Below are 72,089 nucleotides of genomic sequence, written 5' to 3'. Positions count from 1 at the left end.
TAGTTTTGTAATAGGATCAGGAGATATTATAGTTCCACTGCTAGAAGTAACAGTAAAGTTAAGTGGGGAGGCTCTATGGGTGGGGGTGAATAGTAGCATTTTTGTTTTTTTAGGGTTCAAGATAAGACATCGGTGTAGAAGCCAATTTTCAACTATGCTAATGGTGTTTTGGGTTAGGGACTAAAGTTCTGATGAGGAAGTGGCTGAGCATATAAGTGTGGAGTCATCTGCATATTGGATACAGGTAGCTTGAGGAATTACAGAATGGAGGTCATTTGTGAAGATGGAGAAGAGGAGAGAACCCAATATTGAGCCTTGAGGGACACCTATGGCAACTGTGAGGTGAGAAGATAAGGTATTTGCCCATAGTACAGCCTGTTGCCTGTTATTTAAGTAGGATTGGAACCACTGTATAGCAAGAGCATCCAATGACAGGTTTTTAAGTGTGTTTATGAGGAGTTGGTGGTTAACCATGTCAAATGCTTTTGGCAAATCAATAAATAGGGCTGAGGATAGAGTGTCATTATTACGATTTCTATTAATGCAATCAGTAAAGAATAAGAGAGCAGAGGTGGTGCTATGAAATGGTCTGAAGCCATGTTGGCAGGTGGATAATAAATTATTTTCAAGTAGGTGGCTTAAAAGTTGCTTATGAATGCATTTCTCCATTACTTTTGCCAAAGGGGATAATATGGCTATGGGCCTGTAGTTGGAAAACTCTTTGGAATTACCACCTTTATGCAGGGGGATAATGTGAGAAACTTTCCAGATTGATGGGATGGTTTCTTCAGAAATAGTTCTATTAATGAGGATGGATATAGGGTAGGCTATGGTTTTTGCTGCTTTTTGCAGGTATTCTGCAGGTAGTAGGCCTGCAGAAAAAGTGGTGGGTTTAAGTTTCTGAATAAGGTTACAGACAAGGGATGGGGAACTGGTTGAAAATGAAATAGATGGGGGCTATTGGAGATGGCAGGAGTAGAGGATGTGGAGTTAGGAGATAGCTGGTTGGCCAGGGATTGAATGGTTTCTGTGAAAAAAGTGTTAAAAGAGTTGGCTATTTGAATGGGATTGTTGTGATCAGAGCCTAAGGGAGTAGGAGTGCCTGAGTGGCCTGGGTAGGAGATTATTAATGCCTGACCAGAATTTTTGAGGATTATTTTGGTGGGTTTGTTGAAACTGGCAGTAGTAGTTTCTTTTGTCAGACAATATGGCTTTTTTTGCTTCATTTCTTAGCTGTCTGAACATTAATTGTTCTGAAGGGATTTTTGTTGACCGCCAGCTGGCCCATAGTTTATTTCTTAGGAGGATTTTTTGTTTGGCAGTCTTGTTGAGCCATGGGGCTGGTTTAGTCCTGGTTCTAATGTTGCATGTTGAGGCATGACAATCAAGAATGGCTAAGAATTTTGAATTAAAGTATTTGACTGCATCATCTAATGGGAGGTGTTTGAGGGTTGACCAGTCACAGGCATTAAGTCCTGTTTGGAAGCTATCATGTATAACTGTAACTATAACTTTGGAAGCTATCAGGGTTAAAGTTTTTGTTTGTATATAACAATGTTATACAGTGTCAATAATCAGGAGTATAGCAAAACTATTTCAAGATGTATAAAAAGAAATATATCATTAGGATGAATATAATTTTTGGGTTAAGTGGTTACAAAACCCAGTTTTATCATGATGTAGTCGCATGAAGGCAAGACAATTGCAATAGAATGTTTCTCTGAGGTGATTTGCTTAATAGATTTTAGAAGACAGTAGAAAGAGTAGTCAATGCAGATTAGAGAGAGCTAGTGAGAAGAGTGAGTTAAGGGCAGAAAGTAGATTAAGTTATGAGAAGTAGGGGATGTTTTAAAGTGCTATTTGGTGGCTGTCTTAAATTGTTTAGGATGTGTAAGGGTCCTGATTTCTAGTGGGAGCCTATTCCAAGCAATAGTAGGGCAATAGCTGTACATGTTGCATCCAAATTTAGACTTGGGTTTGTAGATTTGTGGTCTTGGTTAGAGCTTCTGAGATGTCTGGAAGGAGAATAATGGGAGATGAGAGGAGATAGTGCTGAGCAGTAGGAAGGCTGGTATAGGATAGCATGGATGATCTGGAGCTGAGAGAGAAGAAGCTGGTGGGGTAATTCAAGCCAGTTTAGGTGTTTTAGAGAGAGACAGTGATGGGATTTGTAGGTTTGTTGGTCAACAAATCTAGCAACCTTGTTGTAGGTAGATTCGAGTTTGGTCAGGAGTGCTGAGTTAAGATTTGTGAGAATGTGATAACTGTACATTAGACTGGGTAGAAGGTAGGTAAGACAAAGAGTAATCTTGGCTTCAGAGGTAAATAATTTCTTGCTATGGTAAGGGAGCCCTAGTTTTGAATGAGTCGTATTGATACAGTTATTAACATGCAAGTCAAATTTAAGCTGATCATCAATGTTTACGCCTAAGAGCTTAGTGCTGGATTCTAATTGAATGTGAGTGTTATTAAGGGATTGTATGGAGAAGGAGGGTTTAATATTGTTGAACATTTTAGGTAGGAAGAGTAACAGCTTTGTATTTTTAGGGTTAAGGATGAGCTGGTTGTTGGATGCCATGTTTCAACTAAGTTAAAAGATGCCTGAGTAGCTGAGAAAAGCTTAGAGGGAGAGTTGACTGTGGTGATGACTGTAGAATCATCTGTGTATTGCAGTAAAGATGACTGAGGACAGGAGGTATAGAGCTAATTAGTAAAGATATTAAAAATTAAAGGCCATAGGATAGACCCTTGAGGTGCACCCATTTTTACAGGGAGAGGAGGGGAGAGTGCAGAGTGCCATCTCACTGATTGTGATCTATCAGTGAGGTAGCTGGTGTATCATGCAACATTATCAGATGAGAAGTTGAGGTTATGGAGTTTGTGCAGCAAGAGAGTGTGAGACAGTGTCAAAAGCTTTTGAGAGGTCCAAGAATAGGTAAGAAATAAGTTTATGGTCGTCTGTGGCTATCGAGACAGTGTTGTGGAAGGATAATAGAGCTGTAGTGGTGCTATGTTTGGGTCTGAAGCCATGTTGAATGGGTGTAAGCAGATTTTCCTGTATTAGATACTGCATAACTTGTTTATGAATACATTATGTAGTACTTTTGAGAGAGGGGAGAGGATAGCGATTGGTCTAAAGTTGGAGATATCAGAGGAGTTACCTCCTTTGTGTATAGGTAAAGTGTAGCATTGTTTCCAGATGGAAGGGACTTTAGATTCATAAATAGAGCAATTGATTAGGATAGATACAGGGAGAGCAAGAGAGTCAGCTGCTAGTAGAAGAAAAGTGGAAGGAATATTGTCAGCTGATGCTGAGCATGGTTTTAATTTAGAGAGTCGAGTTTTGATGTAGCTAGTAGGTACAAGTTTGAGGGAGAAGGTATTTGAGGAGATAGTATTAGGATTAGGTTCAGAAAAGTTGGAGATGTTAGTAGTAGAGGAGTTTGAGTTAGGGTTCAGTAGCTTAGATATTGAATTGATAAAATAGATATTGAAGATAGTGGCAGTTTCTTCAGGTGTCTTGTCTGGGCATGGACTGGGGGAGCTAAGATTACCGGGACGTAATATTTGGTTAATAAAGTTCCAGAATTTTTTAGGATTATATTTTAGGGCTGTGGGAGGTTTGTTCTAGAAGTCATTTTTATCTTTGTTTACGTGTTTTTTTGTCAGATTTCTGAGTTTTTATATATTTTTGTAAGTCTGCAGGGAGCTTAGTTTGTGACCATTTTTTCCATAGTTTATCTCTAGTTATTATAAGGGTACGAGTGACTTTTGAAAGCCATGGAGATATGGTGGACTTAACTCGGACTTTGTAAGTGAGACCATGTGAGTCTAAGATGCTAAGGAAGGTGGAGTTGAAAGTTAGGACTGCTTCTTCTAGTGGGAGTTGGGTAAGGAATTTCCAGTTTACTTTAGAGAGGAGGTTTCTGGATAGAAATTAGAGAGTTTGTGACAAGTGATAAATCTAGGAGGTTTTGAGAAGTAGGGAGTGAACCTAAGCACTTTTAAAGGGGACTGATTGCTCAAGGTGTTTGTTATGGTTTCAGGGTTAGGATATTTGGAAGGATTAGATACAAATACCCAGTCAACAAGAGTACTAGATGTGTGACAGTTGTTTGTATGAGTAGGTTGGGAGATTAGCTGTGTAAAGCCATATAAATTAATATGAGTATTAGCGTTTGGATTACTAAGAGTTAACCAGTTAATATTGATATCCCAAAGAAGGATTAGTTTCATTGGGGATATGTTGAGAAAAGTATGAAAGAATATTTTCAAGCAGAGGAATGTTATCTCCTGGAGGAATATAGATGGCTGCTACTGTGATAGTGGTGTGGTCATTGATTTTATGATTAGCTGTAAGTAGTTCAGCAGGAGAAAAGGATGGGATGGGTTTCATAATACTTGTAATAGTGAGGTGGTTGGAGTAGAGGATGGCTATGCCACCCCCTTTTTTGTTTTGGCAATCTATGCAGAGTATATTATAACCAGGGGGGAGAATGTCTTTATCAGAGGTTTGGGGTTTTAGCCAAGTCTCTGTTAGTGTGATGACATCAGGGGTGTGGAAGGCTATCCAGGCATGGATTTCACTAACTGTGTTTAGAATACTATGGGCATGCATAGAGTAAAAGGAAATAAGTTTGTCTGAAGAGGATGAGTGTATTAAGTAAGGAGAGTTAGAGTTATGCATGGTGGGGTGATGGATGGGCCCAAGATTTGGATGTATGTCTCCTGATAGAAGCAGGGCTACATGAAGTTGGTACAATTTGAATTTAAATGGGTTGTAAGTTAAGTACTTAGACTTGGTTTTAGATGCTCGAGAGTGAGAGGGAGGAAGTTTGATTTTAGGCAGATGGATGTTCATGGAAAAGATAGAGGAGGAGATTGTAATAGAGTACTGCAGAGATGAGAAGCAGTTAGTATGGGGATTAGTGTGATCTCTATGGACAGCTGGTAATGGAGTAGTACAAGATGTAAGAATGAGAAGGACAAGTAATGGAGACAAGAGGAAAATGGAGAGGGTTTGAAAAGCCATGACCTAAGGGGGGGAAGTTGGATGGGGTTGGAGTGAGGAGTGGATAAGGGACTAGGAAAAATAATTTGTTTTAACCTGTTAGAGAGTTGAAGTAGAATTTAAGTGAAACAACCTGTAGGGGGAGTAGGAGATATGTAGGAAGAAAGAGGATTTGCAGCAGACTAAACTATGAAGTGACACATAAAGGAGGGTAAGGTGTTTAGAATGTTATAGCAGACAGGAAGGGGTAGAGTTAGGGGTGGAATGGATTAGTTGGTTAGGTATAAAGGAAATGATATGGGGGTGGGTGGGAGGGGAGTGAAGTGAGCCTGAGCATAGCAGAATGGGCCAGGAAATGGCAGTCACCACAAGAAACAATCAGCAGGCCAGGAAGGAAACAGTAAGGAGCACACAGTGAGAGTCAGCAGGTAAGTAGAAGAGGTGGGGAGGTGTAGACAAAGAAGGAAGATATGTTATAGTGAGTTATACACAGGTATTTGCAGTAAGATAAAAACAGTTAAAAGGAAACAACAAACAGAAAAACAAAAAGAGTATAGCTAACTAAGAGAGAGTTGACAGTAGGGTAATGACTAGCTTATCCATGGCAAAGAGAGACAGAGGCAAGGTTTCTAAACAGGTGAGTATGGGAGGGGGTCTCAGTGGTATGCAGGTATCCTGTACAATAGACATAGTAGGACTAATTTGTGGTATGAGCTTAGAACATACTTTTCATGTAAACTGGCTATACAATAGAGCACAGGCATAATTCCAGGAAATGGAGCAGTATCAGTAAAGGTAGACGCAGTCTTGAGGGAAGACACTTTGCTTTTAAAACCTAGGGAAAACAGGAGGGGGAGAGAGTGTGTTGAATATAAAAACTATAGAAAAAAAAAACAGCAACAGAGGTACTATACACACAACTACTGATAAAAGCTAGAGAGGAGTTAGTGGAGATAAAATATGAAAAATACAGAAATAAATAAAAGAAAGTACATATGATATTAACTTTACAGATTAGAGCAGTAACAAAGTGAGACAAAAGTTCAGTAACTTACTTCTGCTATAACACTTTCACATAACAATGGTAAAACTATTAACCATGATGTCTAAGTGTAAAACAACTGACAATAAAAATGTCTGCTGTAGTTCATGCAGTAAACATGTGCCATTTTGTAGTTGAAATAATCAACCTAACTGAGATATGAGAATATAGCTAAACGGTTTACCTTTACTTGTGCGTAATGCACATGGATGAAATTAAAAGTCCGAAAGATCTTTTTCAAGTTTCCGGAAAGCCGAAAACAGAATGCATCGAATGTGCAATGAGCGAATGCAAAGTAACGTTCGCTTACTGCAGATTCGGCATTTTTGGTGCAAGGTGCACTATAGTGGGGATTGGGAAGTGGACCCTTTCCCCACTGTAGTGCGACCCCGGAGTTAGAATAATAAAGTGGGGGGGGGGCGCGGGGGGGCTTACCCCCCCCTGCATTATGCTTTGTATTTTAATTGAAGTTCGAAAATCAGCTAATCTGGTTTTCGATTTGCTGATTTTCGAACTTCGGTGCAAATCGTAATGACGAAAATCGTCATTCCGATTCACACAAAGGGCCATTCGGTAGGTTGATTTTCAACCTTTCAAAGGTAAACCAGCTAAACAGAAGTTCTATACTTTAACTTCTGAATTCTACAACCCAAGTTAAGGAGTTAAAACAACTGTCAGTCTCACGGCAACAGAACTTAGAACTAAACAAAGTGAGCTATACTTCACATCCTTAAGACTGCTACTAAACGTTTTTGACATAGAGGTCATGCCATAAAGTGGTCACTGTACAACTTAAATGCCCAGTAATGCAATACCTAGATTCTACAAGCCAACTGTCACCAGTTAACACTGCTAAAGAAATTCAAACTACAATCTACAGATATATGCTAAAAGTGTACAATAGAGCAATTGGTACTTAAGTAGAAATATATCCAAACGCAGATAAAAAAATAACATATATCAATTTATGTGCAGCCTTTCACTTGTGTGGCATGAGACAATAACTCAGCCAAACCATGACTTTGCAAATATTTTAAAAGGTCCTTACCAAAGTCACCCAAATAAGTTGCAACAGCATACAAAGCTCCTCCAGGTGAAGTAAATGCAGTTTAAATGCTGAGTACAAGTGAAAAGCTGTGTACATCAGTAATATTCAGGACCTGCACACCACTGACATGAAGCCACAGACTAGTAGGAAGAGGAAAACAAAATGGCACAGAAACACTAAAAGTTTAAATAAAAATGCCCCAGAGAATTAAGGGTGAGAGAGAAAGAGTAGGATGCAGAGAAATATAGTATATGCAGAGTGTGATAGACATGAAGGTAGAGGGGGGATGCAGGGAAATGTAATATATGCAGAGTGAGATAGACAGGAGAGTAAAGGGGCATTCAGGGCCAGGAAATGGCAGTCACCTCAAGAAACAATCAGCAGGCCAGGAGGAAAACAGTACGGAGCACACAGTGAGAATCAGCAGATAAGTAGAATAGGTGGGGAGGTGTAGACAGAGAAGGAAGAGATGTTATAGAGAGGTTTACACAGGTATTTGCAGTAAGATAAAAGCAGTTAAAAGGAAACCAGAAACAGAAAAACAAAAAGAGTATAGCTAACTAAGAGTGAGTTGACACTAGGGTAGTGACTAACTTATAGATGGCAAAGAGAGACAGAGGCAAGGTTTCTAAACAGGTGAGTATGGGGAAGGGTCTCAGTGGTATGCAGGTGTCCTATACAGTAGACAAAGTATGAATGATTTGTGGTATGAGCTTAGGACATATTTTTAGTGTAAACTGGCTATACAATTGAGCACAGGCATAATTCCAGGAGTTGGAGCAGTATCAGTAAAGGTAGATGTAGTCTTGAGGGAAGACACTGCTTTTAAAACCAACAGCATACAAAGCTCTTCCAGGTGAAGTAAATGCAGTTTAAATGCTGAGTACAAGTGAAAAGCTGTTTACATCAGTAATATTAGGGCCTGCACACCACTGACATGAAGCCACAGACTAGTAGGAAGAGGAAAACAAAATGACGCAGAAATTAATAAATTGATACAGTTAACAACACATTTTGGTTCATTACACATGGACTTTGGGTGGGCGTGTCAGCCAAGTTTCAGTTAAAAGTATTGTTAATGGACATATAAAGGGAAAATGTGTTATTCGCATTGTGATGACTGTGTTCTTACCTTTTGCTTAACTTCGTCCAGGATTATTCTCCCTAGGAAGTGTGGAGTCATCTGCACATGATAAGCCAAATATTTTTTATTTGAGTATTGATGACCATTTGTCAGAAATATGCATATATCAAAATGTGTAAGGTGGGTATCATGAGTTATGTGTAGATTGCTGTACCATCTGTAATAGTGACACCAGTGTTAGTTAGTTAATTAGTTAGTTAGTTAGTTAGTTAGTTAGTTAGTTAGTTAGTTAGTTAGTTAGTTAGTTAGTTAGTTAGTTAGTTGGTTAGCATATATTAAATTATAGTTTAGGTATTAATTTATTTTCTGTGTTTGCTTTTTATTATCACAGGTGATCCTGACAGTGGAAGTATAGGACTCTTACCACCTGATATCAGAGTATCAGCAGACTCTGATGATGATGGTGGACAAACAGAGACACAGTTAGGGGATGCAGAGTTTGAATCTGACACTGAGACTGACATTCATCCATCCCCTGTATTTCCATCAGACACAGTGTTGGTAAATATAGCCCCTTGCAGCAGTACCGACATGCCAATATGGACAATATCTGTGCAATGGTTATGCATTTTATGGCCCTGTGACTAGCTGCTGTCCCTAAATTTACCTCATCTACATAATCATTATCGATGTCTGCCACCTGTCTGACATGGACACAGAATATTTGGAGATGTGTCAACTCCATCACACCTTCTAGAGTTGTAACCTCAGAAAACCCAGGATACATGTAGCAAAGGTAGCAGACCTTTTCACAAAGTATGAATGCATGCTTATGCTGACTGCACACATTGTCCCTGATAAACTGCTCTACAAATATGCACCTAGGGAGCCATGCACGTATACTGCTGTACCTTGCTGACGTCATATTTCTACTGTGCTGCCAAACCATCATGCGCCACTGTATTGCCGCCATGTGTCCAGAGTTTATCCCCTCTGACTCCTGGAACAGAAACATACACAGGTCCTTGACACACCTGTCTTTCTGTAACACTATCACCAGTCCAACATCATGCAACAAAGATACATAAAGTGTGATATGTAGTCATGACATATGTTAGCATACAGTACCTGCTGTGGCCCGCAACAAGTGGCATGGCAAAACAATACTGCACTACACAAGTACATGTCAAGTAATGTAGACACCCTGGGGATCAGACATATAGTAGTATCTCCCTGCATTGATGACATGAATGGCAGGCCTGTGGTACAGATATCATCACATGCACAGGGTGTGGTGTGGGGTTGCCAGAGGCATAGGCTGTGCCCCACAGTTAACAGCATGTGTGAGAGTCAGGAAGGGGTGTGAGTTAGACAGGCCATGGACAGGTGCCATGTGTGCTGGTGATCTGCATGTGACAGTGATGTTTGAGTGTGTGTGTGTGTGTGTGTGTGTGTATATACACAGTCAAGCCCAGTGCTAGCCCTACACATGTGTATGTTGTACAGCTCTGGAACATACATGGTAGAGTGGACAGTTCACCATCTCCAGCTGCAAACATGGGAAATGGCTCTGCCAGGAGTATGACTGGCACAGCCATGCCCAAGGTCAGATGCGGTGCTAGCACCTGATGGTGACTGTTGTCTGCTGGGTCTGTATCCCCCATGGGACTGCCCAGGACCACGTGCCTATGCCTGCCACATGTTGGTGTGGGCAGCATACTTCCTTCTGTAGTGCTGAAGGTCCTGCCCCTATGGGACTGTGACTGTGTACGGCCACATGGACACTCAGCAGGTGTTGTTGCTGACCTACTTCCACATGTCTGATATCGAACTCCAACCAGATATTCCACCACAGACAATGTGTGGTCCAAGACAGACACTCTCTCAGCCCACCATTTGTCCACTGCATTAGTGAACTGATCCAGGGTGTCCTCAATGCAGTGGAGGCAGTTACGGATGTCAGACTATGCTGCATCCATAACACTAAGCATCCATTTGGTGTTGCATTCAGAATGTGCCTGTTCTTCAATGACAGCCTGAAGCATGCACAGAGTGACCCGTGATTTTAAACCTTCAACAAGTGGTGGATGGACAGCAGTCCTTGGATGACCACCCCTGTCAGTTTGACTGTGTGGGAGTCAATCTGCCTGTGTGGGTCCTCACCAGCTCTCTGGCTATGGCCAGTGTCTACACTCCCTGACATCATAGTTGCCACACTGTCCTGTTCAATGTCGCCACCCTCTGACTGTCCAATATCTGTGGCCTCTAGGGACTGGGTATATGTGGCCATACTGACTATGTGTGGTGACAATGAGGGCTGAAGAGGGATATCATCCTCTTGGACAGATTCAGCAACCAACAACCTCACCTGTGCCTCACTATGGCCACCATCTTCATCAGAGTCTGGTAAGACACTGACATCAGGTTGTGAGGGGGGCCAGGCTCCAACCCCCCCCGGTCACCTGTGAAAACCAAGACAAAAGTAGTACATTGCTACCTGCACTTTTATGTATGGTAATCCACACAGAGTCATACAAATAAGGATCCACAACTGCATTTCCAGTCTCATATTATGTCATCGCCACTCCCATGCACAACAGATAACCACAACAACATACACAGACAAGTCAAGCCCTTTATAACATGCACTTCAGCCACATCCAGTTAAAGTTGTCAGTACAATTTGCCTGTAAGGTATGTAATATGCCACTATACATGATAGAACTACACATAAAACCCAGTATACCTATCCTGAGAATGATATGCCAGTACTAGTGTTACTGCCTCAGGAATGTACCATCTCCTTTTTTGTGTATGAACAGGAATCTTTAAGTAACTGCCTTATGTATACCAGGCTGTGTAGCTGCTCATAACTATAAGTACAAATGTGTCAATGGTCATTCATATACGCAGTTGTGATTACCTAGTCTATGAACCATCATTAACTGTTCCAGAATAGAACATACAAATATACTACTCTGGCTAAACACATCATTTGTACATAGGGCAATATGTCAGCCCTTAACTTTCTTAGGGTATATATGATCCGTAAAAAATAGTATCAAACTTACCAGGTACAGGACCATGGGCTTGAGACCCACCTGACAAACATAAGAATAGGTGAGGGAGAGGTATTGTCAGCACCACCAAATGTTGCAGCACTACAAGGTAATACTTTCATATAGCCAAATGTGCAGTGGCTACTGTGATACTGGCTGTATTGCTGACATTCTGAGTATGTGTGCACAACTGAGCATAAACCCCAACACCCCCACAGTGCAGATAGACTTGACACCCATGTACAGGTATGTACAGCCTGACACAATGACTGAGACAGTAGTACACTGGTGAACACATTATGCTTACCTGAATGCTCCTCTGCTGTGGTGCCCACCTCCACGATGTATGGTGAGATAGATGCCTGGGAGCTGTTGTGTGTTGCTAGGTTTACCCAAACTCCCCTGCAGCCAAGAGTGGTTGTTCTGTTGCAGGCCCTCCATCGGTGCTGGCACGATCCCTGACAACATCAGCTGCCCTTTGTCATGCAGCATTCAGTATGTCTGTGGCCCAATGTTGGACCTGCTTACAGGTCCTGTCCTGTTGGCCATTCTGATTGACATCCCAAACAAGGTCTGCCCTCAATGCTGCCTGCTGTTCCCGATTATGCCTCTCTTGAAAAAAAGATCTGATGGTGCTGTCTCAGTCCATCCATTATTATGTCATCCTCCACATCTGAGAAGGGGGCATGTCTTTTGTGGAATATTGTTCCTGAAAGACAACAAAAGGGGAACACATTACAGGACCAGATACATGAACGTCCACTACATACAGATCCAGCACACCTATAATGGCCTGCACTATCCCTGCTCCCTCACATGTCATACCCCACAGTCTGGCAACACACTACATATGTGGATATCACCAATATAGTAGGAATACTGGAGTATGTCCCTGTGTGCTGTGACAGATTCTGCAGTATGTTCCTACACCCAGCACTACAGTCTACTGTGGTGTGTCCCCTATGGGCAAACACCCACTAACATTTCATACAGCCACTGCCAGACAAATAGCAGTGTGCTATTGCAACCACTATATGGGGATAGTCCAGCAATACCAGTGTGCCGCAATGACAGAAAGCAATGCAAACCTGCTGTAGTACATGTTCCCTGTAGGCATCATTCCTCTCGTCTATGCAGATATTTGCAGAATGTCAAGATGTTTGCCTCATAGTTTGGTCATTTTCTCACAACATTGTGCATTTCTGACAAATGATTGGCCAATCATTTATGGTTGATGTCAGAAAATAAAGACAGGCAAATGATTTTAAGATGTCATATCCTTCAGACCACAGTTAGGCTACTTTAATATCTGTTACTCTAGTCAGTTTCTTACTTTGCACAAGCAATAGTTACAGTGTCCTTAAATTTGGGTCTTTGTCCCTCCATTAATTATGGCTTTGTTCAGATATCTTGCTGTAACAGGTTGACAGCTATGTTAGGCATAGCTCCAACCAAAGAGGGAGCAGTGTAAATAGGATCATGGACTTAGCCAGAGTACATCAAGAACAATCAGGGACACTTTTAAAATGTTAGAACTATTTATGTGAGACAATGATAGAATGAGAGGATGTGAATTAGTGTATATCGTCTGATGTTAGAGTTGTATACAACCTTACTTACTGTCAATATGTTTTATGTGTAATTCACTAGCTTCCCTGCAACAGCCAGCCATTGAAGGAGGGAATCAGGGGAACAGAGCTAAGATGTGAGTGGAAATCAGGGAAATTTGAGAGGCATGCCTGTAGATGTAGGACAGTTGAGTATGAATGACATGTCATTACCATAGATCTAAGACAGGGTTACTGCTGTGATTCCTATTCCCCATACCTCCATCCTCCCATCTGCATCCTGTTATATGGAGAAATAAATTGCATACCTGGTTGAGTACAGTACTCCTTTGTTGAACTTTGCTTCTGGTAATCTTTTGAAAATACGCTCTCTGTGTGAGGTAAGTCTTATACAGACTTGTTCCCCATAACCAGCTGCTTGCCTTTTCAAGGTACTGCTCATTAGCAGGTAATTACCTCTGCACCAATCTGTGGTTCTGATATAGTAATTGCAGCAAAAACAGCTGAATTGCACTATCATTAGTCGATGACTTGCCACCACAGTGCACTTTATAAGGCCATCATGCAGACCCTGGCCCCTTTCTTAGCTGTTAAGATGGACATTACTAATGTGTGGAGACTACAGCACTGCAGAAGGTGGGTATCATAACTGTCAGCTGTAGAGATTTATGCAGTATGTCCACAGTTTCACTTCATATGTGTGGTCAGTGCCCCATGACCTTTTGGTCATCTAGCAATTCGCTGGCAAACATTGTGGGTTGAGGTCAATAATGGAAGACACACATTTGAGTGCAGCCTAGAACACATGGGTGAGTGCAAACACTTTGGAGGACAACAAGTTGTCGTGTAAATGTGGCAGCTCTGGCAGCCCTGTCGTTATGGCAGAGCAAGGGTAAGGGTACCCTTTACTGTCCAATAGAGGGATGTGATTAAGGTTCATCTGTTATGCAACAATGCCAATAACAGAGTAGTAGACGACATATAGTTATGCTATAGAGATATGTGCAGTGTGTCCCCATCTGCAGGCCTTCAACTTGCAAAACTGGATAGTAGTTCATTAATTAGCAGTAACCTGTGCAGATAAAGATTGCATGACTCAGTCATTAATTGCTGTCTTCACAATAATGTAATTGCACTGCTACACAAGACTGAATTTGAACCCAGGACTGTGTGTGACAAAATATACTGCATGCAAGCCATTCAACAGACTGAGTTACTGAGTCACTGCTACAGCAGGTGTATTTGCAAGGTATATTTGCAGACATGCAGGCTGTGACACACATTGTCTGCATCCATTGGTATTATCATGGATTTCTAAGGTTTTATATCTGCACCAGGGTACAAGTTGAACATGTTCTTTGCCATGTCTTTCTAAGTGTTGCAGATACAAGGGCACATTTACCTGCTATCACAGGTTTTACCTACATCCATTTTCATGCCTTTGGCTGTCTAGTGGTGTATTATTGCACCAGAGTCCAAGGAACACTCCCATTTTTCCCATTAATTTTTAATTCCAGTTTGTATGGTTCAGCGTGGCATGCAGCTCTCTAAGACACACCTAATGACTGTAAGTGGCAATCACTTTTTTGATGGAAACGCCTGTTTTCATTATCATCTGCATGGCATGGTGGGTAATGCAGTGTGCTGCAGGTGTGATGGGCTTGGGTTCAAAACATGGCAGAAATGTTTATTTTGTACATTTGACTTACAATGTTATAAACACATATACTCATTAGTGCTCTATTTAGTTGAGCTAAGTGAAGCTGCATGATGCAGCAAAATACGCAGCTCCACACTAAAAATATATAAAGAAAAGAAAAAAAAATGGGAAAAAGGAAAGTGATGAAATAGGGGCAAGCAGGGGGAAAAATGTAGTGAAAAGCAGGTAGGGTTGTGCAGGAAACGTGCTGGAAAGAACCATAGCTATCCATTTCTTGTACAGCAACAGATATGCAATTTGACAGATTTTGTAGATAAAGTTGAACTCTCAATCCTCAGAGAGGGGTGAGGACAACATAACTGTGTTGTCAAGCCAATTGGATCAAACTACTTGTGTCCAGTGGACATGTGTGCAAAAGAGAGATGCTATGTATGGGGCGATATTTTTTTATTTTTTTTTTATGAGACAGGTGCCTTTTTTTTATTAAAGTGAGAGTGGAATGTTGTAGAATGGTCTTAGGTACATGTGGGGAGGTAAGTTGGGTAGAAGAGCATGCATTTGCAGACAGACAAGATGGACAAGACAGCTTACATGGGCAGTGTATGACACATGAGGTGGGAGAACATCTTAGATGGGGAAGGTTTTGCGGAATCCAAATCACAGGTGCTGCTGGATAGCAGCAGTGTGACTCACATCCCCACCCATGGGATTGTCAGCACTGCTCCTTCACTGCTCCAAGGGTGGCTGTGCTGGAGGCTGGATGACAGGGTGATGCTGCCCACCAGGTTGGCCAGCGTGCCCTCAATCCAGTACAGGTGGTGTTCATAGCTCTGTTGAACAATCCTGCACACCATGACTGGCAGGTCAGCCTGGGTGACAATGCCCCCACTGCCAATGCTCTAAGGGGAGGCCGGGACCCGTCCCCTGAGACTGTTCCACCTGATGCCACTGGTGGTGCAGAGGGGACATCAACAGTTTGGGTCCTAGACATGCTAGGACCTGGTGCCATGGCCGGTTGAGTCAATGTAGGTGGATCAGCAGGAATCAGCCTAACCTGACGTGGTGTATTAGTGGACCTATGGCAATAAGTATAGGTTAGCTATGAACAAATCATTGTTTGTAATAGCATGGCAGAATATTGGAAATAACCTAATTACATATCAATGCATATTATGAGAATCACAACAATAAATAACAGATCAGTCAGTGTGTTAACAGCATGCCAGTAGCAGTTACAGCATAATGCCATCAAAATAGGTAATTTAACAAGATATGTTAATATGCAACTATTATAATACAAAATAATAATAAAACACGTCCCAAAATACAGTTAATGTAACAACATATGTTAATAGTAAACCATAACCTATGAATAACAATAAGAATTAAATGAAGATTAGAGGTGGGGAGAGTGAGAAAAAAAAAAGTCCATTAGTAACATTTCTGGTTATTTTTTGACAACAATACTACTACCTTCTCTACGGGTCTGTATTTTTTATGTGTATAGTGACTACAAGTCTCCTATAGCTGATATAACATGTACATACCTCTCAAGCTATTTGCATGAACACTATTGGCCAAGCAGCAACAACTGTGGGTGTACAACCACACAGAACACTTGCATATCAGGTGGACCTATATAACTACCAAGGTATTCTGTGGGCTGATTTGGTGATACTTTGCAATATAGGTAATCATTTCCATGGTAATTCTGTGACAGATGGAGTACACACTATTAATACATAACGTGAAAATGTGACTCTTGAGAGACATGTATGTGTGTAGTACATACACTAAGCAGCTGTCATGCCTTGGTTGACAGGCATGGGTATAGAACCCAATAGCAGTGACTGCAGGGAACATCTGAGTAGGGTGTATTAATTGACTGCAACGACTTTTAACAGACACTCCAGGCATACAGCCATTCTGGGATTGCACATTTTATTTCTGACTGAACATTGCTGATTAACACATTCTTGCTAATAATTTTAATGGTCTGTGAAATCTAAACAGAGAATTACCTACTCATAATATGGTCTACCTCACTCATTTACCTCTAGTTCCTGTGGAGACCGAATTTGTGAGCATTATGCGAATCGACTGTAATATTTACTGGTGCATACCACTTGATCGAACCCTGGACTGTGTGTGTCAAAATGAACTGTATACAGAGTGTTTAACAAACTGACCTACTGAGTCACAATAAATTAGTGACTGACTGATATTTGCCTAGAGCTCACCTAAAACCATAATATGACCTGGTAGTACTACTAAAGTGTTGTACTAGACTGCAGTCTCAGTGGAATGCGTATGCATGAAATACAAGCATAATGCAAATAGTAGGTAAACTACATTTCAGTATTATATCTGTGAAGTCAACAAACAATATCAGCTCATAGAGTGGACTACCTCACCTATATACCTTTAATACCTGAGCTTTGTGGATGGAAGAGCATTATGTTATCAATATTGGCCTAGAGAAAGCCTTGAACAGTACTTATATCAGTTAACCAATACAATTTGCAGCGATTAGATTTGCATTCTACAGCTATTGCAGTGATATACTTGACTGCAGCTCCTTACCTTACAGCCTCAATGCATACAGCTCTACTGCAATGTTACGACAACACAGCCCTCATTTTCCTAGGTGTTGTTGGTATTGTTTCATGCTTTTATTGCACTACAGTTGGTGTTATTCATTCATTGCAATACAACTCTAATCCCACATTTATTTATTTATTTATTTATTTATTTATTTATTTAACATTTGTTTACTGGAAAAGTCCACCTGGGTATGAGACCATTTTACAGTGGAGGCCTGGGGAGAAAAGCTCCACACTACACATAAAGAGAATTAAAACAATTGAACAATGGTTACAAATATTAAGACAATAATAAAATAATACAATATGTGAAATACAATAAAAGAAAAATAAGCAACATGTAAAGGCAAGCAATAAAGTGAACCATACATTATATACAATGCAATAAGCAAAATATATAAAAAGCAAGCAATAAAGTTGACTATACATTACATGCAACTTAGAAGAGAGAGTTAGCATAATACATCTGTACTCACCACACTCACTACACAACCTAGCTAAGCACCTAGCATGCGACTCAACATTGCAAGTCCTCTCAGCTGCACTGTTGAGAGAAGAGCACACCATTATGCATTCCAGTTTTGCAGACATTCAGACTATATATTGGTAAAACTGAGGAAAAAGTACTTAAATACTTGTGAGGCATTCCATGCCCTCGCTTCTTGGACCCAGATGTCCAAGAGTTCCCTCTTCTATCTTTTCAGGTCATCATGGTGGCGAGGACACTGCTCACCTGTGTGGGGAATACCAGTGACACTGGTAAGGTCTCTGGCCAGCCAATCCCAGGACTCCATCTTTCAGTCTGAGCCCTGGAAACTGCCCTGCAGCAGCCTATCCACATGGTTTTGTACAAGGAGCCCAATGCTGCACCTGAAAACGTGCACTTTCACCACCGCCAGCCATTTTATACTATCATTGATATAGCTCCAATGGATTCTGTTTTATTCCCACCTACTGGGCTTAATGTAGCCTGTTTTCCCACCCTTACATGTGGGCAATATTCAAAAAAGCACCACATCGCTTAGCACTGTGCAAATCAGCGCAGCTGAGTTGAGAAGTGCGAAAACTCCCAGAACTCTAGTCTTAGCAGAGCTTAGCAGTACACAAACCAGCCAAGCAGAGCCAAGCAGTGCACAAACATTGGCAGACATTACCATGTTTATGTGGTGCTTAACAAGTCTAAGCATAGTTAAGCAGAGATTAACAGAGCACAGCGGGGTCATCTTTTATAAATAAAATGCATAATATGTATATCAAAATTAAATACATATTTTCCATTCCATGTATTCAAACCCTGGACCTACTGCACATGAAGTCATAATGCTACCCATCTTGCTACAAGAATATAAAGAAATCTGAGATACCTTCACCTATACCACTGAGCTGCCTGTAAGCAGTGCTAAGCACTGTGCCACACCACACAAACACGCTTAGACATGCTAAAACACACCTCTAAATGAATAATTAATTAAACCTGGTTTCTATTTTTAGATGTCTGGCATGTTTCTGCTATCTTATATGTGAGCGCAGCTTGGCATTTCTGTGTTCCATGCCGTACTGCACAAACATGCTTTTAAAAAAAAAAAATCATAAAAATAACACAAAGGAAAACAAAATTAAAATAAAAATAAAACAAAGGACATTGCAGGAAGTCTCATACTCCTCTGCAGCCAGGGTTAGAACTACACCTCTCCCTACATTGATTTGATAACCATGTTCCTTGACTTCTTCCTCGGCAATGCGCCATCATTTATATGCATGGTGCACTGATGAGGGGGAACCATGACCATGAACTTGGATACATTCCATGTAGGCTCTACACAGTGCCTACACTGATTTTATTAAATCCTGGTAATGGTCTTAGTGCACAATGTAGGCTTTATTGTATCTCCACCCAAGACTCCCATATGTTTCTTACTTTAAAGAAAATGAAAGCTGTTTTTCTAATATTATGCTTATATTTCTACTACTCACTGTAACTGAATCAAACACAGAAGACAACAATATTATCAAAAGCAAGGAACAAGGCTGATTAATAGTATCTTGCAAAATGGTTGTAACATAAATTTGCAAAATAGGCATCAGTCATTACATCAGTATAAAAATGGTCATTGTTATATAGATATATGTCATTGGTTATTCAACATGCTTTGGAGTCTTCAGAGTGTATTCTACAATACACGTGGGGTGGGGCAACATTCAACACTTAAACCTTTTTCATTTTTATTTATTATAGATAAGGTTTCCTCAGGTATTTATAGCATTACTCATTTTAATACTTACTTTGTGATATACATGACTGTTATTTATTCTGCTTTGCCTGTAGTTCTTCCTGTCACATCAGGTTTAACTCAAAAACTCAATTTAAAACTGGAGGATAAAAGCATAACAAAATATCTATTCTAAAACACATACATTGCATAAGAACGAACAAAGGAATATATAACTTCAAATGCACATGTGAACACGCGTTTGCCATTTCCATTCTGCTAATTCCAGGAAGTCATTCAAGGGTCCCCCTCTTTCTCCTAGATTAATTTGTTCAATAACAACAAACTAAAAGCTACGTTCTTCATTGGCATTACTATGGGCTGCTAATGCATTTTTTCATCCTTCCTATTAATATCATAATAATGCTGATAAATCCTATACTGCAATGCATTTCTTGTTTTGCCAATGTAGTATCAAAGACATTTTGAGCATAGTGCCAAATTTTCCCTTATATAAACTGGGGACTCCTCAACACTGGGACACTGAGGAACAAAGGACCATACAGTATGGGGGATGCCTGATGGTCATCAGATAGAGAAGGAAAAAGTACTAAAGAAATGAATCTAGATTAGCTTCAAAATGTTCGTGAACTAGAAACTTCAGAATTTCATACTGCTTTTTTAAATAATTTGTAAATAATGACTTTAGCCTTTGTGTAGTAAATAAAATCACATGAATAAGACAATCCCTTTCAAAATCAACCACAAGGCAATTATATGATAAAACAATACCACCAAAAGCAAATACCAAAAAAACTAACAAAAAGAAGGCTACTGGACCAAGAAAAAGCAAAATTCCAAATTTATTAAAAGACTTAGTGCCTCGGCTTACACAGCCTTCCAAGAGTAAAATGCACATTACAAACCAGCTTTAAATATACTAACCATCAATACAAAAGACAATAATACATTCCCACAAGTATTCAATAATTAAATTACATACTTCCAATTGCACTCCTTGTTAAGCCCAAAGGGCTCCAAAGTATCAAATTTCAAGATAAAAAGAGTTTCCATCCTAAGAAGTTTGTCTTTCAAGCTTGTACATTCTCCCAAACATGCCTTGACCTTTTCTAAAATACAGCCTTTAAGGTTATCAGGGTTTGAATTATGATAATGTAAAAAATGACTACCTAATGCACTATCCAATTTTTTATTTTTAATGTCCCTCACATGTTTTGAAGCTGGACTTTAAAGGTTCTGTACGTCTCACCAATATAAAACAAATTACAAGTTAATTTCAGAGCATAAACAATTCCTTCTGTGCAACAAGTAAAATTATTCTAGAAAGAAATCTAAATCCATTAATATATGGAAAAGAATTAACCAAATATTTTCAAATTGAACATTTGTTACAAGGAACAGTACCCCCATAAACCATGATACTTCTATCACCACTGACCTCTGGGGGAATAAAATGGTTATGCAGAACCATATAACCTAAATTTCTTGCCCTCTTATAGGAAGTTTTAATCTGTTTAGGCAACAGGCAACTTAAATCTTTGTCCTTTAATAACATGGGCCAAAACTGTTTAATACTATTAACAACCTTGTCAGTAAGTAGTAACAAAATAAACTTTTCTTTGATTATCCTTATCCAAGGTCCAGTTATTCTTAAAAGCAGAAATGTCCCTCACATAATTATCTTTCCAAAGTTTAATACTAAGTCCACTGTTGCCCCTATTAATTTCCTGTCTTAATGCCATTATTTTAAATTTTGACTCTATAACTTCATTCTCATTATGACCTATGCTAAGAAACATTTTTTCAGCTTCCAAAATTTCCTTATTGAATACTTCATCAACACTACACAATCTATGAATTCTCAAAAATTAATTGTAAGGTAATGTAGACAATAAATGTCTAGGATGGCAACTATTACCATGCAAGAATGCAACTTATATGATAAAAACCTGCGGCAAATAAATTGCTATGCAATATTTAAATACCAGACTTAACAAACCATTATATTGCTGACACCATGTGGAGAAATACAACTACCCAAAAGTACCACACTGAAACGTTGACACAAAAACATTCTGTTAATCAATTAATACACTTGATTAATGAATAAAAACATAGATTAAGTGCTTTCATCTAAAATCATATAGACTTCATCAGAACCATCAGAGACTACCTTAGTCACATATACAAAAATTACATTAGCATAACCATACCTTCAAGGCACAGCTGCCCAAAAATGTGTGCCAAGTCAGATTTATCAGTGCAAGTATGACTTAACTGCAGAATAGCTCACTTTGAAAATAAATAGAATTGTACATAGAACAAAATTAAAGTGCAACAGAGTATAAATGTATTCAAATATATAAACAGACATTTTGATACATATAATGTTTGTTTTCACTGTATATTTAGGTAACTAAAATAAATGAAACAAGCTAACAGATACAGTAATTCATATAAAATTATAATACCTAATAGATTATTGACCAGATTCTGACAGTCTATTTCTCAATGTAAAAGGCATACTCTGGTGTAAGTCTGAAAAATAAAAACACCACAGCCAGTAAAATCCAGAACTCTAATTTTACAGAAAATAAAAAAAATCTAGCACCTTGGCATGATTATTTTCAATAGTACAAGAAAGCACACCCCATTACACATTTAAATAATCATTCCAATCAACCAATTAAGATCAATTAAAACATAAAATATATTAACTAAATTATTTAAGCATTTCCAATTGCATTCTGAATTCAGCATTGCAGGTGTCAGCATATCAAACTTCAAAATAAAACAGTCTCTTTATAAATCAATTTATTTTTTAATTCTCCAATATTCATAACTTTAACTTTTTGTAAAATAGCCCCTTGTATCCCACCATTACCCCCCCCCCCTGTGTGAGTCAAAAATGCAAGGCTAAATGGGTCTCAACTCTTTTATTTATGAGTCTCTTAGGTTCTCCTGTAAAGGATCATTTCTGAAAATGGAAATATTTAGATTTATTAGGAAATTACATTTATTGTATTATTTTTCAAGTAATGAGATTGAAAAAAAGTAATGAATTATATGATTCTTTGGACACTACTGATGAGAATGGTGAAGAATTGTTTATTTCTTGTGACTCCTCTATGGGGGGAGAATTTAGTTAATAATGCATACTGTTTGATGGATACCTTTGATGGCAAGTGTAAAAGTGATTTCATCCCTCCTTTTGTTCATAAAGGGATAAACAGTTTCTTGACCATGGTAAATTTTGCTGTAGAGAAAGCATATAAAGAATTTATTATAAATTGAAAGAAAGTTAACTATAATCTTACTAAGACCGAGTGGTTGGCCCTTAAGAATTTGAGTCAGTGGGAGGATTTGGTATTCAAACCATCTGATAGGGCAATAAAATTGTTATTATGCATCACTCACAGTATGAAAAAATGTGTTATGAGAATTTGAATGATGCAAATACTAGTTACTATGGTGGAATATGAAAATGCATTGATGAATTTTTGAAGCTTTATGCAGAAGGGATTAAGGTTAAGACATTTGTCAGATAAAGATATAGAGAAGAAATTTTCAATGAGGATTTGTACTTTGGCAACTTTTTATTGTTTGCCAAAAGTTAATAAGAGTTTAACTTCCCCTCCAGGCCGACCTATTGTGTCAGCTGTTAATTATTTTTTAATTTAGAATAGGATTGGTTCTACAAGTTAGCATCAGTAGTAAAACTGGACTTATATATTTGGGACAGTTTTGTTTTTTTGGAGAAAATTATAACAGTATATTGGACTGAGGGATGTGACTGGTTGGTTATGGATGTTAGCCTTTATACATATATTTAGCATTGTTGGGTATAGATGCACTAACTGTTTTTTTGGGGGGGTAGTCCTTTTTCTAATTTTTTCATTTTTGTATGTTGAATAATTATTTTGAGTTTAATCAAAAGGTTTATCATCAGATCAAAGGAACAGTGATGGGGGCTCCTTTTGCTCCTATGTATGCTAATCTTTTCATGGCTCTATCTGAGATTAAGTTTTTGAATCATTTGGATTTTTTTTAAGAATTATGTTATTAAATATTTTAGATTTATAGATTATTTAATTGGTGCTGTGGTGCAGCAGTAGCATTGTTGCCTCACAGAAGGAGGTTCTCCAGTTCAATTCTTGACTGGGGTTCCTTCTGTATGGAATCTGCATGTCCTCCCTGCATTCATGTGGGTTTTCTCCAGGTGCTCTGTATTACTCCCGCGTTACAAAGACATGCATCTGGAGCATTTCTCCCTGGGCCTCTGCTGAAAATTGGCTTTGTTCCAAGTTTGAATTTCCCGGTGAACAAATGTTAAATAAATAAATAAAATAAAATGTTATGTAATGGAGAGGAAGGTTTAGTGGAAGCATTTTAACATGATTTACAGCAGAATAATTTTGGTATACAGTTTGCTGGTATACAGTATGGTAATAAAGTAGTTTTTTTGGATTTAGAACTTGAAGGTTCAGTAGGTGGTGGTATTAAGACCATGGTACATAGAAAATATGAAAATGATATACATTTTCTAGATAGTAGAAGTTGTCATCTACCCCATTTGATTGATGCATTGCCATATGGGAAGTTGCTATGTATTAGTAGATTATGTAATGTTTCTGAAGTACTGAAATTGGAACTGTCCCGAACATGTGGGATGTTGAGACAGAGGGGGTATGATTTGCATACTATAGATAGTGCTATATTTAGGTTAATGTTTGGAGACCAGGATTAGATGGAGCTCCATATTCCTAGATATAGGTGGGTTGTAGATGGGGGAATGCAGTCTCAGTAAATAGCTTTGTTTTGTAACTATGTATAATATATTTACTGAAAAGGTTTTGGATGTTATTAAGTTTTATTGTGTTTTTTTTATTTAAGCGTAAAGATTTAGTTAAACTTTTTCCCAATAATCCTTATTTCTCTTATAAGAGAGGTTGTAGCACAAGGGATATGATTGTACATAGTCATTATAAAACTCCTAGTCTTACGATGGTGAAAAGAACTTAAAAATGTAGGTACCTTCCTGTGTGGTAATTGTTTGGCTTGTAAGCATGTGGTTCATTGTTTTGATAAAATTAACAATGCTAGGTTTACACCTAGTAGTGCTTTTAATTGTAATACTGAGGGCATTGTTTATGCCTTGAGGTGCTCCTGTGGTCTTTTTTATGTAGGTGAAAGTAAAAGATCCTTTAAGGTAAGACTACAGGAGCACCTAAGAGACATCATAAATAAAAGAGTTGAGAGCCCTTTAGCCTTACATTTTTTGACTTATCATGGGGGGGGGTAATGGTTGTTTACAGGGGACTATTTTACAAAAAGTTAAAGTTATGAATGTTGAAGAATTAAAAAATAAATTGCTTTATAGAGACTGTTTTTATTTTGAAGTTTGATATGCTGACACCTGCTGGGATGAATTCAGAATGTAATTGGACAATGCTTGTATAATTTAATTAATGGATTTTATGTTTTAATTGGTCTTAATTGGTTGACTGGAATGATTATTTAAATGTGTAATGGTGTACCCTTGAAAAGCATTGTGGTAAAGTGCTAGATTTTTCTTTATTTTATGTAAAATTAAAGTTCTGGATTTTACTGACTGGTGGTTTTATTTTTTTAGTTTTTGATTTTCTGCAGTTTTTATTTATTCTGGTATAAGTCTGTCACATTTCTGAAAGGTTTGCTCTCTGTGTAAGGGACTTACTTTGGAGTAAATCCTATCTATAAACTGGCTTACTTGAGGGGCTAAATTCCAAAAGACCTGTTCTCAGTGTAAAAGACTTCCTCCCATATAATACCCTATTTTCACATTTGTCTGTTAGAAGCAGTAAAGCAGAGGGATGAAGTGATGTGTTCCTCGGATGAAGACCAGCTTTTGACTTCACTAAGCACCATAATGCATAGTGAAGACTTCTAAGAAAGTGATTTGATTTCTCCTGCTCTCAGATAACCTAAGAGAATGACACTAGTTAAATAAGTTTAGATGAATTTATACAGTTAAAAATAATAGCATGCATATTTGTCTGTTTTTTCCATCCATTCACTTGTTTCAGTTCTTTTTTTAGATTTGCAATTTTCATACTTGTTTGACAAAAACAATAGCATAATATTCTTTACTGAAAGGTAATCTGTAAATGCCTGTGGTTCTACTACAAGCACTTGAGTCCCAGGCACACAAAGGACCCAGTTTCAAAGGCAGGGTCTACAGCATTTTGTAGCTCCTGTAGGCTGACGCTTGCACTCAAATGAAAATATGTTTGGCCTAGCAGCTGCCACATTACACCCAGTCACAGTATTTAAGGAGGCAGAAGTGTAGGTTTGGGCAGGAATAGGGAAAAGGAAATTTAGCTTTACAGAGCTGGAGGGGTAAGGTTATGGAATAAAAGGGGAATGTAATGTGAGGGTGCAGAAATGAAGTTTTTGGGTTAGGGAGCAAAGAGAGAATTTAGGTTTATGTATGGAGTTGGAGTTTTAGGGTAAGGGAGCACAGACTTATGTTAGGAACTAGGTGGGAATTTAGTATTAAAGTTAGGGCTATGGTAGAGCTGCTCAAACTGATAGGGTTGGGTCTTGAGGGGAGTATAAGTAGTTATAGCAAACTTACTTGCAAAGTTAGAACACTTGCTTTTTCCAGCAAGTGACAACTTACACATCTGTTTAAGATACTACCATATGAGTGGTTGCAATAGGCCCAAAGCCTGTATAAGTCCTCCTTTAAAGTGGTAGTATTTAACAGGTAATTTGTACATAAACAACTTAACAAAAAGTAATAGTACAGATGTGTGGGACTATTTATTCAGCAGAACTACGACATCCTTTGTTGTGCAATAATAATGTCTTTCTCTGTCTGCAAGAGACTGAACAAAACATTTGAATAACTAACTAAAGCAGTTAAAATGTAATACTGATATAGAAAAAAAAAACAACTGTACCTGTCTAACAATCTGTGCAAATGTGTACAAGAGGAGAAGGAACAGTTCTTTTTGGGTGAATATTTTTATTGTAAAGAGGGAAAATTAATAACTGAATTTGCTGAGCGTTAGACATCCTGAAGTATTTAAAGCCCTGTCACTCACCTTCAGATTCCAATTTAGCCCTATGAGGCTTGTACTTTACCTTAAGTCTCAGCTTAGTCTCTTGTTGTGGAGGATCCACACTGCAGAAAATGGCTAGTAGTTCAATACTGTCTAGTCTGAGAAGAATGCCAGGGAAGAAAAGAAATTCATTTTAAGCCAACAGGCCTCCTCCTCTGGGACTGAAATCAAGTTAAAGCTCTGTAAAATGTTGAGAAAGCATGGCCTTTCAGCTAAATGGAGCAAAGCCATACCACAGGAGGGCTTAGTAGTGTCCAGACAGAACACTATCATCCTTTACCTTAATGAACTCCAAGCTGACAAGTCTTTCATAGCATATTCTGTGCTGTAGCTAAAGCTTTGGAACTGCATCATTTTTGAGTTTCATTTGAAAGAAACCTCTACCCTCTATAGTATTTTTGACAATCACTTTCAGTTCTCATTGGGGTCACTAGCAGGAGATTTTGTGATGCGAAAAATCTGACATCTCATTCATCTTACTTTGCATGAGTGCACCTTCTGTCATTGTAGCTACATCACAATGTTAGCTCAAGACTCTCCAAAGAAGTCTGAAATCCAATTTCTGGCCCTCAAAACTTCAGACACAGTGAAGATTGCAGAGAAATGAGGGGAAAAAAACATCCTGAAAGTACAGTTTAACAAAGTAAAAGCATGTTGTACATGGTTAGCGGGTTCTTTTATTGCAGGTTCTTTACTTTCTTTCTTTGTGAGCAATGTATACCAGAGTTTAGCATTCAGGGAGCATTTCACATCTGTTCCTGAATGTAGCTATTCATGTTGTTGTTAAACAGCATAGATACTTGGACAGAGTATAATGAAAAATATGGCAGGTAATAAATATTGCTGTGGTCAGAAATATTAAATAATGTCTTGGTGTAGATTCACTAGAGTTTCTGAAGCAACATGCTTTTGCTACTACCATACAATGAGATACATGTGGAACTGACACTGATGATATCACAATGTATTTATTTTTTACTGAGAAATGTTTTATTTAAAACACTGTGCAATGGACTGATCAGTCTTTTTAACTATTAAAATTGACAGATAAATACGCACAAATAGAAAGCAGTATACATGTACAAGTAAGTGGCTTTTTTTTCTGAATTTTTTCCCAGTTACCCAAACATTAAGAAAATACAGCAACATTACCTGATAGCAATGATAAAGATGCAAAGGGATAATTCAAACATTCATGTCTTTAATATCGTGAATCAGTATATTGGTGTTTTAATTATGCAGCACTTAAAAGTTACCAAACAGCTGTTTATATGAATGTTAATGTAATTACCTCCCAAAACAAAAATGTCATATATTGAAAGACCTGTAGAATTTCTCTTGTATTTTCTGTTATATGTATTATAATTAATGAAAACAATTTCTGATGAAAGTCATTGACAACTATATTTTGTGACTTAAATAAAAATGTTTTTGGATACTTACTTATGTTGTGAATCTGACTTTAAAAAAGAAGAGCTATATCTTTAAAATCTCTTGAGAAGAATGCTTGGCAATATTTCACCTAAAGTGAAGATGTTCAGAGAAGCACCATGGGGTGTATGCCAAACTTTAATAAACAATATATTGCCTTAAGTAATGTCTACATGATATGATAGTCACATTAAAGATGGCATTTGTCATCTACACAACTAAACGACTCATGCACATAATTGAAAAGGAACTGTCATCTTAATGTCTTTTGTTCACTGATTCATTACTAAAGTACACAGAGAAACAAAGGTAAAATTGCCTTCACTCTGATGGAGTTTAAAATAAATAAATAGAAAATAACCCAAGAGCAGTCAACTGTGAACACTTATTAAAGATGACTTTTAAAAATGTATTCTAAAGACAGAGATCTCAAAAACTCATAAAAAAAGACATTAATCAAAGCGGATAGAAGACAGACAGGCAGCACCTCTTTGACAGAAGTGGATTTGTATGCCCTTGCAAAGAAAAGCTAATTTATAAAGAAAACAAATATAGTTTTCATCAGCCAAAGAAGATGACACTTAAATAAATTATACTTAGATGTTATACTTTGGATCACTGTTGAACATCACAATACATTGTGATATGTTCTTTTTGCAAGTATCATAACTGTAAGTTACAGCTCATAATGTGAGGATATTAAATGGCAGCCAAAAGACATGCTGGCTTTTTTGGTGACATTAAAATGAAAGGAATAATATTCAGATGAAATGGCTTTTGAAAAGAGATAATGTTAAGTCTTCTGTAGAGAACTAAAAAGTGTTTGGAAGAATCTCCACCATTAAATATTTTGGTAAGCTTAGGTAGGTTTCAAGGGGCAGATTCTGCTTGGCTATTATTAAGTGGTCTAGAATGACTAGCATTGTAAATTCTAATAATTTCTCTTCTGAATGCATTCATAAAACAACTTTGATGTGTTGATTTTTATGAGAAGCAATTTCTGAGGATGAAAAAAGAAAGAAAAACATAAATATATATTATTATGGAAATGAAAATTACTTACACAAAATTTAACATATCCAATACTATTGATTAAAATCACTGGTTTGTAAATCCATCAAGATAACATACATATTATTTTAGAAGTATAGTTCTCAACTGTCCAGATTTTTGCAAAATGTTTAGATTTTTATCTTATACTTTTCTCTGTTCCCTGTAAAATTTCTGGTTTTCTGGCAAATCACTGAGGATGGAACTCATTAAATAATGACATACATTTGATTTTCAGTCTTCATATCCTTTAGAAAATGCATGCTAACACAAATCCAGTTATTCAAATAACTTTCTTCATTTATAAGTGTGATGTTTAAAATCTGTCTCTAATTTTGGATATTTGCCCCCCGTCCAATCATTTTTAGCTTTGTCCTGATTTCTTATTCTAAGAGACAGAGAGATGCGTTTATAAGATTAAAAAAAAAAAAATCACACTTAGTTTGTACAAGGAAGGTCAGAGTAATGCAGCTTTTGAAGTATATTACCATTCTTAGAAATGAAGTAAATTATCCGTAGTGAATGTCAGATGAAAATGGCAGCACTTTTATAAACAGTAAGTCTTCATTTTGATTCATTGTTGATGCAAACACATGTGATATGTATATACCTGTTCTCCTTCCAACGTGTACTTGAGACTGCATCTGTAGGACTGGTTTGCTGACAAAGATAGCAATGCATACTACAAGCACTGCTCTTCTATCATTGTGATACAAACTTAAATGCAAATTTCACTTTGCTTCTGTTAGTAGAAGGTTATGTCTGATTTACTGAAAGCTTATGTCTGATTTACTGAGTGTGGCGTAAAGAACTCCGATATTCACAGATAAATACACTGCAAGGAACAAATACACGTATAACAAAGTTTGCATAATTCATTTGATTATCTGCCGGTTGGGAATTTAAAAATATCCCATGTTACTGCAAACAACTGTAATGAAATTAAAATGGAAATCACTGCAAGTGATGTAATAGGGTTATCCAAAAATTACAGAAAATTACAAGAAATGTGGAATAGAGCACCAAAATAGAAACTCCAAGGTAGATTTCAATGATTACCTGGACTGTTTGGGACAGGAGTGGCAGGACGGGCAACTAGTGTCACTCCAAGTACAAATGGAGAGGTAGGTGTGAGAGACAAACCTAAATCAGTGGATATGAACGTTTCTGTTATACTGGACACTGAAATGCATCTGATGCACATACACCATGTGTGGAAAAATATATGCCCGAGATTTATGCAGTCTAAGACCTGCAACCTATGTGGATCTAGGACTCAATATTCAAAGTGCCTAATCCCATAGTATAAGCCATTCTAACAATATCAGATGTAGTGTAGATTAAAATATGCAAGAGAAAACAGTATGAACTCTAATATTCTTGGAGAATGATCTGTACCCCATCAAGGATGGTCACTTTTAACATGTGCATCAACCAGAGAGAAGGAACAAACTGCATAAAATATATCGATATTAAAATCAAATAACATCTTGAGGCTTTCATGAGAAGATAGAACAATTGTCAACACAAACATTTTACCAGTGGCTATAACAGCCGAGTTCTACAATATGGACAAAATGCGGCAACCAAAAAACAAATAAATTTATTGGTTAGAGATTAAGTACATCTCTAACAAATTGTTAAAATATGGCTTCTATGATCTCAGCAGAAGAGACTGTCCCCAACCTACTTCTCAACTGTCCAGATTTTCAGAGAATGTCAAGATTTTTGCCTTATATTTTTTGGTCTGTTCCTCATAAAATTTTAGGATTTCTGGTAAATCACTGAGCATTGAAGTCACTAAATAATAATATACATTAGAGTTTCAGACTTCCTATCATTTGGAAAAGACATGTTAACAAAATTACTGTTATTCTAGCAAACTTCTAAGTTTAAGCAAGCACATTTGCAATCTGTCCTTTTTTTGGGAGAGGGACTTTGTCTCCCCATTATTTTAAGTTTTGTCCAGATTTCTTATGCTAAGAGGTTGAAAGGTATGGTCCCCGGCATACTCACCTATATTTTGTGCATTGAGGACCCATAGAGTAAATCATTATTCAAAACATCAAAGAAGGGTTGAATAGAAGGCTGAGGACAGTGGCAGATGTGAGAAATGTGTTGATGAGGACCCTTTTCAAAACTATCTTGCCATTACAAAACAGATCTGGCAGCATCTGGGAACAGACAATCAGATAATAACCATGATCAACAAGAAGAGAATAACGGGGAATATGGAGATAAAGATTAGGGGCACCATTTGAGACAATGGAACTTTTCATTACTGAATATGTGTGTGTTTCTGATTAATCATGCAGCATAACTATTTTACATTGCTCTTCAAAATATTTCCTGCTCATTTACAGGTGTGGTATGCTAATAATTACTTAATATATATTTGTTCTTGCTATATAAACAGGAAACTCTGGTATCACCTAAAATCAAAACTTTGTTAATATTAGTAATGAGTTTGAGAACTACGGACTTATCTTGCAGAGATGGATGAAGTAATTCTGTCAGAGAGGAGCAATAAGTGACTGAAAAAAAAAACTGTAGGTGCAAAGAAAAGACAGTCCATTGTTTCTGTTTAGTTTGCTGCTGAAGTAAGTTGATTAAAGTTTCATTTCTTAGCTGGAACCTGGAAATAAAACATTTTTTTTTTTTTTTTTTTTTTTTAACATTTGTTGACCGGGAAATATGCAAAGGATGTGGAACTCCTTTTTTTAATAAATATCTAAAAATACTGTCATGTTAAATGACTTGTTTGAATCAGGTCTGTATTAGAACACCGAACTTTCAGAATTTCGAGTGTTCTTATATCGAACCCTAATAATCGAAAATTTAAAACATCGAACATACAGAACAGCAAATTTTTTCCTAGGGAAAATATTTGCTGTTCCAAAATACATACACACAACACAAGCACACCAAACAAACAGCAATCCACACACATACACTTAAACTCTTACACCTAACCCTACACTAAATTATACATACACCACTAACTATCCGCTTACCTTAACCCAAACCCTAACCCTAAGGTCCATCACTATCGCACAGTCACCTCACCCGCGCCCTAACCCTAACTCACCTACCCTGCCCTAACCCTCACATCCACACAATCGCACACTTACCTGACCCTAACCTAACCCTAACTCACCTACCCCGCCCTAACCCATATGTCCACACAATCGCACATTTACCTGAACCCAAGCCGTAACTTTCCACCACAGCACTGAAAATACCGAAGCAACAGAAACGGACAACCAAATTATTTCCGTATGAAAAAATTTGGTTTTCTGTCGCTTCGATATTAGAAAACTCAAAATTTTGAAAGTTCGGTGTTCTAATAAAGACCCATTTGAATCACATAATGAATAAGTGAAAATCCAGCTAATCCAAATCCATAGTATTCAGGTCTGCACCTAAGTGATGCTAGTCAGTATTATATTGTTTATGCAACAGTAATCACCTAAACTAGAACATCTAATTAGCATTTGAGTTGGTATTAGTTAATGTTGGAATGGAGTGATACTTTTATATAATAATATGACAGTATTTTTAGATATTTATTAAAAAAAGGAGTTCCACATCCTTTGCATATTTCTTTGCAAAATCAGCCTTTGCGTGTTTCTTGGCAAACAGATGGATTATTTATTTTCAAATACTATTAACTCATTTCATTCAATCTTGCAAAATAGAATTTCTTTTGTGTATGCAAATGTGTGTGGGTGTATGCACGCATGTGTGTGTGTGTGTGTGTGTGTGTGTGTGTGTGTGTGTGTGTGTGTGTGTGTGTGTGAATCTATGTGTGTCATTTAACAATTGCAAAAATTAGAAGACAAAACACCTCTAATAAAGTATCACCACTTCATTATGAGGCTAAAACAAGGTCAGTTCCCTCTTTCAGTTTGACAGAGAAATGTCCCTATATACTGGGATGCATTTAAGAGTATCCCCAGGATTCAATAATGGCTTTTTTCCATGCAGGACTAGTGTAGCAGCACCTGCATGGAATATGGCCACCGAGTGATCCAGTAAACAAGGCTGGGGGCATGCACGAGCCTGCTAACACTATTCTTGCATGGACACCACTGAATTATGCTAATTACCTTATTTGCTGGTGAAAAACATGCAAATGAGGTGAATTAGTGATTCAGTAAGCAGGCAGGCATCTGTGCAAGAACAGTGTCCATTGCAGAAATGTATTCAGTTACTAACTGAGTACATTTCTGCAGAAATGAAAATGGAAGCATGACAGCTCAAAGTGAAGCATGTATTATAATCATCAGGCATGCCTTCTACTTTTGGCTTTTTCCCAGTTAGGGGTTGCCACAGCGGATCATCTGTCTGCTCATGACTGGCAGTGGAGTTTTACAGTGTCGCGTTTCCAGCCCAGCGCTCATCCTTCCACAGAAGGCACACACACACTCACACCTAGGACCAATTTAGAGTGTCCAATCCACCTACTGCATGTCTTTGGGATGTGGGAGGAAACTAGAGCATCGGGAGGAAACCCACGCGACCACAGGGAGGACATGCAGACTCCACACAGAAGGCACTCCAGCCGAAAATCAAACCAGAGAACCTCTTGCTGTGAGGCGGCAATGCTAACTGCTGCACCACCTTGGCTGCCCCTCAATGGCCAAAAATATGGCCATTGGCATGGAAAAATGTTGCAAAAATATGAAAATCAAAGTTTTCTTTTTGGCCGATTCTGGCTGTTTAAGCATAGTGCAGCGGTGCAAATGGGATCATGCTGAAAATAAAAAAAAATGTGAAAAGACAATTTTTAAGTGAAATCTGCATTTTGACTTTATAGGGTATGGCATGCAGAATCAAAACAATAACACGTAACACTGGTTGCTGAGGAGGAAGGCTCTGGTGTAGTGCTGTAACAAGAGACTAAGGCAGTGGGGTATGCAAATGAGCAAATATCGCTGACTCACTAAATGGAAGACCATTCTCTGGCTCCACCTAACCATGTAGGAGCTATAAGACAGTGGTGTAAGCAGGAGAAGCAACTGACATGAAAAAGCATTGTATCATGTTTGGTCTAAGCACATTGGAGCTCCAAGGTCCCCCTTTGAGCTTAGCTAAGCACAGCTTAGCAAGGGGGTGTGTCTGTGGCTTTATTTACTTATTCTATGAAATGAAGAGCGTGTTCATGTCCAAGGGAGGGCCATTTCTGCTTCAAAGTGTTTACTTTAGCTAAACAGGTTTGCTTGGCATGCACCGGGTCTAAAAACAAACAAACAAAAAAAAATGCCCACAAATAGCAGAACTGTTTACATTCAGGCAACGGGTTTGCCCGTCACACCTCGGGGCTTAAAAGGGGTGGAAATGGGATGGAAAAAAAAAAGGGAAATAGCAAAATAAAAGCAATCAAGTGCAAATAATATAGCAGGCAGCTGGAATCTATCATAGACAGCCAATCATACAGGCAGCATCTGCAGTACAACAGTATAAACTGTGCAAACACCATTCAGCCTGGATTTTCACACAAACTCTGCACCATTGGTGTACACATTAATGGAAATTTTAACCAACATGATGTTAGGGATGCTGTCACTTTGATACATCAGTATGTGCTAGATGCTGAGGGCATTGAGGAGGATAATGCTGGCAACCACCTCAGACTGAGAATACATGATCTAGAGATAGTAGAGTGCAACAGGCCTCACTCAGACCCAGATCGAACAGAGGGGAACCCATCCCAGTGGATACCAAGTATGTGTAGTCTTAAGAATACTAGCTACAGGTCCTTTCCAAAGACATACTGGGGACACCATGGGGGTCTCACAGGCATCTGCATCTAGGGTACTCCACCAGTTCTTGGATGCCATGCTACCACATGCCGTTGAACACATTTACTTCCCCAGCACCTGTGAGGAGAGACCAGCAATATGTCCCTTTTCCACCATGTAGCAGACTACCCGGAGGTACTGGGTACCATAGACTGCACACACATCCATACCAAAGCACCACCAGAGAACAGTGTAGGGTCTACCTAAACTGCAAGGGCTTTCACTCCATCAACTGCCAGGTCATGTGCAATGCCCAGTGCATTATCATTAATGTGTGCTGGTAGCCCTGGAAGCTATCACGACTTCCATATCTAGCATTCCTCACAACTGTATCAAGGATTTGCCAGTGGGGACATCCCTTATGGCCATCTGGTGGGGGATGCTGGCTATACACTGGAGCCGTGGATGATGACACCCATCAGAAATGCATACACACCCACTCAAGAACACCATAATGAGGCACACACTTGAACCAGGATCATTATAGAGCATATGTTTGCGACGCTCAAGTCATGGTTCCACTGCCTTGACATATCTGGTGGAGCCTTGCAGTATTGTCCAGCCACATGTGCACACATGTTCATAGTATGTGCCATGCTACACAATATGATCCTGTGGAAATAGCTGCAGCAGGAACAGCATGAAGAAGGGCCACACAGGTCCCCACCATTGCCATGTTCCCCACAGGCACAGAGGGACTTGGAGGAGGAACCCCTGAGCCAGCCCCTCTAGGCAGATGGAGGCATGCTCTGGATGCCATGGCCTTGGCAAAGAGGCAATTCATAGCACACACACTGACACTGTATGGACCCAGTGACTGACACCTCTCTCTGACTTGCACACACATTAAAATGGATGACACACAGATCACACTAACTGTAACTTTCCATGTATAGGCAGTGTAATGCATGCATCCAACATAGGCAGCCCACAAGCACTGTCCTCACAACTGATGCAGGCACAAGGTAAGTCAGTCTTCTTAACAATAAATGAATGGATTAGTATGTTCTGATATCATATTTATGGCATCACTACATGCATGCAAGGGAATGGGGTGGCCTACTGGGATAGCAGCAGACAACTGACAGCTATGTGGGACATCAGGAAATGTTTGCACAATACTGGCTTCCCCACACTATGCAGTAGTACCCAAAGTGATGAATCCCACTGCAGATTATATGTGGGGGCCAAATAACTGGGGGGGGGGTCATAGTTCACAGGCATGGATGTCAGCATGGGGGTCCCATACTCATCCCTCAGACTGACCCAGCAACTCATATGTAGAAAACCATAAAGAAATGTCTGGCAAAATCCCAAAAATTGTGACAATGATGAAATACCCCCCTACAGACTTACACACTGATAGCACAGAAGGTCTTGCAGTTACAGTAAAGCTCTGAAGGGTAAGAAGTCTGAAACTCAAATTATGCCATTACAATCTGACCTGTGGTCCTTAGTGATATGCCTCTAGTCAACAAGTCAGGGCACAATATTATGCTAAATGGAACCAAAATGTAAAGCAAATATCAGCACAGTCTGTGCAAATGTGTACAATTGCCAAATTTGCCCCCCCCCACTTATTCCCATAGAAATGCAGTCACATATATGTTTGCAGGGAAATAGCAGCAGAGCACACATTGCCAGGGCTGGTTCCAATCAACATGACAACTTGTTGCATGCCCACAATATGCAGGGGTCAATGAGCTATGTATATGTGTGGTTAATATTGTCAGGATGTGGCCAGCACTTACTCGTGGCTGTTGTGTCATAGTTGGCTAGGTACAGTGCTGTCTTTGACAGGGTCATGTTCCAGGAACTGCAGTGCCAGGTATTCTGCATGTCAGCTACACCTACTGTAGGTGTTGTACACACTGTCCAGATGTCAATAGCTGTTAATGCAGGAAAGCTGTACAGGTCATGGAAATGGGCCCACACATATGAACAGTACACAGCTTGGAGTAACCTACACAGTGCCTACCATACCTCTCAACTATACAGACCTATTGCAGAATGTCCAGAGGTTTGCATCATAATTGTGGTGTGTATAACATGAAATAGTGGCTGTCTGGCAATTTATTGGCAAATCACATAAGACTAAGGTCAGAAAATAATGACAGATTGTAGTGTCAGACTTCATACCCTATAGAAACATGCATGCTAATGCAAAACCCTTTTATTGAACCACCTATCAAGGTTTGCAAGGCCAATACTTAAAAATGGTCCCTATAGTTAGACCTCTGTCCCCCCAATCACTTAATGCTTTGTCCAGATGTCTGCCTCTCAGAAGTTGAGAGGTATGGTGCCTAGTAGGACAGCAGGTACCCGAAGGTCAGTGTACTGCCAGTGTATAAAAGGCTGCCACTTTCTGTGTCAGCACTGACAACATGTTACTGGCCAACAGCCATACCCATGGAATAACACAGGTTGTCACAGAAGGAGCACAAGTATGCCTTGTATATCTGTTCTGCTTGACCTAACATTGCATTTACCTGCCAACTATTTGCATAACAAGAAAGAGTCATGTCAAAACAGCAATGGCAGACAGTGGGGAAGTAGATGTCAAACCCATAAGAGCAAACAAGCAATTAACAAACCAGTCTCCCAACTGTCTATGTTTGGCAGAACATTATTAACACCCTGTCCCCATGTGTGGGCCTTTGTCTGACTGTCATGTTTGAGCCTGTGCAGATGTCAATCTGTGATGGTATGACAGCATACCTCCCAAGAGTTCCAAATTCCTCTGTAAAAAAAAGAGTTTTGGGGTTAAATAATGGGGTGCCATAATTCCCGAGTGGCACCCCTTCATTTCCAATTTATTTAAAACATTTGTTTTAAAAATTAGCGGTTTTGCTGATGTCATTGCGCACGCTATGACATCAGCTCTGTCAACCAGTCAGAATTCAAATCAAGGGTACTCAGGGCACGCATTTCTGGCAAACATGAGTGGGAACTGTTTCCCTGAATGGAGACTTGCATAGAGAGATGGATTTATTTGTGCTGCTGGTGGATCTTTGTGAGCAGGAAGGAACAGACTTATTCTGCGGCTGGTGGAGATTTTTTTTTATTCTAGCAGGAATGGACTTGACTTATTCTGCTGCTGGTGAATATTTGCGAGTGGGAAGGAATGGATTTATTTATTCCACTGGCTGGAAAGGAACGAGAGAGGGATACTGTGGAAGGAAAGAAACAATTGGAGGTAAGGTGTGTGTGTGTGTGTGTGTGTGTGTGTGTGTGTGTGTGTGTGTGTGTGTGTGTGTGTGTGTGTGTGTGTGTGTGTGTGTGGGTGTGTGTGGGTGTGTGTGTGTGTGTGTGTGTGTGTGTGTGTGTGTGTGTGTGTGTGTGTGTGTGTGTGTAAGAAAGCACCTCTTGCAAAACTAGTTCTGCTACTTTGCACTGTAGTGTGAATTAATGCCTTCATACTTCATCAGCAGAGCCATGGAGTTTACTGAAGCAACATACTGGCATGCCATAAGGTCAGTTACATAGTCGTCAACTCACAGCAGTTCAGAATGCAAAAAATAAATACAAGTAACACAGCTCAAGAAATCTTCTTTGTCTAAGACACAGGCAGTAGCTCCTTTTGGTGAAATCAGACTTCAGTCAAAATGTGATCAAAGCTCAAGGGGGAAGACAATAAGAAGCGGATAGCAGGGGTATCAGGATATGAGGCAAGCAGAAATGCAGGGGGCAAACAGGTAGTTGAGAATTATTTTGAGAGGGACTTTAAAAGGTGAGTGCAGGGAGATCAAAGCCTTTTTCCACACAGACAGTGAGAAATTTGGAGGAAGAACAAGAGGAACAGCTAGTCTGAGTGCAACTTTTTTTTTTGAGTCTGTGAATAAAATCAAGAAGATAAGAGGTTAAGAGTGGAAAAGACAAGCAAAAAACAGACAAAAATTCAGAAATTGGATGAGGGTCTGATGTGCAGGAAAGGGGATGCGACAGAGAGTTTTTGCTCACATCTTTCATACAGGCATACATTTCATAGGTGGATGAATGTTTCCAAAAATTGATTTTCTTTGCCCTTTTCTTTCAAATGGTAGCATTAGGGAGCAGGAGAGATGATTTGCATATCTCATTATATATATATATCTATATATATATATATATATATATATATATATATATATATATATATGCATCTATTTATCATTCTGTCTACATATTTATCTATCTACTTATCTATTCTATCCGTCATTATATTTATCTATCTATATCTATATATCATTCTATCTATAATTTTATCTATCTAAGTAGTAGGGTTGTGGGAACATATTTCCATGTCATTTGCTATTCTGTAAAAAAATTTAATGGTGGGTTTTATTTGTCAATATTTTTATGTCACACATTAGTGTTTATACTTGTGTGCTGATCAGCCAAAGCATTATGTTTGCAGCTGCACCCCCCAAACCCCCCAAAAAAGATAATATAGAAATAAAGGAGAAAAGAGGTTTGTGTTAATAAAATTAATTATCTGTTGACCTTTTGGGTAGGAATGTCAATGCAAGACACAAGGTCATGTCTTTGAGACCTCCCTACCATGGTTTGCATAAAACAGCTGCTTCCATAGCTCAGTGGCTACCTTTATATGAAAGTGGCCCATTATCTGTCTGAAATTGTGGAGATTTCTATTCTTTTTAAAAGGCAATAAAATAATTTGGAAACTAGAAACATTAGACTAGACACAAATAAACCAGGAATACTGATGGGGAAGGACAGGAAGAAAGTTAAGGTAGGAAGGCTGAGTGCACTGCTCTCAACTTCTTCTTTCAGTAAACTGATGGTTTGTCTTCTGGCATTAGCGCTTAAGAAAAGTGCAGGGAAGTTTAGACATATTGATCATTTAGCTTATCCAGAAGGAGAACCGGTAAATTATGCTTTGATGGAAGTGGACACCTCCATGTTGTGCACCTTTATTGATAATGGTTTGACTTTGGTGAAAACAATATGAAATGGAGCACTCATAACAAGGGAAATAACAGAGTCTGGCTTTTGACTTTTGCCAATATGAGAAAAGGATTTGGCTTCAAAGTGGGTGGGCAATGCATTGTGCTATAAAATGTAAAAGTAAAATCTAAATAATTATTGTAGAAGTAAAGCAGTATGGATGCACACATTAGTGTTTATGGTAAATGGGGCAAAATAGGCAGGAATGGGACATTGGAATGGCTGCAGGGAGACTCTGGTGTCATATTTTGGTTGTCTGTTCTTCAGTTTGCATTTCAAAGTTGGTATCCCACAATTCCATCTGGGTGGCATTACAGAATTATGTATGAAAATTTTGCATTAATCAGCGTACAGATTTGTACCTAGTTTTCATGGGCCTTGTCCAGATTTTTGATGTTTCCAGGTTGAGAGGTATGTATGACAGCTAGACACACATGTAGCCTCATAATAACATATAAAACACAAACCGTCTAAGGACCACAGCAAATGGAGTGGTGCAATGATAGACAACCTACTAAATAGGTACACTCAGAGGTATGAAGTCCACTGTACCCTGCTCACATCAGAGTTACAAATTACATAATAGCAGCCACTGTGGCCAAAGCCTGTGACTGGACTACAAAAGGACAAAGCGACACACATAAGGGGAAAGGAAAACACTGTCTAGATAAATAGAGAATGTACACACCAGAACAGACTGTGCAGTAACATAGGTGCAATGCAGTATAAGGGGTCAGTAAACATCACCTGCAAACACACAACACTCACTCATGTAAGTGGAGGTCTGCAACAAAACAAAATGCAAACAATGGACATCTCAGAAGTAAAAATCACATGAGAACTCCACAAACCACACACCACAGACCATGTACACTCCACACACCAGGGTCTTGCAAACACTAAGGCCTTACCCCAAACCCCAATCACCTACCCTACACAGATAGGCTAACAGCACTGTCCCTCTACCCTGTTCCATATAGACTCTGCTGAGGTGTCCCCTGTCTGGCATACAAAGCAATCCAGATCCTGTCTTGATGGGATTGTTGCACACCTGGAACTAAAGGCCCACTCCATCAACCTGTAGGTGCAGCATCAACCTGGGCTGTGATATCAGTACAGCTTGTTGGTGTGACAGATATGTGTACCACACACTCCCCCATCTGTGGAATACACTCCCTGTCAACAGCAAGCCAAGTGCCTCAATACCACTAGTGATGTTCTCACTGTATAACTGCATGGGAAACACAAAATACAGTCCTGTAATCCCACCTGTGTCCCTGCTTGACAGGGTCTCTGTGTGTTGACATGTTGTAACATAGGCTACACTGTTGTCTGTGTGGGTTATAAAGGCTTCAGGGCCAATGCCCTACTAACATCATAGCAACCTATCAACCTATGCACAATTGTCTGTCAGTGGTTCACGACATTACTCTGTACTGCTCTGCCGCTGACATACCTGAAAGTCACAGTGTTATGTGGAATATACTACACATATAATGGACATTTCTGCACAGTACAATGCACTTTGTATATAAACTCATACCTCCCATCCTCTGACAGCAGGATATCTGGACAAGGTTATAAATAAAAGTGGGACAAAGGAACAATGATAGGCATGTGTTGTAAATATTGCCCTTAAATACTGAGAAGGTTGGTAGGATAAGGGTTTTGCATTAGCAGGAATTGTCTGAAGGTTATGAAGTCTGAAACACTAATGTCTGTCATTATTTTTTAATGTCAGTCTTCAATTATATGCAACTAACTTGCCATAAAACATAAGTTTATGTAGACTGGGCAAAACATCTAGACAAACACCTGGACAATCTGTCAAAAAAAATGTACAGTTGAGAAATATGGCCACATCAGGATATGACTTTTCAGTTAAGATGAATACCACAGAAGCAGGGGATTCCCAGCTAGTATATCACCAAGTTGCTGGACTGTTTACACAGCTTCATCAGTCAATCGGCTGTAGCCACACCTCTCAACTGGCAGTTTTGGTAAAGAATGTGTATAGTCAGGCTCATAATATTGGTCTGTGCATCATACATCTTGTATTCCTCTGGTAAAGCTGTGTGATGAGCTGAGGATGTCTGTCATTAGGTAATGACACAATGCATTGCAGTGTCAGACTTCAGATATATCAGAAAATGTCTGCTAAAGCAAACCCAGTACCGCTAGGTATGTCCTGTTTATTTTTGAGATGCATGTCTGTCATACACAAAACCTCATACCAGAGTACACCTATCTCTAGACTGGAGTCCCACTTTTGCTATAGAAGTTCACACTGGGTATGCTCCTACACTTAAAGAATCACAGGCCATGTGGGAACCCACATCAGGGTCCTAACTGAGAGTTGAAAGTCAGCAAGCAAATGAGAGTAAAAGTGCTGAAATTGAATTCCTACTCAAGCCTTGGTGAGCACCTTCATGAGGTGGACCCTGTTTTTCACAAAAGCTTACCAAGGCGACACTGAATAGACTGTATTTATATAGCATTTATCATGGACAGAAGTAAATCAAAAACAAAAAAAGGGGAGCCTAGATGGCCAACTGAGAGCAGTGAATTTTGAGAGCTCCATAAACTAGTAGAATAATATAGGAACAATTTTATTATTTTCAAGTTTAAAACATCATAAATCTATAGATAAACTACTAAACTACATAAATATAAATTTTGGTGGAGATCTACAAAAATTTTCCTGTCAAGTAACTTGGATATATATTGAGTCACTGAATATGAACAACTCAAGGAATTTTGATCCAGATGCTGCTTTGAAAAAAGAACTGCAATTGATGACATCTACCTTATAGGAACTATCTTTGAAGATGGATGGCTTTAAAAATTACTTAGAAAACCTCATATTAAATTCTCAAAAACAAACTTATACTCTTAAGGAACTATTACAGCAATGCCATACAAAAATAACAAATATAGAGACTTCTCTAAATGAGATTGAAGGGAGACTGAAAGAGGAAGAACTCCAAAAAGAATTTCTGCTTAAGGAGAATACATGGCAGATTAACAAAATAGATGACTTAGAAAACAAGAAAAGGAGAAAAAACACAAGGATCTTTGATCTGCCTAAAACACTGAAGGAGAAGAAATTATTTCATTCTTAACCTGGATTCTTGAATTTTTAGGCTGGAAAGAGGGACTTTCATTTGGAATTGAAAGGCTGCATAGAACACTGAGGAAACCTGCTTCTAACTCAACAAATATTGCACCTAGATCCATAATTATACAATTTATTTCATTTCCAGACAATGAATTAATATTAAAATCTACTTGGGGAAAATCACACTTAAAATACAATCAAAGCGTGATAAGGTCTGATAACGACTATTCTTCCAAAATACTAGAACAAAAGAAAAAAGTCTGGGCAATACTAAAACTGTTAAAACAAAACAATGTTAAAGCACAGCTGGCCTTTCTAGCCAAGATAAAAATAAGTTTTGCCAATGAGATGAAAACCTTTAATGACTTAGAAGAAGCTACTATATTCATCAAAAATAACAACATAGTCTCTGTCTCAGAAGAAATGGAATAGATGGCCCCTACTCTTAAAAGAATAATAAAAAAAAAATCCTTGGACTGATGCTAGAAAGAAGAAATAAAAAACTGACTCCAAGATAGCTGTCCCAAAAAATAACTGTTACAACTACATCTCTCAAAGTATCAACTGATATGGTACATCACTTGTCATCTGTTTTTATTTAAAAAAAGGAGGGTTCTTAAACAACTGAGAAACAGTAATGATTTATTCAGAATGTTCAAGAGTCCAATAATTCCTCACAAACAAAGGTAGGTCAAGATCTGTTATTATTTACATTATATATATAAGCCAAACAAAGCAACATATAATATAAACATAGCAATTTTTATTCCCTACTTGAACTCAATGAATACTTATCTTGTTCATTTTTCATTATTTTTATTTATAATCATTTAAGTAATTAAGTAACTAATTCAACAAGGTACCATTCATCAGAGTTCAGACTCAAATGTTACAAATTAACATCATATATAATGACAGTAACAGTAGAGTGTTTTGAAAAAAAAAATGCTGTCGTGGAGACTAATGCCTTCTTCAGTTAAAGTATGATTTAGAAATGTCATGTGTATCATGGTTAAATAATAGTAGCAAGCTCTTAGTACAAATGTCATCATTATTCTGTCTAAACATAGTTAATATCAATTATGGCAGGTATCATAGCTTCAAGTGCTGTTTGATTAAGCCTGACATGGTGTGCGTGGATGCAGCTGTGTCTGGCAGCTGTTGTATGTTGCCATGTTATTGTCCAGGAAGCTGTGGGTTGGGCTTGTGATTGAGATTTACTGATGCTTGTGTATTAGGAAGGGGTCTATATCTAAACAGTGAATGCAAAAATAGCGAATGTTGTTATGTTGAACTCAAATGCCTGAAATCTGCAAACAGGGAAAAAACAGATCAGTGATTTTTTTCCCAGGGAAAAAATTCACTTATCCAAAAAAAAGAAAAGCATATGCAGTCAAAAATAGGTGAGGGGCTTCACCCCCCACACCCCCCCATGTGGTCGGCTGTGCCCCCCACACCCACCCAACTTAAATATACCAACTCCAAGAATCGCACCACAGTGAAGAAAACAGCAAAGGCCGGGGAATGGCCCAGCAATTGTTTTCCCTGGAAAAAAAATCGCTGATATGTTCCTTCGCTGTTTTCAGCTTTTGGACTTTGAAGTTCAATATATCACCTTTCGCTTTTTTAGCATTTGCTGATATGATATAGACCCATTAGTAAGAGACATTTGGTGTTTTAGCCTGGATCCAGGGGAAGGGGGTGGATAAAACTGTGATTTGGGGTATTTTGCAGATAATAGTTTGTTTATACATCTGACGAGTGAGAGGTGGGAAGGCTGGAAGAATGTGTTATTGCTTGTTGTGGTGGCTTATTGGGACTTTTTTTTTGTTTGTTTGCTCTCCGTTCTTTTCCTGGCTGCTGTCTCACTGAAAAGGAGGGAATAATTTAGGCTTGAAGTTGCAGCGAAGTGAAGCTTTGCTTCAAGTGCATCACGAGGCTCTGGTATGTAGTACACAGACACACTAACAGAAACAGATGTTCCCTGGTTGCTACGGTAACAGAGACAGAGTGATGATAATGCTTAATGGCTCTGAGGAGCCTATGAAATGATTCTCGGCAATGACATTTTTAGTTTAAAAAAAAATAATAAAAGGGCTGCTTTAAACCACATGTACACATATTGATTCTCTCAACACTTTGTTTAGCTCATTAAGTTGATTCTTGATAAAAAATAAATAAATAATAAGCTCAATTGTATATTTAAAATGTATTTTGGTCCAAACACATTAAGGACTTACATAAGAGAGGAAGTCTAAGTTATTGTGAAAGACTAAGAGCACTTGGTCTTGTGCAGTATGCTTTGCAGTGGTCTGGGAGGTGAGCTTGCTGGGACGTGTTGGGCATATGAGGATAGCTGATTCCAGGGGTGTTTGGGGTTGCCAGAAAGTACTAGAGAGTCATCAGATTTCCTTCATGGAAATATCTGTGGGAATGGAAGGAGTGTTGAGTGGTTCACTGGCAGAGTGGCCACTGCATGGAACAGGCTGGTAAAATGGAACAGGACAGATATTGGCTTGGATATTTTAAGAACAGCCTGGAAATACACCACATGAACTAGTGAATGGTATTCTGGCAAAACTAGATGGGCATTGTTGTCCGTGCTTGTAGTACTGATATGTGTGTATGTACGGATGGAAATATGCTTATAACAAATAAGAAATTAGAAGGGTCTCATAATTTAAAGCCTATAGACTGTATAAACATACTTGGAAGGAGCTAATAATAAGAATAAGCATTACCACTTGTAGTCTCTCAAATAACGAAGCAACAACCAAACACACACACACACACACACACACACACACACACACACACACACACACACACACACGCACACACACACACACAATAGTTATGTAATGTATGATTCTAGTAAATCTAGACATAAAATATACAATTGTGATATAAGATGAAGCAGTTTGCTGAATTTAGATATTAAAGTCCAGGTTTAATAACATGAGCTTGTGCATAATAACACTACTGTCTTAACTTGTCATAAATGACATAAACTACAATGAACATCAAGGGGAAGCATGATGATTTTCTTGTATAAGTAAACGTGCATAACAAGTCATGTAATTGCTTTAACTTGTATTGTAGTTTTTGTAAACCATCTTGACTGCATATAGTACTTAGGTGGTTACCAAGGTAACTAATGTTTAATACATGACATCAAACTGACAAAATTGTTCAAGAGAAACAATAGAAGCCTGAACTTGAAATGTCACAGAATGTAACAATAATATTTGAACAAATAGTATTAAATTGACAATAGACACTCAGTTTAATAACATGGGTTTGTGTATAATAACACTACTGTTTTACACTACATTGAACATCAAGGGGAAGCATGATGATTTTCTTGTATAAGTAAATGTGCATAACAAGTAATATAATTTCTTTAATTTGAATTGTGGTCTTGTAACCCATCTTGACCATATATAATATTTAAGCTGTTATCAAGGTAACTAATGTTTTGAACATGGTATCAGACTGACAAAGTTGTTCAAGAGAAACAATAGAAGCCTGAACTAGGAATATCACAGAATGTAACAATCAATCTGAACAAATAGTATTACATTTTTAAAAATCACTCAGTTTAACCTTTGCTGATTATACAAAATAGAATGTTGCCATTTAAATCTAAAAACCTTCAGTATTTGCCATAAAATGGCAATTTATGAATATGGAAATGGAACTTGTAATCATTAATCACAATAAGTGAATTTGTTGTTTTTAACCTATAATTTCACTCATTTTATAATAAGAAATGACAGATATGAAAATCCTTATCTGTAGGAAATGGGGGAAGAGGGATGCACTGATAATTAAAATGCACTAACTTTCATCAATGTTCACATAAAACAAAGTTGATGCTTTAAGTAAGTTAAAAACAAAGTGATTATTTAAATGCTGGCAAATAATGAAATATAACTTTTGATATATCCAGCAAAATACATTATATTATAAACATTAGGTATAACTATTATTGCCATCTATCTATATTAAGTAATACATTTTGAAAGACATTATCAATAAGGGTGAATATGTTAACTGTGTGGTATAATCTTTTACTGAGGTTTTATATATGATACAGCCTACTTTACTATGATTGAATTGCTTGTCATCTATGTTTCATGTAAATATTAATTGCTGATACAATAGGTAGACATTTATATTATATTAGAATTCTGTCTAATCTATAATAGTACTATATCAGTTCAAAATAATATAAATATTGCTTATTCATATTACAGTTATTCTCCATATGATAATTTACTTTATGGAGCTCAGATGATCTAGATTGTCAAGGTATGACTGATAATCTGATGGACTTAGGTTTATCCATCAGAATAGGAATGATTTTCATTCCATGGCTAGTGCAGATCTTTGTTTTGTTAACATTTATTTATTTAAATGTGTTATTTCACAAAAAACATTTTAGTATGCCTGACCAAAACATTACTTTATTGGTAAATGCTCAAAGTATAAAACTGATAATTTCCTTTAAAATCTCAAACATATAGTTTAGTTATCAGAGGAAAATGTTTAATAGTCACAATAAAACAAAAATACATAGTCTGAATAACCTAAGATGGATTGAACTTTATTATCTTTAAATATCAATGACTTAAACAATCCTAGCAAGAGATCAAATCTAATAAAATATTTAAAACAAATAGTCTTCCTTCAAGAAACTCATTTCAAAACAAATGACAATTACAAATGGAATCCTAAGGAATACATGATATTGGCTCAATCCACTTACAAGACAAAGACAAAAGGGGTAACAGTTTTATGAAAAACAAATGTTATTAACCCATAAATCATTTATAAGTATGAAGATAAAGAAGGCCTTATGGCATTAGTAATAGTTAAATATAATAACAAAATATGAACCCTAGCCAATCTATACTGGTTCCCAGGCATTGGAACAGGAACTGTTAAAAACACTTAGATTTCATTTCCAATAATTATAAAGGCAACTTAATATCAGAAGGAGATTTTAACTGTATATTTGATATTTCTGAAACTACAAATAAAAGACTGCTGCATATATCTGCTATATCAAAAGCTTTGAACAAGTGGGTAGAATCATTTCATCTTGTAGATACTTTCAAATTTAAAGAAGATAAATATTTGTTGCTTTCTCATCAAGATCACAGATTTGGTAACTAAACTAGAATAGATAAAATATTTGCTGCCCATGACTTACACTCTAAAATCATTAATTTCTCGCTCACTCCCTGCCCCTTTTCAGGCCACAATTCATTGATACTAAAACTTCAAAATGGTACAAACCATTAATGTTTAACTCCAGAATTCCAGCATATATAACTAAAATTAAGGAGTTCAGTCCCTAGCTATTATCTGAATTATAGTTTTTCTTAGATAATAATTACACCAGAAAGATAAACAAAATAATGATATAAGACTCATTAAAAGCTTACATATATGGTAAAGCCCTAACTTGGTATGAAAAAAAAATCAGAGAATGGGATTCTGCATTATTAAATCTACAATCTAAACTTTTGTTAGTAAAAGCTGAAAAAATCCAAATCATTTGGAAATGAGAAAGAAAGTAGAAGTATTAAACAATAAATACAATGGAATTCTAACGCATAATACTAGTTTAGCTTTAGAAAAAATAAAAATCGATACCTTGGTCACTTCTCCTTAATATCTACATAATTTGTCCACAAGAATCAAAATACAATCAAAAGCCAATAACATTAAAAGTATCTTCCATGAAAAGAAAGGGAAAAATATTTCGGATATAGGTGACATTCTTGATTCCTATAGAAATCACTATATGGAACACTTCCAAAAAGAAAACATACATATCAATCAATTAAATCTAGATGAAAAATGTTCTAATATAAAAAAAAAAATACCAGAAAAATTAAAACTATATCTGCAAACACCCATATCCTGCAAAGAAATTACAGATACAGTAAAAGAGGACAAAATAATAAAGTTCCAGGTATAGATGGCATAATTATGGAAATATATAAACCTTTTCCTTCAAAGATAATATCCCTCTTCCATAAAGCTCTATTAGAAATTCAGTCACAGCTTTAACACCACCCTCCTGAAAAAACTCTGTACCTCATAACGACCTATATCATTATTAAATAATGACTATAAGATATTTATGACAATATTAACTAACAAAATGAAAATACCACTATCCAAAACAATAAATCATGATAAAACTGGAATTATATATCATAGACACACACATGACAATATTTAAAGGATAATTTCTCTTATAGATTATGTTAATAAAGAAAATAAAGAAACACTCATAACTGGCTTAGATATAGAGAAAGCCTTTGATTCCCTAAATTGGGGATATTTATTCAAAATTCTAATGCTATTTAAATTTTATCCTTTGTTCATCTCCTAAAGAATATATATATATATATATATATATATATATATATATATATATATATATATATACAAATAATTTAGACTATGTCAAGTTAGGTCATTTTACCTCTGAATCTATACATATAACAAAAGGCACTAAGCATGGATGACCCATGTCACCAATTCTATTTGCCATGGCTGTTGAAATATTGGCAGATTCAGTTTGTAACAATATAAAAATCAAAGGAATATATGTTTATGAACAACACAATTCTAAAGTAATGCTATTTGCCGATGACATATTACTAACATTATCTAATACAAAAGAGATTTCAGAAGAATTACATATATTAATTGACAAATTTTACATGACTTCAGGAGTCCATTTCAATAAATCAAAATCAAAATTTTTATTTTTAAATAAAGAAGAATTGCAGACTAAAGGGGATCACATCACAGGGAAACAGGATTCATTCTTAAAATATCTAGGAATTGAGTTATGCAAGGATAATAATGAATTAGTCTAAAAAACTACAATAATATCATCAATACAATTAAAATCTCTGGGGAAAAGTGGAACAAAATAATATTAACATTTGAAGATAGACTACAGTTAATAAAAATGGATTTACTACCCAAGATCCTATATATAACCATGGCAATACAACTGTTACCAGAAAGGAATATACTTAAAGAAATAAATTCACGCCTATTAAAATGTTTATGGTTTCCCAAAAGAAACAGAGTAGCTTTAATACATCATATCAGACTATAGAAACAGGGAGGATTAAACTTTCTTGATATAGAAACATGTATAAATGCATCAATATCTAAAACAATCTCAGTCTGGATAATTCCAAATTGCTTTGCAAATTGGAAAGAATTACTAACTGTAATATCAATAAATTAATTTGATTTACAAAAAATGTCAAATAACAGATAAAAACAATTTGCCATGGCACATATGTATTAGTATGCAATATAATGTAACTAAGCCCATTAAAACTCATATGATTAATTATTACATTGACTCATTTAGGACAATTATTAATGCAAATACAGATTTAAAAATCTGGTTTGATCTTCTAACACCATTTATAGTCACAAAGAACTTTCCACATAAAATATATAGAGAAAATATTAATTCCTGAGAATAAAAATGATTTGTTTGTTGGCTCCAATGTATCAAAGAACTAAAAATTTTAGATATGCAAGTAATAAAAACAACATAAAAAATTACACAACAGGACTGGCTAACTTTACAGAGTATTATGTCATATTCACAAGATTCAAGTAGAATAATCAACAATTTTTCATTTAAAGAACTACCTAAATTTACAAAATGAATATATAATGGCTTTGACATGTGAAACAGTATTTCAAAATTTTACAAAATATTGATAAACTATAAAACAACACCCAAAACCTCATTTTGGAATATATACCAAAAAAGGCAATCAGTACAGTTAACTGAAGATATTAAAACAAATATCTTATTATTGATAAAATATGCATCCTTTACACAATACTGGTAAGTTTTTAATTGAACATGCTTGCACAGAGCATTCTTAACCCCAAACAGAATCAGTAAAAATATTTCTTCCATAAAAGGAATATGTTGGAGATTTGAGCAAGTACACAATGCAGATTGGAATCACATTTTCTTTGATTGTGTTAAAATTAAGCCATTTTAGAATGGTATTAATAACCTTCTAAAAACTTCATTTAATTAATCATTTTATTTAACTAAAGCTCTTGCATTACAACATGTGAACAAAGTTCCTCATTTGAATAGGTCAAACATGTATCTAGTATGGAGTATACTTGCAATTTCAATGAACCGTCTAACAAGAAGATGGAATAAAAACACAATACCAACTTTGGAAAACTTCTACAGCATACTGACGACCACAGCATTATAAGAAATTAAAATTAAAGAACTAAGAATTTATCTAAAGCCATTTATCAACAACCCTTGGGGGAAAGTCTTATCATTGATTGACAGTATACAATAATTGATCAGACACTCTGATAATGGATTGGACATACTTATAAAGTAACTGTATACATTAAGATCTGTTATAGTGTCAGGCTAATGTAAATAGTGTACATAGATATTTAAGATGTTATGTATAAATATGGAATTTATTCAAATGTATTAATGTAGATAAAGAGACTTGTAGGCTGGAAATTAACATACATGAAATTTATTACAAAACACAGATTTAGGTGTATTTGAAAAATAAAAAATTAAAATTTGAGAGAAAAAAAAAGATAGCTGGCTGCACAAGACCCAGGATAAAAATGTGCCCAATTCTGGTATGTGCACTGTCGCTAGGACTGGAAAAAATGACAGTGTGGAATCCTCAAAATACGGAAACATTCCTACAATGGGACCACGCCAGGTCTAGGGGGAAGATGCCCCCCCCCCATTGTAGAAGGAAGTAGTAGTCCACAAAAGTCACAAAAATTCATTGACCAAAGAAGAGCCATAAAGACAATAGAGTGGACTATTGAGAATAAGAAATAAATTATGTATTGTTACTATTATGTAAAAAGCCCAGAATATCTGGACACAAGATATGCACAATGATTAACAGAGAAATTAGAGGAAATAAACATACGTTCACAATAAAAACTGTCAGAAGCTTCAAATTGCAGTATATAGATCAAGAATGTTTGATCTGTTTGGAAAAAGAAGCATCTGAGTAAGTGTGAAAATACAAATAACAAAACCTAGAGATATTTGAAAAATATAAAAAAGAAATATGGACATGTAAAGAGATTTGATCTGGTGAAATATTTATGCAAAGGAGAAAGCCAAGTCAAATAATACAGAGAAGGCAGTCTATGAGATATTCCATGAAAAATACAGGCAAAAGCATCCAGATATGGAAAATGTCATAATAAAAAAATTAATAGCACAAAGATGTAATGTGGAAAAGAAGATTAGTAAAGCAGAAGTTAAAGAAATAGATGTTTAAGTTATGGAGTGCCTGCAAAGTGAAGGATTTAATGTAGAAGATCTAACATAGACTACATCACCACATGTTGGAGTGAGTCTTCAGAATAAAGGAAACCATGAAAATCAAGAGACATGTGGAGAAGAAATATGGCCATGGGAAAGGAAAAAAGATATAATATGGTGTAATATTTATGCAAAGCAGAAAGCAACACTAACAATACAAAAAGAGCAGCATCAAAGATACTTGAAGAGAAATACAGGCAAAGGAATCCAGATATGGAAAATTTTACAATACAAACAATAAAGAGATTAAAAGGAAAAGTAGAAAAAGAGATTAGTAATGAAGAAGGCAAAGAAATAGAAACTAAGGTTATGGAGCAGCTGCAAAGAAAAGGATTTAGTGTAGAAAACTGAATGCAGAAAGCACCACAACAGGATAGAGTAATGGATATCCAAATTAAGGGGAAACAAGTGAAACAGAAAGCAATTGGTCTGGTGCCATATCAAGATATCTTGGGGCCTATCACAGGAAGCCAGTATAAACATTCACTTGAAGCTAGACAGTGAAGGAAGGAAGAGGAAGCCGTGGAAACTCTGATGCAGTCAATGTTGAGGACTGATAGGCCAGTGAGTTTTCATATGATAGAGCAACGGATGGCACTGGATGAAGTTAAAGAGACTGTGCCACAGGAAGATGCTATAGAATCTTCTGTAGAATGCCCGCAGGAAACAGAAAATAAGGGATGTGCCCTCAGTTTGGAAGAAGATGAGGTAAGAAAAGAGTTGCTTGATTTAATAGACATAGAAAGCTATATTAAGATCAGTGAAATAAATAGACTGCAGAAGGTTAATAAAACCCTAAAAGTCAGAAGTTTGCTAAAGCAAATGAATGCTATAATTAGGACTGTCCATAGAGATCCATGCAATATAACAGAAGTAAACAGAATATTTTAATGTGCAGCTAAATTAATAACTGATAAAGTTTTACCACAGGAACACAGGGTAGCAAGGGAAAGGAAGGGGAGAAAGCAACCATCATGGAAATATTGAATAGAGGAAACTATAAAGCAGCTAAGACAAGAAGTGCCACTGTTAGAAGATTATAGAAGAGGGAACAGATCAACTAAAATACTAAGAAAGATAGATGTGATAAAATCAATGTGCAGTATTAAAACAGGCCAGGATCTATCATGTACCATTGCAAATAACAAACTAAAACTTTCAGCACAGGCAGGAAGACTTAGAAGATATGAAAATAAATATAAAGGAAAAGTATAAAATAAGCAATTTATTAATGCTCCAAAAATTTTTATAGAGAATTGGGAAATAAGTTAAAAGGAATTGAAAGAACACCAAAAAAAGAAGAAATAGATACATTTTGAAGAAGTATCTATGAAGTTCGAGTGGAACATAGCAAAGATGCTAAATGGATAGAAGAAGTAAAAGAAAGAATAAGAGGTTTAAAGGTACAAGATATGAAATGGGAGCAAGTAACAGAGAGATTGAAGCAAAGTTAAGAAAAGCCTTTAATTGGAAACACGCAGGCCCAGATGTAGTACCTAACTTTTGGCTGAAAGTATTAATGTCTTTGCATGAGGATTTAGCCATGAGTACGAACTATTTATATGTGCACCCCAGACAGACACCGCACTGTTTAACAACAGGAAAAACAATGCTCTTACTTAAGAGTGAACCTGCAAGCTACCCTAAAAATTATAGACCAATAACTTGTCTTTCAACGACATATAAACTATATATGGGAATTGACGCCGACAGAGTTTATAGTCATTTAGAAGGAAAACTCAATTATGGCAGTAGAAGAAAAGGGCAATAAAAGAAAGTCATTTGGAACAAAGGATCATTTGTTGTTAAATAGTTATAGTGGAGAACTATAAAAAGGGGAAGAATCTAAATATGGTATGGTATGGATTGACTACAAAAAAGCATTTGATAGTATCCCACATTCATGGATAAATGCTTAAAAATGTATAAGATACACCCTACACTGATTAACGGCATTACAGTAACCATGAAACAATGTCAGACCACTTTGCAATTAAGCCATGATAAAGGACAGATTATTATTCCAGGGCTAAAAATTCAAAGGGGGTTTTCCAGGGTGACTGTCTGTCAGCATTGCTATTCTGCCTTGCCACTAATCCATTAAGCTGTTTATTTAACAGCTTAGGCCATGGCTACAATTTGGCTCGTGGAAAACAACAAAGTCTAATGACTTCTCATCTTCTCTTTGTCAATGATTTAAAACGGTATAGCTCATCAGATGAGGAACAGAAAGCACAGCTGCAGGTTGTCAACTTTTTCAGATGATATTAGAATGTCATTTGGTCTTGATAAATGTACAAAAGCAAACTTTAAAAAAGGAAAACTGCAGCACCAGTTAAACATCAGTTTGGGACAGGAATGTGATATAAAATAACTTGAACAAGGGGGAGTGTATAAATACTTGGGAATTGATGAAGGATCAGCAATAAAACATGAACAAATGTGAATAAAACACAGCAAGGAATACTTTAGAAGACTTAAATTAATCCTGAGAACAGCATTGACATCTAGGAACAAGATCCAAGCTATAAATCAATTTGCTCTTCCTGTCCTAATTTACAGCTTTGGAGTGATTGACTGGCCCCAAGAAGTGTTGGATGGATTGGATATTAAAATAAAATAAGAAGGATGCTTCATGCTCACCAAATGATTTATAAAAATCAGTGTATATCAAGATTATATATTCCCCGTTCCGAAGGAGGGATGGGCCTCCTTGAAATTGATTACATGTACAGATCTGAAATTGTGGGATTCCACATATATCTAGTGACCTTACAAGATCCAAATTTAGTGAATGTTTTTAAACATAAGGAGAATAAATCTCTGCTTAACTAGCATACGCATTTCGATGTCAAGCAGGAATGGAAATCAAACGGGAAGTGGATAAAAACCAGGCAGTAACTGAATGTGCCCAAAAAAAGAAAAGAAAGAATATAAGTTGAAGGACCAGGTGAGAAGGCAAGAAATGTGGAAAAAATATAAATATAGTTGCAAGTATAGAAAACTTCTGGAAGAGCCTCATGTTGATCAAGAATGAATGTGGGAATGGTTAAGGAGAGGTGAATTCAAACCAAGAAATGAAAGGTTAATATTGGCAGCCCAAGACAGTGGGCTATGTACACGCTTGTTTACTAAGTCCATTGAACATGTGGGAGAAACAGACAAATGTAGGTTTTGTAAAACCAAATTAGAAACAGTCACATACCTTGTTGCTGGTTGCGACACACTAATGGCAGAAGGACTGTATACTGAAAGGCATAATAATATGGTGAGACTGTTGCACTGGGGATTGTGCAAACATTATGATATCGAAGTGGTTGAAAAACACTGGATACATGAGTCACAAAGCATCATAGAAAATGATGAAGTTTATATCACATAGGATTACCAACAGTTCAAAAGATAGATGCTAGAAAACTGGCTATAGTTGTCCAAGAAAAGACAAAAGTAGCATTGATCATTGAAATTGCCACACCCAGTGACTACAGTGTCTTGCATACAGAGAGACACATAGTAATAAAATAACAGGATCTGCAGGCAGAAATGAGAGCCATGTAGAAGAAAGATACCCAGACAGTTCCAAAAAAAAAATTACAATCGTATTTGTATATGTTACCAATCCATGTAACCCTGTACAAATTGCAGAAAGAGTCATTACTGGGCACATTGTGGGTGCTGTGGAGAGCACTACTGGCTGACATCAAAGATTGAAACAATACAAATTTCATGACCTTTAATCTCACTTTGAATTAGGAATGGGGTCCATTCCAGTCATGGTATTAGAAACTCAAAACACTTGGAGAAATTAAAAAAAGACTATATAACTGTATTGTGCATATTTGTCTTTGCATACAGAGAGCTATGTAAACCTTAACTGTCCCTACACACAGCCATCAGACAGGAGTACCCTCAGCTAGCTGTAGGTGGCCCATATGTGATATATCTGCATCTATTGCATGTGATACACAAATATATGGGCAACAGATAATAATATGCCAAGCATAAAAACACATAGATGTGGAGAAGAGAGAGACAGACAGTGATAGAGAGAGAGAGAGACACACACACAGGTGGACAAACACAGAGTAAGTCATACACACAGATACCCTGAATAGCATAGAGTGATGTCCTGCTGAGGACAGTGGCATACCAGTTGTAACCAGTCGCATGTGCCAGCATGAAGGTGAGCTCCATTGTGTAATACTACTGAGGTGGCGGTTATAATATCTGTGCATGTGTGTGTGTGTGTGTGTGTGTGTGTGTGTGTGTGTGTGTGTGTGTATCTGTAGGTCTGTGTATTAGGAGGCTGTTCCCGCTCAGTACACTTCCCATTATCTGCTGCTATCATTCACATTAGAAGCACCATTGGACACCTGCAAGCCCTATAAGCTCTATAGTGCATGCAATAACTGTGTGACAGTGTAGTACAAATAACTAGATAGGTAGGGTTTCTCAACTCAGTCCTGGCAAATGTAAGTGCATGTGTGTGTGTGTGTGTGTGTGTGTGTGTGTGTGTGTGTGTGTGTGTGTGTGTGTGTGTGTGTGTGTGTGTGTGTGTGTGTGTGTGTGTGTGTGTGTGTGTGTGTGTGTGTGTGTGTGTGTGTGTGTGTGTGTGTGTGTGTGCGTGTGTGTGTGTGTGTGTGTGTGTGTGTGTGTGTGTGTGTGTGTGTGTGTGTGTATGTCTGAGTGTGTGTTTGTTTGTAAATGAAACATTTTTAGGCCATTCTCACACAGTACACTTTCCAGTGCACCAGTTTAGCAGTCCTGCTGATGTCATTCCCCTTAGACGTACCTTTGCACATCCCAAGCTCTATAAGCTCCATGGTGAGTGCAATAACTATGTAACAGTATAGTATAAATAACTAGGTTGATAGGGGTTCCATTCCCAGTTCTGGCAAACGTGTGTGTCTGTGTGTGTGTGTGTGTGTGTGTGTGTGTGTGTGTGTGTGTGTGTGTGTGTGTGTGTGTTTATTGAATGACATATTTTGAGGACTTCCCCACCCACAACACTTCCTAGTGCCCTACTTTAGCAGTCCTGCTGATGAAATTCCCCATAGAAGTACCTTTGCACAGCCCCTGCTCTATAAGCTCTGCGATGTATGCAGTAACTATGTAACTGTATACTAGAAATAACTAGATAGGCAGGGGTTCCATTCCCAGTTCTGGCAAATGTGTGTGTGTGCAAATGTGCGTATGTGTATAGGTAGATATATTTTGAGGACTTCCCACCCACAACACTTCCCAGTGCCCTACTTTAGCAGACCTGCTGATGCCATTCCCTTTTAAATTTCATACTAGGGAGATTGACTTTTTGGATATCCATCTGACTAGAGATGTTACCAGTGGAATACTGGTAAGTACTATTCACAGGAAGGAAACATTTCAATAGTTGCCATCCACTACATCAAAGAAAAGGGATAGTTAAAGGCCAGATGGTAAGGCTATCTCACCTCATAAGTGACAAACTTTTTTCCAAAGAGATTTTTCCACTAATTGGTATGTTTAAAAACAAGTGTTATCCTTTGGGGCTGCTCCTGAAAATTAGGAAAGAGGTTCTGATTAAAAGGGACATGATATTTAATCTGATTTTAAAAGCAGGCTTAATGGTCAGCACAGTGGCTAAGGACAGCTTTGATTCACATGTTTTGGTATTGTAATATAATGAAGAGACACCAACATTAGTGGCTAGTATAAAAAGCTTATGAGAAGTAGACTTCAAAAAAGAAATGAAAGAAAAATTAGGGTTTCAACTTAAGATAGTTTATAGTAGGGGTAGGAACCTTAAAAATATGTTGGAGAGTGGAGGTACAACAAAAGTTACACACAGATCATTAATGTACAAATGTTGTGCATGTAAGGTTTATAAAAATATTAATGATAGCACTAGTGTGTTAATGGGGGGGGGGGTACGAATGTAGTATAGGATGCCCTTGAAGATATAATTGCAATATTACCATGGTTGTTTACTTAGCCACGTGCCTATCCTGTCCAGTAATTTATGTAGGAAAGACATTCAGGATACTCCAAGACCATATTGTAAAGCATTTGTGGGGCATAAAAAACAAAAACACCCATAATGCCCTTTATATTCATAGGTTCATAGGTTAGTACTAGGCTAACTGCCCTTGCGAGCCATTGTAAGCCTAGCCAATTATTCCTTGTGAGAATTGAACCATGCACCTTGTGTTTGTAAGGCAAACACCTTAACCATTAAGCCACCGTGAGAAGGCAAAGGCCGAGGTACCAGAATTAAAAAGAAAATCAGACAGTTGGACTGCTTGTGTTGTGTTCCAGTATTTCAGTTTTTGTATTTTGGAGTGTGTTTTTGGTCCATTAGGCCACCCTCCTAACCCTCTTCTAATAAAGTGCCTGTCTTGGTAATTGAACAGTGAATGCCTGCATACAAAGCTGTCACTCTAACCACTACACTATTTCATACCTTGGAATGTCCAAATTTCAAAAGATCTGTATTTTTTGTTATTGATAGGGTTGGTAGTAATGTTAGGGGGAGTGATGTTAAACTTGAGTTGGAAATTAGGGAGGCTAAGTGGCAGTTTAGACTGAATGCCTGCTGCAAATCTGTGTTGAATTATTTTGTTTCAATAGCGCCATTTTTGAAACAGAGGGCTGATACAGAAATATGAGTTGTTTACATTCAAGAAATAGTTTTTTTTTTTACAGTTTTACTGCTGTCTGTTATTACTAACAGTTTTTATCTTACTTATTATATCTAAATTTTTTTTAACTAATACTATATATATATTATAAATTCACCCCAGGGATCACGTCAGTTGCCCTGCTAGACAGGGGTCCAGGAAAGTAAATAATGTGGGAAGAAATAGCCAGGGAATTGTTATGGCTAGGCTTGTATAGGCCCTAGGGCTGATAGCCTAGTACCAACCTATGAACCTATAGTGTTTTTGTTTGATACTTTAACAACAGTAAAAGCAATGTTACTTAGTTTTGGGGTACTTTTTATTTCTGGTGTAATTAATTGAATGATTAATTATTACCTTGAATATATAATCACAATTTAGCTTAATTGGTTTGACTCTGAAGAAGCCATTTGAATTTTATGGTGAAAGTGCTCATTCAGTTGGTGCTGTATTGGACTATTTGCTACAACTTTACTGCCTTGGTGGCTCGATTTTTTTAGTGTTTTTCTTAGTTTATTAGCCTTGTGGATGTTGTGTCATTTACCTTTGTGCACTTGTCAGCCCTATAGGTTATGTAGCCCGTGCGATAACTGTGTAACTCTATAGTATAAATAACTAGATAGGCAGGGGTTCTAATCCCAGTTCTGGCAAATGTGTGTGTGTGTGTGTGTGTGTGTGTGTGTGTGTGTGTGTGTGTGTGTGTGTGTGTGTGTGTGTGTGTGTTTGTAGGCTGAAATATTTTGAGGACTTTCCTACCCAGAACACAGCTCAGTGCCCAACTTTAACAGTCCTTTTGATGTCATTCACCTTAGAAGTACCTTTGTGCATTTGTCAGCTTTGTAAGCTCTGTAGCATGTGTAATAACTGTGTAACACTATAGTACAAATAATTAGATTGGCAGGGGGGTTATTCTCAGGTCTAGCAAATGCGTGTGTGTGTATAAATGTATGTGCAAGAGTTTGTAAGTGTGTAGGTTTGTAGGAAGAAGTATTTTGAGGACTTTCTCACCCGCAACACTTTCCAGTGTCCTACTTTAGCAGTCCTGCTGATGTCATTACCTTAGAAGTACCTTTGGACAACACTCAACTATATAAGCTTTGTAGCATGTGTAATAACTAAGTAACAGTATAGTACAGATAACTAGATAGGCAGGGGTTCTACACTCAATTGTGCCAAGTGTTTGTGTGTGTGTGTGTGTGTGTGTGTGTGTGTGTGTGTGTGTGTGTGTGTGTGTGTGTGTGTGTGTGTGTGTGTGTGTGTGTGTGTGTGTGTGTGTGTGTGGGTGGGTGTGAAGGTGTTTGTAAGTGTATATGTTTGTAGGTGATCTATTTTGATGCCCTTCCCACCCAGTACATTTCCCCTTGCCATATTTTACAAAGGCTCTTGATGTAATCACCTTAGACATACTTTGTAACACTGTTAAATCCTGTCAGCTCCATGGCACATGTGATAACTGTGTAACAATATAGTACACATAACTAGAGAGGTAGAGGTTCTAAGCTCAATACTGACACCTGTGTGTGTGTGTGTGTGAGTGTGTGTGTGTGTGTGTGTGTGTGTGTGTGTGTGTGTGTGTGTGTGTGTGTGTGTGTGTGTGTGTGTGTGTGTGTGTGTGTGTGTGAAAAACATATTCCCTGCAGCTGTTGTGTGTGTAGGTTATATCATTTTAAGGCCAACTGACCCCCTACCCAGGCCATCACTTTAAAGACCCTGTTAATGGCATCTGCCTCAAATGCACTATGTATCACTATACAGCCCATATCAGTCATCTGTACAGATGTACATGGGGTATCCACATGATTGCAAACTATATGTGGTCTGTGACCCCTGACAATGAGCATTCTGTGATATCATTGCCAAATCTGTCACAGTTACCGTACTGACACACATGCCAACATCAGACTCCGTATCTGACTGATACATCATACTGATACAAAGTCTGTCATTCTATCACTTGTGCATGTTTGTAGGAGCAGTAAACAAGACCAATCACTATGTCTTGTGGATTATTCCACTATCTGTGAAGGCATTTGCAAGATTACCTGTTGTAAGAGGTTGTGTGTTATGTCCCAGGCATATAATCTGTGTGGAGCATGTCATATATATGCAGCACTATAGTACATACAAGTGGATACATAGGGTTACTAATATGTATATTGGCAACTGTGTATGTGTTTCTGTATGCACAGCCTTTGTGGCTGTCTTCAGTGTGTATATGTGATGGCTATACCAATTTGTGTGCCTCTTCTAAGCTGTGAACTCCCCCATTGCCAACCTAGTGTCAACACATACAGATGTCATCCACCGTACAAGCACAGTTACACTGTTTCTAACAGCAAGCCACTGTGGTGCAATGGTCATATCACTGTGTATTGTACATTAATAGATGGGTAGGACGTCTGCTCTGATAATTGTCACCTCCATATGCATGTGTGTGTCTCAATGCATGTCCCCATGCAGTGGTGTGCTTGTGTGTGTGTCAGATGGCTCTAACATGTTAAGGGCCTCTGAACCCACCATTGACAATCCTAACAGCCCCTGCAATTGTCACCCACTTCAGTAGTAGTGGGAGACTGCATTATGCATCTAGTGCTATCGTTCATAAGACTGTACAGGTAGGGCCTGTCCTCAGACCTTTGCCAGCTGCCCCATGTATGGGACTATGACTCTGTGTGTACTACAAGCACAAGAGGCCAGACATGCATATCAGATGGCAGACACACATGCTGGTGATTATCAGGTTAGACTAACACAGGCTGACCTGTGTCAGGAATACATACCCCAAACCTGTCATACACAGTACCAGTCATACCCTCATCAACTGCATGATGGTCAAGTGAATGTGACAGAAATGGCAGGAGCAACAGGTGTTGACAGCTGAATCTGTTGCAGTTGAAGTAACAGCTAAGCTTGTATGGGACCTAGTGCCAGTACTCAAGTAACATCCTCTGTATGTGTGAGCCTGATCCTACAGTACACCCAGGTGACATGTATGAAGGCTAGGTGGCTGTGTCAAGGGTATATATGCAAGGCCAGACTGTCTGCTACAATTGCCCTTCACACACTGTTGCATGTAAACACACCTGATAAACATGGGCATATACAGCTGTACCATGACTATGAAAAGGTCACTGTGTTTACACTCCACCTTACTCATCATTGCTACTGTCAGCAGGCCCACAGCCTGCAGACAAACAGACACTCAGAACACAACCAGAATACAGTACGTGACATTACAGTCAGTCAGCAGTACTAACAGTAACAGTGCATCATGGCTAACAAGGTATATACACCTCAATGTGTACCCATAGCTACTGCCAGCAGAGAATACCTTACTCAGCATGACATTGTTACACTGTACTATGGTCACCCTGTGCATCAAACCCATATGAGTATGTCCATGCATCAATGGTATGGATAACAGGGTTGTAGCCAAAGTATCATCACATGCACAGGGTGTGGTGTTGGATTGCCAGAGGTCTAGGCTGGGCCATACATATGGTTGACAGCATCTGTGTGTGTGTGTGTGTGTGTGTGTGTGTGTGTGTGTGTGTGTGTGTGTGTGTGTGTGTGTGTTTGTGTGTGTGTCTCTGAAAGGGTGATGCTCAACTGGGCTGTGCAGACGAGCTGTGCATATCTGGTGGTGACTGACATATGATAGGGATATGTGTTTGTCTGCACACCATCAAGACATGTGGATGCCTGACATAGGGGTAGGTTGAACAGCCATGGACTGTACATGGTAGGATGTATGGTTCACCATCTCTCAGCAAAATTTGTGGTAAATGGTTCTTCCAGGAGAAAGGCCCAAGGACAAATGCAGTATTCCTCCCTGATGGTGACTGCTGTCTGCTGGATCTGCATCACTGATGGGACTTGCCAGGACAATGTGCCTATGGCCTGTTCTGGTGTGGTGTGGACAGCAGTGTCCCTTTGGTAGTGCTGTTGGTACTGCCACTACAGGACTGTGAATGTGCACAGCCAAGTGGGCTCACTACTGATCATGTTACTGACCTACGTCCATCTGACTGATGCCTTACTCCCACCACATGCTCAAGCACAGACATTGCATGGTTGAGCAATGACAATGTCTCAGCCCATTGTCTATGCATGACACTGACAAGATGACATATGGCATCACAGATGCCGTGGAGGTCGTCATGCATGCAGGGAGTGCTACATTCATGACCCTGAGTATCTGTCTGGTGTTGCAGTCAATACACGCCTGTGTCTCCATGACGGACCATAACATGCATTTGGTGACACCTGCTGTGGCACTTGCAGCAGGGGCTTGATGGGAAAAAGTCCTCTGTCGAGCACCCTGTCCATCTGCCTGTATGTGACCTTGCTCTTTGTCTATGGCTGGTGTCTACACTCACACTCACCATACTCAAAACACTAGTCTGTTCTTTGCCACCACCCTTAATCTGTCCATTATCCATGGCTGCTGGGGAGTGGGTATGTGTGGTCATACTGACTGTGTGCGGGGACATGGTGGGTGAAAGTGGGATGCCAAACAATGTCATGGATTCAGGCACCAACAACCCCACCTGTGCCTCACTATGACCACCATCATCATGGAAGTCTGCTAATACACTGACATCTGTTTGTGAAGGGACACCAACCCCTGTGTTCTCCTGCGAGAGGAAGGCAACATATGTAAATTAATACCCTACACTAATATGTTTGCTGATACACACACACACACACACACACACACACACACACACACACACACACACACACACACACACACACACACACACACACACACACACACACACACACATGCAGACACATCCACATACATGCGTACACACACACACACACACACACACACACACACACACACACACACACACACACACACACACACACACACACACACACACACACACACACACACACACACACATGCATGTACTCGCATACACACACACTCCTGGTACAGTCTGACACAGATGTGACACTTATGAGCCCTTCAGGGCAGACCTTACGGTAGAACTGCCTGCCACAATCCATCTCTTTCACTGGTACTGTAAGGTCCACAATGAAGGATGACAAATCCTACTGTGTGATGGACCTAATAGCAGAATGGTAAATGTGGCCAAGACCAAGGCTATTGGAGTGAGCTATACAGTGTCACCAAGTGCATATGTACATACTGTAAGAGCTGACTTACTGCTATACAGACCACACACAATGACAAGGTGTAACAATATGTGATGATAACTGATGAAGGGACAAGACAATAAACTATCACTGCAGTACCTACACAGTTCAGAATCACAGGGATTCATTTCAGACAACATAGCAGGACAGTCTGCAATACTTACAGAAAACATGTAAAGTACTAGGTGCATAGCCTCATAAGATGAAACCAGGCTATTGGCCCTGATGCTCTCATAAGCCTGACCCACACTTTTGCCCATGGCCCTTTCAAGCAAGCACCTGTTTCCCCTGTCCATTGGGGGCACATGCAGGATCCCAGGGGTGTCCCATCCATTTCCCATATAGTTGTCCAGCTTTTTCTTCAAGAGGGCTATACATGTACTCTGCTAAACGTGTGGAGGGAGTGTATTTTACAGACAGTGTATTGTGTGGGACACTGCACTATCCTACCAACAAATCCTATATATGTCACAGACCAGGTGAGAGCCTTGTGTGTGTGATGCGTGAGTGGGGTTTATCTTACAGAGATGCAGAAATGCCATCAAGGCTGGTTTGGAAATGGCTTTGCATGCCAGACAGTATTAGACTGAGTACAGGAACAGGGCTTTCAGTATACTTGTATTGGATAGGCGTTACTGATCCTGGATTTGCCTGTTCAGGAACCTCTGTGGTCTCTGCAACTGCTGAATTTGCTTGACAAGGTACATGTTAAAGGAGCCATTGTACTTGGTAAAGCATCTGATAAGGGTGGGGTACAGGGATGTTGTGGCCTCCCGGTTCCAGGATGAAATACCCGTATTTGTGAGGTGGGCCATGTAGACAGCCTTCCATACAATGGTGCCCACATGGTGGGGAACTGTCAGGTTGCTGCCAACCTTGGTGCACAACTCACCTCATATCTGATTTCATGTTCAGTACATTACTACTGTCATAATTAATGTGGATGATATCTGCCACCACAGGGAGAATGATACCTCTTCTGGCATTCAGTTTGCGGAAATGCTTCTTGCACCAGTCATTAATTGGGTGAGGGCCTCTTGGTGGACGCTCACATCAGTAGGGAAATGTAAGACAGTAGCTAGCTTGCAATCATCTGTACACCTGGGCAGCCACGACCACTGCCTTTGTCCTGTACCTTAAACAGTAGAGGCCCCCAGACCGATCTTTGGGGTACACCACTTTGGAAGACTCTACTACTAGAGGTGGGTTCCACTACTTTGACCCAGTGGGTACTATCATTGGGCTAGTTGGCTACCCATGTGGTAACATACAAGTTGATGCCTAGCTGTGTAGGCATATGTATCCTGGCTGCCTGGAGATTATTGTGAGAGACTTGAGCTAGGTGAAGGTAGGCATTGTTCACCATCTTCCCTTCATCCCTGTGTTTTTGACCACTTCAGGGAGGTCGAACAGGTTTAACAAGCCTGGTCGCCCTTTAACAATACCATGATGTGTGGGTTCAGGAATTTTGAGGTTGCAGATGGCCCTGTTCATAATGTCCTAGATATTACCTTCCATGCCCTTGCAGACCATGCTAGTTAGGCTGATGTGCAAATGATTGGTTGGGTCGGTGCATTGCTCCGCCTCTGTGCTTAGGGATGGCAGTGGCTATCGTCTGTGCAGATTGGATGAGACTGTTGCTCAGGCTTTGTTTGACTACAGTGCATAATGGCTCTGAGAGCTCATCCCTGTGTTCATGTATGATGCAGCCAGGGATGTTATCAGGTCTATGGAAACTTCTGTGTGTTGACTTTGAAAGGACATTAAAGTCCTGCTTCCTGATGATGAGTGAAGGGAGGCAGGTGCTGTGTATGCACATGTGCAATGATGGGAGGGTGATATTTACACTTCCCCTGTCTGCAGCTGGTTGCCTATATCTATGCCATATGTGTATGGGGTGTTATTAACCACCACTACAGAGCAGATCTGTGTGTTGCCTCTGGGATTGCAGACACATGTGTGGAAGGCCTAGTGATTGACCTTGGTGGATGTGTCCAATTTGCACTCAAAGATAACCTTAGGGTGATTCACCTGTGACTTTATTTGCTTGTGCAGACCAAGGTGACATTGCTTCCAATAAGGCACCTGTTCTTTCTTGCCCCTGTCCAGCAATTATTGCCAACTATTATGGTATTTGTGTATTGCTGCTGTCCACCATGGACATTTACCCTACCTTGAGGGAGATGATATTGTACTGTCATGTATTGCTGAGTCCATACAGCTATGTAGGTGCCCACATAGTATTGTGGTGTGGGCCCGGACACTACTGCTACCTCCAACTGATGGGACATTGGCTGTAAAGCTACTTATACCTGCTATGAGGAGATTTATAGTCATTTGTGTAAAGTTAATTTTGTTTGACGCTGACAAGAGGGGGGGAGGGGAGATGGTGACCTGAACAGTGATGGCTATGTGGTCAGATTCTACCAAGGAAAATGACACTGTAGGAATGCTACAGTGACTACTCATGTTGGTTAGGACCAGGTACTTGATATTTTATCCTGTAGTAGGAGTGTTGACCAGCTGATCCACTGCATTGCCATTGGCAAAGCCAAGGGATGTCTGTGCATTCATGTTCAGGTGGCATAGGTCATGTACACTATGGTTGGGTAGTTGACATCACCCAGGAGCAGGATAGATGATCGAATCCTGCAGATTCCAGCAAGTTCTAATAGGTGCAGTGAGTGTCTATAGTCATAGTTGCAGGCCTGTAGCAAGCTATGATTTGAGTAGGTGTTTTGTCAATTGTTAACTGCATTTGGGATGCTGTCATGCTTCATAATATTTGGCCACCCTGGAGGTGTGCATGCATATGTCACCCAGGAGCAGGATAGATGATTGAATCCTGCAGATTCCAGCAAGTTCTAATAGCTGCAGTGATTGTCTATAGTCATGGTTGGAGTCCTATAGCAAGCTATGATTTGAGTAGGTGTTTTGTCAACTGTTAACTGCATTCGGGATGTCTCTCATGCATCATACTATTTGGCCACTCTGGAGGTGTGCATGCATATGATAATGTTCAACACTCCACCTCCTGTGGCTTTGTAGCCCTCCATTTGGGGTCTAAACGTATGATGGGATGAGTAACCTGGCAAAGTTAGTGTGCTCTCCACAACTACAAAACAGGTGTCAGTGACTGCACAAATGTCGGCATCCTACAGGACAAGGTACGCTTGCACTGACATGGGCTTCATGCTAAGACACCTAGCTCCTGTTAGAGCAAGACATCTGCACAAAGGCACACATCACTGTTGGCCAAAGGCTGGAAAATAGTATCGCTTTATGAATCTAGCTGAAACGCACTTAGTTGCCAGCAAAGATTATGTTGCATTCAGAGGTCTACTCCACAGGATACGACATCTGACAATCAAATGTATGCTACTATGTTATGACTTCAGTCTTTAATTGGTTGCCAGTGATGTGCCAGACAATACACAATTGTATGAGGCATTGACTACAAATATGAGGCAGGCATGTGGTCATTCTTCAAAATTCTGAACAGTTGTCAGGTATGTGCTCATTATCTAACATATAGTTCACCACACACTTGTGTGCCTGTTGTGTACATTGCACATACCCTATATAAGTCTGTTACATTTATAAGACAAGCATATGTACTATAGTAGCATTCACATGTGACATATGAATATTTACAACATCCCAGTTAGCTGGCCTAGCAGTGTCACACTCAGTAATGGACAACAGATATTCCAGTAGTAGTCATACATGAGCTGACCTTTGCTAGGGTAACTCAGGGGCCGGAGATGTGATCCATGTCAATGCAGACAGGGCAAGCAGGAATGGCCATAGGTGCCAGACAGCAGCATGTGAGTCCAGCAGGTCTTGTTGCGACCTAGTGTTTAACTTCCTATTTGACATAATTGCATCCCCCCTTCTGCACTTTTTTACAAGCTTACATGATTGACATACCTGTTATCATTCTGCAGTTTCCTCAGAATAATGGAAATGGTTAGGTTTGTGTAGTCGCAGTCTGTCTTTGTGTAGATGGGTTCAAGCCTGTGTTGGATAGGCAGCAGCTTCCCTTTTGTAGGCAATGCTTATGAACAGGTGATGCCCTGTGCACCAATTGGTGTCTCCCATTTGCTACTTACATCCAGAGCAGCTGTGTTGTCTTTGCATTAGCCAATAGCATATCAACACAGTCCTACAATTAAGGCCTTCATGTGGGCCTTGCCCCTTTTCTTTGCCTATGTGGAGGACATTATGGAGGTGTGGGGGCTACAGCTTTACAGAAGGTAGGTAGGTGGAAATACCTCTCAGGATAAGGCATGTGGAGACAGCTCAACAACATTGGGGACAAAGCACCAGAACTGGGTACAGATTGTAAGTAAGAATTGCTGTAATACACATAAAGGATTGTGAGATTAACAAGGTTTGTCTGGACATGCATTTTCTGCTTGACTTGATGTCTGACAGTGATATGTTTCTGACATATCTCTCAACTGTCCAGATGTCCACAGACTGCCCAGAGGGTTTCCTGTTATGTTTGTTCTGTTTCTCAGACAATATCTGTTTTTGAGACATCAGTAGGATAATGTGAGGGTTGTAGTCAGTAAATGTTGACATACATTATTGTTTCAGACATCATATCCTTCAGGGATGTTATTTTACAACAAACCTTGTAACACCAGCAACTGCTTCAGTTTGTAACACTATTATGTGAAATATGTTCCTCTTTTCGGCCCCCTGTCCCCCAAGTATGTCATGTTTTGTCCAGATGTCTCGCACTAAGAGGTTCAGTGGTATGGTATATCATTATTCAGTGACTGTACTCTTGATATCATCCCAGTGACTTAGCAGACACCTGGAAGGGGTATGCAGCAGTGGCCATAAATATGGTCCCACACCCTGGACATTCTGTGGAAATCTGTACAGTTGAGAGTTATGTATGTCTGGCCATTGTTAACAGACTGCCAAGATTGTATAGCAGTGTTGTGTGTAAATGCTTGTTGGGTTGAGTAAGGAAAGTAGCAGATGTGAGTGTCATAGATCCTTTTCTATCTGACTATGTATGCTGCTACAGTTGCTAGTGGTCTATTAGGTGTATATGTTTGTAGGGGCAGACTGTGACATATCCTGTAACACCACAGGATTTCCAGTAGATTGTGAGTTGAAGCAGTATATGTCAGTGTAGTATGTGTCTGGCAATCAGGATATATTTGCTCAGTCATTCTATTCTATAGTTCATTTGGGGTACTGGTATGTTGCTCTGGTGCAAATGGTTGTGGGTGGACATTTCAGCACCAATATCTGTGTTTTCCTACAGTTCCATCCCTGTAGTGCATGATATATTTGGAAATACATGAATAATTCCTATAGTTGATTTGGGGTGGTGTTGTGTTGGTCTTACTGTGGTTCAGAAGGTGCTGGGTGAAATGGTTGGCAGCTCTCAATGTTTGTTTCTCTTCTGTTACATGACTGTAGTCATACCTCTCAACTGTCCAGGTATCTAGACACTGTCCAGATGTGTGACTCATATGTTTGGCCTGTTCCCCATAACAGTTGTGGGTTTCTGACAAATCACTGGGATGATGTCAGAATTGACATCAGTAAATGATGACATTCATTTGTGTTTCAGACCTGGAATATATCAGGACTTATATGTTAAATACAATCATGCTACTCTAGTAGACCTCTACGCATATAATAGCCATATTTCAAAGATGTCACTACTGTTTGCCCTTTATCCTCCCACTTTTTCAGACTTTTTGCAGATGTCTTGCAGTAAGAGGCTGGTTATCTATAAATATATATTTATGCATAAATATATATACAAATAGAAATATACATACATATATAAATATACATGCATATATAAATATACATATTTATGCATGTGTGTGTGTGTGTGTGTGTGTGTGTGTGTGTGTGTGTGTGTGTGTGTGTGTGTGTGTGTGTGTGTATATATATATATATATATATATATATATATATATATATATATATATATATGTGCATGTATTTATATATACATATATATGTATATAAGAGTATTATGGATATATATTTTTCCCTTATGTTAAATGAGTATAGTGCATGATATGTTTGTAAAAACATTACTAAATCCTGCAACTAACATGGTGTAGAGGTACGGTGCTGTGATTGTTGTCCACATAATCCTTGGTTCAAGTCTTGATAATGATGACTTTTGTTCATTCATGTTAAATGACTATAATGCATGATATGTTTTTAAAAGCATTATAAATTCCCACAGCTCAAATGATGTAGTGGTATGGTACTTGTGATTGTAGTGGAGATGGTCCTGGGTTTGAGACTTGGCAGGGCTGATTATGTTGTTGCTGGGCAGTGCAAGGGCTGATGGTGACAGAGTAATTAAGGCACTTTTAAGCAGTTGTAAGTGGGTTTGCGCAGTTTTGCATGAAGCTAAGAGATGCTAACAGATGGTTAAGCACTCTTAGCTTTGCTTGGCACTGCTTACTCCTGCTTACATCCACACTAATTTAATTAAAGAAAAGAAAAAAGGGTGGTAGGAAAGTGGTGAAATGGGGGCAACTAGGGGATAAAACCTTAGGAAAACCAACAGTGTACAACTGTTCCACTGTCCAACCCCATATAACTGCAAATCTCAACAGGATAGGTACATACATCATGCCCTCTCCCCAAAGTGGTAACTCCGTGAAAGTGCTTATCCTTTCTTTTTAATAAAGAATCTACAAAGAACATTTCTTGGCCTTCATTCAGCTCGGTTGCTTTGCTCACATTTTGTTTTTCTTATTTGGACTAATTTGCTTGTGAGCTATCTTTAGCAGGAGTGGCTGCTGATTGTTTTGCTTGTTTCTACACATATTCAGTTGTATTACACCCTTCATACAGCTACTACACACATTTTTATTACCTGTGACACCTGTGGAGAAAATGTCTGTTAACACTTTCCGTTTCTATACATATTCAGCGTTTCTATTGTGTATATATGCACACATCTCAGTACCACTCCCTGGATTTGAACCATGTCTGGGTGTGCTAAAATGAGCAACAATACTATTTTCCATCACACTGAGCTACTGGGAAACTGCTGTTTTTTTCTTGACTGATTCCTGACTAGTAGTCTCTGGGTTGGACAATCTGACTTTGTAATTCTGAAATTCATGCATTGCAGATAGTTATTGTACTGTGTATTACTCCTTTGAAATAATACAATCTGGAAAGCAATGGTTAATACAAGACTGCAATGCACGCTAGCTGTTTCCAAGAACAGCCTCAGCTATTTCATGCTGTCAGTGACATATTTGTGTAAAGAACCTGTACACATTCTATTTCTACAACAACATGCCAGTGTAAGCACAACAGTTTGTTGTATATTTTTATTACTGTGAAATGACACTTTTAATAATGGACTTCCTGTGGATAGTTATTAGTGTGACAAACATGATTTATTCATTAGACACAGTACCCAGTTTAGCTATTGGCAGTAAACAATGTACTCTTTCCACTTCATGGCACTATATACCGCAAGATAGATCTGTACTTACCAGCCTGTCAGCGCATCCTTGTCAGTCTGTTGGCATGGGCCTCAGTGTTCATAGCCCTCTCTTCTGCAGCTGTAGGGGTGAGAAACTAACATACCTGTCTATCACATACTCAGGCTAAACATTGGTACAGCTATATCTGAGATACGTACAAACTGCTGGAGCATGCCGGTCCTGAGCATCTTGGATCCATTGGGCCAAGAGCTCCCCCTTCCTATGCTTTAGATAGACATAATGATGCTGTACTGCTTACCAGTTCAAAGGATTCCAGTGGTACTGGTGAGATTGTGTGCCAGATGGTCCTAGCCCTCCACTTTGTACTGACAGCCCTGATACTGGCCCTGCAGCAGTCTGTCATCATGGTGTCTTAAGAGTAGTCCAGCTATGATCCTGGACTCCAGGATGCCCCAGTGTTGTGCCTGAAAGCAAATTCACTCTCCAATGCCAGACATGCTTCTGCAGAGATCAAAGTACAACAGGTTATGGCTGTATTCTCACCTGCACAGTTTAAATAAGGTCATATTCCCACCCTTTGCCATCACTGAACTATTTAAAAAATGCTGATCACAATTTAGCAATGCACAA

This window comes from Protopterus annectens, chromosome 5.part0 (assembly GCF_019279795.1).
Source record: "Protopterus annectens isolate FY-2018-M chromosome 5.part0, PAN1.0, whole genome shotgun sequence".
Classification (NCBI taxonomy): Eukaryota; Metazoa; Chordata; order Ceratodontiformes; family Protopteridae; genus Protopterus; species Protopterus annectens.
The sequence above is the reverse complement of the archived record's forward strand: the minus strand, read 5'-3'. Positions refer to the sequence as shown.